Genomic DNA, 59,992 nt, shown 5'->3' with positions numbered 1-59,992 from the left:
GATATCATTTTTTTTTCTCCTATAGAGCGTTCGCCTTCGAATTGAGGCGAACCGGGTTTGAATCCCAGTCGATACGCATCCAGCTTGCACCGACCACAGTGCTGACCAGAAATAACCTCAGTGGTTGACGGATAATGGGTTAGAGTCCCCTTGCCGTTAGACTAACCATGGGAGGTTCTCGTGGTCTTCCTCTCCATGTAATGCAAATGCGGGTTAGCTCCATCAAAAAGTCCTCCACAAAGGCAAATTTCTCTCAATACTCGATCCTGGAGTTCCCTAGTCTTCTGGATTAGGTTCAAAATTACAAGGCTACAGAATTGAAAATTAGTAGTCGTAAACCCATAAAATTGGGTCGGCTGTTCAACGACGGTTATAAAAATAAAATAAAACCTAAGACTTTATGTTGTTATACAGGGTGTCCCAAAAGGTCGTTTACAAACTTAGCATGCTGGTCTGTCATATCATGATGAACAAGATTTACATAGGAACTTGTGTCCGAAAATTAAAACTGCGACCGCTAGAGGGCGATAATTGCACGAAAACGGGAGAGTGGGAAAAACAATCATTTCAGGAGTGAACGTTGAAGGAGAAGGATGAATGAGTTTAGTAACGCAGAAATGGCCGACATGCATTACGTATACGGCACCGCTGATGGAAATGGACAAGCCGCGGCATGGACGTACCTTGAGCGCTTTCCAAACAGACGTCAGCCAAGTCATGTTTTGTTTGAACGATTGCACCGCAGATTATGTGAATCAGGTGCTTTCGTAGCACGTAGCCACAACGGTCGAGAACGTGCTACACGCACACCTGTCGTAGAGGAAACCGTGCTACGGGAGTATGCCATCAACCCGCAAAGAAGTCTTCGAGAAGGCGAACGTGTCTTGGGTGTAGCTCGTTCCACCATAATGCGCATACTGCACGATGACATGCAACACCCTTACCACTTCCAAAAAGTACAGGCATAGAGCGTTGACGATTATCCCAAACGCATTGCATTCTCACGCTGGTATTTGCAACAGCGGGGCGCACAGCCAGATTTTCCATCATGGATTTTGTTTTATGATGAATCCTGCTTTACACGGGAAGGTGTCGTGAACCTGCACAACTTGCACGCATGAAAACCCAAGATGTACACGTGCCCATGAACATCAACAACGTTTCAGCGTAAAAGTTTGGGCTGGTATTATCGGTGACATGTTGATTGGCCCTTACCTTCTACCTGAACGCCTCGACGGAAATACCTATCGCATTTTTTTAGAAAGAGTTTTGCCGGATGGGTGACGTTCCTGCCGCTACGCGCTGAAACATCTGGTTTCAGCATGATGGAGCGCCTGCCCACTTTAGCTACGCTGTTCGAGAATGCCTCGATAGGATTTATCCTAATCGCTGGATCGGCAGAGGTGGACCAGTCCCATGGCCGCCGCGATCCCCCGACCTGACTCCCCTGGATTTCTACCTGCGGGGACACATGAAGTCCATAGTGAACGAGACACCTGTAACATCGGACATGGATCTTATCGCCAGGATCGCGGAAGCGGCAGCACGTGTCCGTGACACTCCTGGCCAATTTGAACGGGTTCGTGAATCCATGCGTCGACGCTGTGAAACGTGCATTGTGGCGAATGGAAGGAATTTTGAGCATTTGCTGTGATGTAATGATGTTTTATAATAAAAATCATATTAACACCGCTATCGATATCATTTTTTTTTCTCCTCATCCAAACCAACACTTATCGCCCTCTAGCGGTCTCAGTTTTAATTTTCGGACACAAGTTCCTATGTAAATCTTGTTCATCATGATATGACAGACCAGCATGTTAAGTTTGTAAACGACCTTTTGGGACACCCTGTATTAATTTTCTAATATTTGTTTTATGCTCAAAACCAGTTAGAATTTATAAATTACAGGAAACTCTTATGAAGGGTAAAATTACCCATAAATTTAAATTAAAAATCACAATAATGAAACGTCTTAGAATATTAAAACTGTTCACACATCGACCTGTAAGCATAACATAAGCGGACGATTATACTGGAAGTTTCCTAAATTTCTTCCAGTTTTATGAAGCATGTTACTGTTTACATACAATCAACCATTTACCATTACATTAATGAGTACCAATAAAAGAGATTTTAGTCCTCACAGATCCAGAGACAGACTGGTCATAGACTCAGAAGTATATCATATTCTACGCCAATAGGAATGTGGTCCACTTGAAATTTGGCCTGTCTGACCTCGAACAGTTTCCACTTTTATCTTTTTAAATGACAGCAAAATGGTTTCTTAAATGTGGGAAATTTCATATTATGAGAAAAAAAAACTAACCTCATTACAGAAATGTCTTTAATATTCAAAGATCAAATCTATGTACAAGTTGGTGTGACTTCAGATTCCATTGTGAGATGAAAGTTTTTGAGCAGATGTCACATTTAAAAGGTCTCTCGCCAGTGTGTAGTCGAATGTGTTGATCCATGTGGCTTTTATTATGTGTTTTATATGGACAATAAGAACAAACGTGGATTTTTCTATTCCAGGTTTTTTTCCAGCCTATGTAAGTAGTGTGATCTAGAAAACAAAAAAATAAATGCAATTGCTACCTTTAAAAATTTTCTTTTATTTGGAGAATTCTAAGTTTGTTACACTACGTGTAGGAATCTTTTTTAATTTAGTTGTTTTGCATTGCCACATTTTTTTAAAATCTAAAACCACATTTTTGTTTATAAAATACTTACTATATTTCATTGCGTTTTCATCTTACATCATACATATATTTTATAATCACTACTTTTACCACATATTTTTAGTTTTTTACAAAATAAAATTTGTTTAAATTCACACTTCAGAGGCCATAAATTATTATTATTATAGCAAGGAAAAATTCTCATCCAAATTAACAAATCAGTATTGCAGCAAGGGTATTAAAAACAATTAAAATAAATTTATATAAATAAATTAAAATAAAATTAAAATCAATCGATTAAAAACAATTAAATGGCAATTATGAAGAACACCTTTAAACATCAATTGACATAAACTAGTTTCGATCATTTTAATTCTTTTTTTACTATTATGTCAATGACACATAGTAAAAAAAAAAGTTTTTTTACTATGATATTGCTGTTTGAATGTTTTATCACTTTACATGATTTCTGCTGCTCTGCGTCCGCCATGTTCCTGGGCTGTTTGCCATGCGTGATATGTATTTTATGTTTGTACTGCTTTTTGGATTTTTTTTTTTTGATTTTAATAAACATTTAAACGTATGCCCTAAATAAGGGCGGGTCGGGCTAAATTTTCCCATGATGTCAATGATTTACTATGATATAATTTTCTCATTTTATAAATTTTTTAAAGGTTTTAAATTCATAATTTATAAGGATTCTAAAAATACACAGGTGAAAAATAATAAACGTGACAGCAGAACACAGTACATTTCTAAAAATTAACCCTTTTTAAAAATTTCTTTTTACAATCCATCAAATATAAGACTTTTTTCCAAATAAATTTTTGTAAAGACCAGAAAAGCTTACATTTCAGACACAAATTTTTTTTCTTCAATAAAACTTAGTAATTTTTCTTAACTTGAAAAAAAAAATTAAGTAATAGGGAATTCAATTTTGAATTCCTTAAAATTAATACAAAAATAAAGGATTAAATTAACACAAAATTAAGGAATTAATAAGAAAATAAATATTATTAGAATTCATGGAAAGAAAATAACAATAAAAACTGAAGTATTGTATCTTTCGGATACAGCATAACACTATAAATTCTTAAATTTACTATCAAGTTGTTATATATGTTTGTAAAAAAAATGACACTTGACACTAAAAGCACTTAATATACTGGATATTGGTGCATTCTTAATACACTGAATATTAAGTGTTATTAAATAAAAAAATACCTAAATTATTATTAAATTTTTTTTTCTTGGAATACTCTTTGGATAAACAAATTTTATAATCAAGTGCAAAACTTTTTGGATTCCCTTCAAAATAACAAAGTATATAAAAAGTAAAATGAACTGGTTCAAACTTTTGACCATTCTGTTGAAAAAAATTATTGGGATTATATTTTCTTGATTGCAGTTACTATCATATCTTGAGCTACAAAAATCCGATGATCCAGATATAAATCTTAATATTTATAGTAAATTTAAAAAAAAAAAACTTTATAAAGAATGGTAAGAACCATTTCATATTTGAATTGTTGAAACTTTTACAACGAGTAAAATTACTGCCATTTATTAAGTCTTACAGTCTGTATTCCTTAGGTTAATTTTTTTTCAAGTACAGATGATTATTATTTTTTTAAATCTAGGTAATTATCTATTCCATTATGATTAACACATCAAGAAAATGTTCTATAAAGATACAGTAATTGTGTATTTTGAAATAAAAATGTTCAATGTTTTTGCAGGAAACATTACGTTTAAGGCAGGGATGGGCAAACTTTTTTGGTAGAGGGCAAAAAATCGAAAAAAAAAATTTATTTGGTGGGCTAAGTAAAAACTTCTAAAAAATACGATATACAAGTTTTAAGTTAAATATTTAATGAAATGAATGAAATTACGATTTCATTTTTAAAAGTTCCTTACACTGCGGTTCCAAGTGAGATGTACTTATTTTAAGGAACGAGGCTAAATGTTTGTTAGTCTACTTCTGAAATTATTTTTTCTAAGATTCATAGTTCAAAACATTTGTTCAAATATATAAGATGAAACAAACAGACTGATTTTTTGGGCATAAAATATTAAATTTAGGAAACTAGCTTTTAGTAATGATTTGTAAAACTCAAACTTTGTCATATTTAGAAACAACTGCTTCAGATGGCGCCAATCTTTGACTATTCAATAAAGAACTTCTGTTTTCAACATTTTACCAATTGAACCAGCTGTCTGGGCTAGCTATTTCCATCAATTTAAGTTTTATAGGGAAAAGAAATAGAGAAAGTAAAAAAAGTCGTCAGTACTTTGTTAAAAAAAAGAAAGAACAAAAATAGCTTTAAACAAAGTAGACAAGAAAATGGATGTATATTGTTTATATTCGCCACGTATTGGCAAGTTAAAATTCTATCTGCGGGTCGGATAAAACCCTCCGGAGGGCCACAGTTGGCCCGCGGGCCGTAGTTTGCTCATCCCTGGTTTAAGGAGAAAAAAATTAATGAGAAGTAAATTATAGGTGATTGGAGAGTCTCCTAGTCTCTCTAAAAATTACAAGCCTGATATTTTTTAAAAAGATTACATTTTTCAAATAGTCCTTTTTAATGACTAATAATGTGCATTGGATGAAAGTTCTTTTTATTCCAATAATTGTAATTAAATAGCCCTAAGAGGTTGTTCAAACATTACATGAACATCTTTTTGGCATTTTCTAACCCCCTTGTAAGGAAACTGCAAACTCCCCTATGATTATGTAAAATTTTAATTTCTTTAAAATTCTGTTCAACTAAATTTCTGAATCATAATTTTAATAAAAAAATAGCTTTTATTCATTGTTTTAACATGAATTATAATTGCATTTATGTCGATTCAGATGGCGCGCAAGGTTGTTCTAACCATTTTTCAATGTCCATTATTATGATATTTTTAGCATCTGCACTTGGTTAAACTTCTTTTAGGTATCTTCCCCTCCTTCTACGTACTTTATAATGCACATTAACTCGCTTACTTGGCAATCAGCAATTTCAACAGTTCGAACAAGGTTGGCAGTTTTTATCACATAAATTTTTTTTATGATGATTGGTTTATTTCTGCGAGGCATGGTAAATTCCACAATTTTTGCATGTCGTTGCAGATAGTTGCAATTTAATAGAAAAACAAAAATAATCGTATGGAAGCCTTAAAAATCCTTTAGTTTAAACATTTATGTTCAGGTCTAAACAGAATCAAAGAACTTCTCATCCTTACTATCTAATAGATCACCTTCTATTTGTGCCATTTTGATGGACAGGGAAAAAATTTGTCATTAATATTTTGAATAAACCACTTCTTAAAAGAGAACATTAAAATTTGGAGCAAATATTGGCTTTCCCACACATGTTCTGCATACCAAACCAGCTCTTGGTCATCAAGTAAGTCAGGTTTCCCTGCTACAACATATGTAGCTTTGACAGGATAACCCAAACCAGCTCTTGGTCATCAAGTAAGTCAGGTTACCCTGCTACAACATATGTAGCTTTGACAGGATAACCCAAACCAGCTCTTGGTCATGAAGTAAGTCAGGTTTCCCTGCTACAACATATGTAGCTTTGACAGGATAACCCAAACCAGCTCTTGGTCATCAAGTAAGTCAGGTTTCCTTGCTACAACATATGTAGCTTTGACAGGATAACCATCAATGCTCATTGAACTCCAAACTCAGCTTTCCCAGCATATGTAAAATTGCTTAATTAATGTAGTATGTACTACTTATCTTATAACTATCTTGTGCAAATGGTAAGAATTTAAATAATAATAATAAAAGGCACTCATTACCATAAAAGTTTGATTGTAATAAAAATTAATAACAATTTTTATGAAGTGAAACATTTTAAACAATAAACCAAACGTACAATGACCAAAGCAATCTTTTGAAATAAAATTAACATTATTTATGCAAAAAAAGTTCTGGCAACGAAAGTCAGTAGAAAAAACTTAACAAACTTTTTAATATTTATAAATTTCCAGTGACTGTTATCCTCATTCGACAATTTTTCAAGGCAAATTTTTTAATACACAGATTCAAAATATCAGTGGCTTTGTACGCAGTGTGTAATTTATGTATATTTCTTTTTATTTCACTAAATAAAATTTTTGGACTCTCGGATACCTAAGAAGACTTGAGGTCTCAATTATCAGGGTAAATAGGAGGATTTATTGTTACTCCTTGCAATTATTAAACACTATAAAAAATTTATTTAATTCTTTGTTGTAGAAAACCCTCAAATTATATTTAGCTTAGACTGTGAATATAATAAATTACAAAAAAAAAAAATAATAATAAATAAATTGTACAAGCAACATTTTAAACAAAATTACAGCAAAGACATCAGATACAAAATTTATATACAGTGAAACCTCCTGCAAAACGGACGCCTCTCAATACGGACATATTTTTAATTCCCCGGGAATCTTCTATGAATAAACCATTACGTACATTCTCCGCAAAGCGGACGCGGACAGTCATTTTGATCCTGAAACGTTGTTTTTTATCTCTACAAACCGNAAACAAGAAGAAATAAAATTAACATTATTTATGTAAAAAAATTTCTGGCAAGATTACGATCAACAAAAGTCAGTAGCAAAATCTTAACAAACTTTTTAATACACAGATTCAAAATATCAGTGGCTTTGTACGTAATGTGTAATTTATGTATATTTCTTTTTATTTCACTAAATAAAATTTTTGGATTCTCGGATACCTAAGAAGACTTAAGGTCTCAATTATCAGGGTAAATAGGAGGATTTATTGTTACTCCTTGCAATTATTAAACACTATAAAAAATTTATTTAGTTCTTTGTTGTAGAAAACNTGAAAATATTCTAAAAACAATTTACGGTGTTAAATTTCGTTATTAGGGTACCCTTCCCGTAAACGGACAACTCTCATAAACGGACAAATTTTTAGGTCCCATGAATGTCCGCTTAACGGAGGTTTCACTGTATCAAGAAAATGCACACATTTACAATTCCTTTGTAAGGAACACTTAATTTTTTGTACATAATAAAAACACACTGAAACTAGTATGATTGAATAATAAGCCAGTACACCTAAAGGATCTTCTATGCAACTTTAGGTTTAAATTTTGTTCAAAACAGGTTTTTAAAGCAGAAGCCTCTTAAAACGTATCCAAACAAAATAATATATTAAACAGATGGCACACATTTCTTTTAAGTTACATTAAAATTTTCTTCTGACATGAAAAATAACTAAAATTGTGTGATAAACCTAGCTAAACGTTTTTTTAATACAATTTTAGGTTTAAATTTTGTTTAAAATAGGTTTTGATCTAAATTTTACATATCCAACCAAAAAATATAATATCAAGCATACTGCTCAGATTTTCTTTACAGTACATTTAATTTTCTTTTTGGCATAAAAAACACTAACTAAAAATGTGTAAACATATACAGCTAAAAATTAAACAGGTTTTTATTCTCACAATTTTAGATTTTAATTTTGTTTAAAATAGGTTAATCTTGACAGACCTCAAGTAAGCAGTATCCATTTCCTTTAAAATACGTTTGAATTTTCTTTTGACACAAAGAAGAAAAAAACACTGATACTAAAATTGAATAGGTTTATAAACCTATTTAGGTTTCAATTCTGTTTAAAATAGGTATTTCCAGACAGGCCTATTTTTAATATATCCAAACGAAAATATATAATATCAAGCAAACTGTGCATGTTTCCTTTAAAGTACTTTTAAATCTTTTTTCTTTTGACATAAAAAAATACAATAAAAAACTAAAGTTGTGTAACAAACCTGATTAGCTAATTATAATTACAATGATTAAAACCAGTAAATTGAAATCTATAGAAACCAACAGAGACTTCATGTTATATTAAGTGACACGCCGGTCAGATGGCCGAGTGGTTAGCGTGCCTGACTGCGATGTCAATGGCTGCGGGTTCAAATCCCGCTCTGGGCATGGTTGTTTCTCTCTCTGTGTTGTCATCTGATGTGTGAATGTTTGAATGTGGCCCACCCTATGAACGGGTATTTGTGGCAGTGTGGCGTGGGTAATGTTGATCACCTCCGTGACTTTGGTTCACAGGTGCCCACTGGGCAACGATAAATGAGCAACACTTCCGGCATCTTCTAAGGCAAAGAACAAAAGTTCAGTGCCTGCCGTTATTGAAAAAAAAAAACATATTAAGTGACACATGCATTGCAAAATTTTCACAAACATTTTCTTAGTTGCACATGAATTTTCATGTGCATGTTAAGGTTTCCTCTTTGAGTGAAATTTTTGCCACATATTTTACAAGCAAATGGACGTTCTCCAGTGTGACAACGCATGTGCACATTGAGAGTGGATTTGAACGGAAATTGTTGGTGACAAAAATTACACTTATGAAGGATGGAGTCAAAACTAGAATTTGAAACATCAGTGGAATAAATGGAACCTAGAAAAAAAAAGAAACACCATTAAAAGATTCCAAAAATATTTTTCACTTAATTGCAACTTATAAAACATATTAATAAAGCATGTATTATTCATTTATGCTATTTTCGAAGATAATGAATATAAAAATTTCACTTATTATAATTTTTTTAAAAATGCTGAGCGCCAGAAAAATAATAGTTTAGTAGAAAGTTTTTAAAACTTTGATACCTCATCCAGATTATTGTGAGTAAAATTCTCATGATCTTACAAGTACAACTTATAAGCAAATGAACTTTAAACAGCATTAAATTTTTTGGTCCATTTAATTTTATCAAAAAAAAATTCAACATTTAGAAATTCAACATTCTGAACAGAAAGACATTTTCACTCTCTTATACCAGGGCCATCTTAATAGCATGCAGGGCCCCTGAGCACAAAAATGTTTTACACCCCTATTACATGCCGTAATATTAAAAAACGAACTAAAAACTTCCCATACATAAAATAAAACAATTTTAAAATATGCAATAATTTTAAAAAAAATTAAACACATTTTGATTACCTCAAAAACTCAAAGCATTTTTAAACAAAGCATAATTTTTTTTTAAAAAATTGATGCTAACCAGTTATAAACCTCAAAAAATAAAATTATTTTCAAAACCATGGAAGTTAATTACAATAATTAAATTAAATAATTATAAAGGTATAACAAATAAAAAAAATTCAAAAGGTATGAATTATTTTGTCAAATTAAATAGTTATTAAAATAACTTTTAATACACAAGTACCTAAAACTTTTGTTGGAATGTAGAAAAATAGTCTAAGTTTTCTTGGTGATAAACAATTCAAATTATTGGTTTTTGCATGATAATCAATCGCTATTTGTAGAAAAAAATTCACACTTCATGCAGTAGAACATATTTATTTTAAATATTATATATAATAATCGAATTTATAAAAAATAAGATTCTCAAGGACCCCCTGAGTGCCTGGAGCCTCCAGGCACTGTTGTGCCCATGTGTAAAGACAGTACTGTCTTGTACCCAACTAGTTTGGTTGCAGAAAAGTAAGAAAACAACCATTTCAGAATTCAGCATTTTCGTAAATCAGTCTTTTTCTCAGTGCTGTAATCGAGAGACATGGCTTATAAAACAGAAAGGACTGCAAAGGAAATACTTATTTTAACCAGTTGGTGTGATGTATAAAAAAAAAAACTATATAAGAAGATAATCATTTCAATTTTCAGAAACTATAATACTTTTATTGCTATATTAAAAAAACCAAAAAGTTTTTCTGCAGAGGTAATTTTTAATATTTAAACCAGTTGACGCAGAAAAGTAAGAATATAGTACATTCAAAGTTCTCCATTTTTTGTTGTAAGTCAACCTTTTAACAATGTGACTTACAGAAATTCTGATTTGCAGAACAGGAAGAACTGTAGTAATCATTTTTTCATTGGCTTTCAACCAGTTCAAGTGATGTTTAACATATTAGTTAATAATTTTTTTTTGTTATCTATTTTAATAATGAAAATATTACAAAACTTAAAACACAGATTTTAAAAAAACACCCCAGTAAAGGTTTTTCTTAAAAAAATATTAAACGAAGTTCGCAGCACTAAAAACAATAGTATAGATCCAAAGTCTTGCGAGTCTAGGTGTAAATCAAACTCTGAAATTACGTAAAAAATTCAAGAGAATCTGCAATCATAATATTATATTGTGTTTAACATGTGCATGAGACCTCATGTTTTGCTTGCAGGTAAACACCATATCACACATTACACATTTGAATGGCTTAATTCCTTGGTGACTTTTCAGGTGTCTCATGAGGTTTCCTTTCTGAGCAAAGCTCTTTCCACATTTTCCGCACTTAAAAGGCTTTTCTCCTGTATGTATGAGATAATGTCGATTGAGGAATGACTTGGCAGAAAATTGTTTTTGACATATATCACACGCATAAAAAGTACCAGGAACATTGTACGAATCAGATGAAACATCAATAGTAAACTCTAAAAAAAAAAGAAAAAAACATAATTATTATGTAAAAATTATTTTTAAAAAAAATAAGAATTTAGAGGCATAACTAAAGAGCTTTATGAAAGTATAAGTAAAATTGCATCTTGAAAACTACTTTAAACATTTAAGAATATGCTATGGTCAGTTGTAAGTTCAGAGCTTTCTTGAATTTCACATTAAACTTTTGTGTTTATGTGTTTTGAGGTACTAGATTCAAACTACTGTTTGTCTAAGATAGGTACTCTGACCGCCACTAAGTCTGTGGCAGTCTGGTACTATGGAAACAAGAAGAGGCCATTTTAGGGGGGGTAGCTTCGATGAAAGAGGTCTCTTCTCTCGCCCAAACCAGTCCTAAAGAGGGATCCCGCACCCCTACTTGAAATTATCATACCTCGTTACCATAGTCACCGCCACAGCTCCAGACGAATGTCTGGTAGAGTACCTATCTTAGACAAACAGTAGTGATATTTGAGGCATTTTTCATGCATTTAGAGGCAAATCTCAATTGAATTGAGATAAGTTTATGGCAGTGTACTCCTGCCATTTATTTTTCATATGAAGTAGCCATGGAGAACTGTCCAACAGGGTGCAAAGCCAAATCTTTCATCAAAAAATAGGCAACTTTTTAAGCACTTAAAAAATTTTCAAGCACTATATACATTAACAAAATTTAAAACAATTTTCAAAGACTTTACATGATCATGATTTTTTTGAAAATACCAAATAAAAAAAAAGCACCTTTAAGGGCTTGTAAAAAACAAAAATAAGCACCTTAAAGCACTTTTCAAAAATGCTACGCACCATGTTCTAACATATGCATCAGAGATGTGGGTTTTTGTGGTGAAGAGGCCCTTGAAATAAAAATCCTCTCAATTATTCTAAGTGGAATTTGCAAAAAAAAAAAAAAAAAAAAAAAGAATTTCCGAGGATTAGGAATAACTCAGAAATGTGAAAGATATGTTAAGTACCTGACATTTCAAAGATATGCTGATCATGTAAGAAAGCAAAAGGAAAGTCCCAACAAAGATGGATTGAAGGGCTCTTGATATCTTAAAAGTAGAAATCAGGAAACAGTTGCAAAAAAGTAGGAATGTCTAGATAAAACTATTAGAAAAGGCCAGGACCCACCTCAGGCTGTTGAGCCATTGAGAAGGAAGGGAGAATCAAATGAATTGAGATGTACCATAAAGTATTGCTTTATAGTCCACTAATATTAAAAACAGTGAAATGTAAAGGCATTGTTTGTTAGGTAGGGAGAAAAAGCAATCGATAACTTTTAGAGTTTATGTATATTATTCTTATAAAAAATTAAAGCATTAAATTCTCTCCTACATAATTTGAAGAAATAGTACAGTATGTAATTTAATGAACTGTACAATGAACAGTTTTTGAATTATTTTAACTGCAACTTTTATTTTTGTTTAACTCTTTAAAAGCAGACTGCAAATTCAGTTAAAAGAGTTGTTCATTACAGAAAATTGATTTTTCACGTGTTATCAAAAGGAGATGCTGTGTCTGGCAAGAAAACTTTTGAACAATTCGGTTCAGCTGACAAAAACCTGATTGCGATGAGGATAAAAAAAATTTGTCCAGCTTGGAGAGCACTTTTTAAACTTATGCAGAACAATTAAATGGCTAAATACAACTTAATTTATCAATAAAAATTAAATGTACAGAAAACCTTTACAGAAAAAGCACATTTAAACTGATAACAAATATATGTAAAATGAAAAATTATAGTCAGAAAATCATGTTTAAAATATTAAATGAGCATTTAAAATAATAAATAAAAATCAAGCTTTAAACAGCAGATATTATTGTCACTTTTATATCTATTAATTATATTATTAAATGAGCAAGTATTTTAAGAGTTGTTTCACAGAATATATATATATATATATATATATATATATATAGAACTAAAATTTTTTTGGTAGTATAAAATACAGTGGAATGGCCCCCAAGCCATAAAAATACTTTAGTTTTTTTTATGTATTTTTATAGTTGAAATAAAATACATCTGAATCTATATAACATTATTTATTTTCTCATAAGGCAAAATCAGTTTTTCATTTTTGTTAAAAAATAAGAACACAATCATGAATTAAAAATAAAAAAAAAACATTATTTTTATCAATTCTTTACAAAAAGATATAAAAATATATTAATTGTCAAAAGATTTTCATTTCTTTGAATTTCCTTTTCTAAGGAAACGTATTTAACTCTTGATAACTGTTTATTATTTTATGTAATTTGGATAGTTTTCAATCTTTTCTTTACAATATTTTTTTTAAAATAAAAAACAATCCTTTTATTTTTCATGTTGAATTTCAAAAATATCATTTTGAAGAAATATATTGAAATTTGCAGAGCAAATGGCGCATTTCACAGACTGGGCCAAGCTTCAAAATTTTGTGGAGAAGTTAGCAACCCTGCGTTTACATGCACTAAATTATTTACGAACAGAAACATTTCTTCCCCTGTTTAAAGATGATAATGGGGTTTTGGCAAGTGTTCTCATACATAATGTAGCTGCAAAGGTTTGTATGGAACTTTCAATCACTGCTTAAACAAAATATTCTGAAAGGGATTTTACAATTATTCCTTGATTTTCACTTGTTGTGGTATGTTTAAGTTGTATTCTGCTGGTCAATTTCTTCAACAAATTTCTAAATTCCTAGAGTTCTGAAATCTTTAAAAGGCTAAACTTTTTTGTGTTTGAAATTTTAAAATAAATTTTTTTTTTTTGAATAAAAAACTAGTTCTTTTGAAGTTACTGTACTTTTAGTGTTTCTATATAGATTTTTCTTTCCTTCACAATTTCATTAACCACCTTAAATATTATTTTTCAAATTATTGTTTTTATCAAACAGAAATGGGTTACCATACTATTACCGAAAAATGATTGAATGAAACCTATAATTCATTTGGCAAGTGCATGAAAATACTTTTAGAGTTCAGTGTATTCAATGAAAAGCATAATCTGGTGCAGTTGTTTCCAAATTTTTATATCAATGGAACGCTAAATAATCAAGCATCTTTTGGCCAAATCTCAAGTTAAATAAAATTAGCAGCTGTGAATACAATATCAAAATAATAATAATAAATAAATAAATAAACTATGTACAAGTTATTGATTATTTTTAATGTGAAGAATGAAATTTATTCGATTTCTTTATTTATTATTTTACTTAAATAATTTCATAAAAATAACCAAATTATCAAATAAATGATGAGTTATTGTTGATGACAGGATACAAATATCATTACTGATTTAAAATATTTTGGAGCACCATTTCGGGAGCGTCAATTTAGTGCACCTTTTTATTATAAATACAAACTTAAGTCTTTGTTATAATTCAATATGTCATCCAAAATATTTTTCTTTTAATATTACTGAATATGTATCACTCACCAAGAAAATTAATATTTGTCAAAATACTGAAGACCTTTTTAACTCAAACTTTGAGAATGAGGGTTTGTGTAATATAGATATATTTTTTAATTTACCTACTAAACACGGAAATATTAGTCTGAAACAAATAACTCTTAAAATGCTTTAAAATAATTTTGAAATAAAATAAGTAACACAAAAATATGCACTTGAATGTTTAAAATTAATAAAGAAAGTTGAAATTTTGCAGAGCATGAGAAGTAAAACAAATTTATTAATTTTGAAATTGTAATCACTAAATAAACAAATGTAAAAAGTTAATAGTTCTTGTTTAATTACAGAAATTTTTTACCTACAATTTTCATTAATTACACCCGCAATGTTAATGTGGTTTATAGAGAATTGCAATCTATAGATCTTCAACTATATGTTCATTTCATTTATCAACCTAATTTCAATGCACTATGAATAAATTTTTTTATATATTGTAAAAAAGAATAACCACATTTATTGCTTTCTTTTTATTTTTTTTTTGCAAAAAAGATTAAACAAAATTTAGAACATAAGTTTTTCATATGAACAGAATTTTTTTTCCTTACAAAAAGGTTTATGTAGGTACTCTGCCGTACAGGTGAAAAATTAACATAAACGACTAAAAATTCAAAATTAAGATTTTTATATATTTGGCTTCTATTGTACGATAAGCTACATATTGCAGAAAAAGTTTTTCAAAAATAATATTGTAGCGTTCATAGCAATGGTAATAGAAAGAAAATAGTTGTCAAGCCACATTATTATTGAAATCTATCATGACGTTTTTCAATTGCACGACAGTGTTGTGTATGCCAACTCCAGTACCAGAATCAATTAGGTAGTATCATGAACAAAGACAATATTATGTTTTGAGTAATTGTGATATAACAAAGCAGTCTTAGTGGCATAGCTTTTTGGACAAGAGCTACATGCAAATGGTCGACATCCCTCGTGTCGCTTCATGTGAACTTGCAGGTTGTCCTTTCGGGTAAACGTTTTATCACACACAGTACAAGCAAAAGGCTTTTCACCAGTGTGTATGTTGTAATGCCTGTCTAGGTGCTTCTTGGCGGCAAAACTTTTGTTACATATATTGCATACATGAAGATCTATTGGATCAGGATTTTGTGAATTAACGGAACAGATCAATATACCTGAAAAATTAAGAAAACATCGTTAGAAGTAGATTGAAATATAGATATCTGCATACATTTTAAAATATATAATACAAACACCAGTCATATTGCAATTGCCAGACTAATTGGAAATGTCTCCAGTACTTTCTTATCAGTCTAACACTTAATGCGCTTCTTTAAGAAAGCTTTATTTTCTAGGCTTGTTTAACCCCTTAACGCATTTGCCAGTGTCTGACACGAGCAAAAGTTGCCACATGCAAGTTTGTACATGCCCGTGCCTCACATGGGCAATCTTGTATCTCACGTTATTTTATTTTCAATGCCCGTCTGAGATCAGTTCTAGTAAAAATGGATCAGATAGATTATAATTAAATTCATTTAGAATAAATGGCACCCATATATAGCATTTTCTTGTGTAAACCATATGGTGCATCTTGATGATCAACTATAAGTAAGCTTGTTAGGAATTCTTTGTTGTAAAGCAGTTGTTTGGTGAGTAAAAAGGTATTATATCCATTTTTTTTTGCGTTAAATATCATAAAAGTAATCAGCTAGTCATAAAAATTTTTTTGTTAAGTGCTTTTGTAACTTGTTTTGAAAAAGTTATCCAATAATGAGTGACTGGCGATTTTGAATAAGCCAATTTCTGAAAAAGTTTCAGCGATGAAAGTGACGATCTGATAGATTTAATTTGATTTTAATATTTTGAAATTTAAAATAAACCTGCAATCAAATTAATTCAACTTTGTTTGTACAGTAATTGTTTTTTTATAGCTTTTACACCAACCTCTACTCCCTACTTACCCCCCCTCCCCAACCAAAATTGCAAAAAATAACTTACACTATACCCATATATTTATTTTCTGTCAAAAAAAAATCCATTTAACCAGTTGTTCAGGGGAAAAAAAACTCGTGCTTTAAGAGGATAAGGAAGTTCTCATACTTTTAAGTAAGCTCTCTCATGCCTTTTTCATACCAACTAAATAAAAAATATATACATTTCATAGTCTAAAATTAACTTGATTTATTCCAGATAACTTTATATAAGCCCAGAATTGTGAAAGCTTATTTAAAATAACCTCAGTAATGTTTCCTGCAATAAGCCTAAGGAAATATGGTAAGCCCACCTCCTTGAAGGTGAGTTTGTTTCGGTAGGCAATAACAGCTATTGATATTTCAGGTCTATAGCTAATCTGACCCTTTCAAATGATATATAATATTCATCAACAATAGCTTTTGTTGAAAGCAGAATAGGAACAACATACACATACAAAAAAAATTTTCCTTCTTCTTTAATAATTGTAAAAAAAATTTTTAAATATATATTAGGAGAAGATATTTCTTTTTTAAAAATATATAACTAATAAATAGATACAATGATATAAAGTCACTGATAAATTTTTTTAAAGATTATACAATTATTTAAACGAAACAATACTGTACAGATTTCCTGAAAAAGAAGACAAAAGTAGGTATATTACACATAAAGGTACAATATTTTAAACATTTGTTACTTAAAAGAACAAGTCACATTTTTTTGGTACTTCTGTACTCAACAGAAATAAAAATTTTATAATATTTTTAATAAATTCTAGTTTTTAATGTGCTCCTTTTGAAAGTCATCAGACAAAAAAGTAGTCTAAATCTACTTCAACAGCGAAAACGATAAATATATGTAAATTACAACGTTAAAATCATAAAAAACAGACAAAATAAAAAAATTCAATAAATCGTATTAAATAAAAATTGCAAGCCACTGAAAATCTAAATCACAGAAGAAAAAAAAACATGTTTTATTTAAGTTGCATGACGTAACATGGAGTAAAAAATTTCTAGTTAATATTTTCAACAAAACTCAAATTACACGAACTACAAACGAAACGACAAAATATATTCTATAAAATTTTTCAGCAAACAAAAATTTTGCATTCAATAAAAGGTATACATTTTTGGCATCTAATTTATTAAAGGAAATGTCAATAAAGGAAATCACACAATAGATAAGGAGCCTTTAAACTTTTTTAGCCAATGGATTGCGCTCGCACTTCTAAACTAAACTCATTGACAGCCCATGAATGCCCAAGACCTTCTGCGTCCGTCCCAATTTTCTTGACCTTGGGCTCTGGGATACGGAAGCAGATGTTTAGATTAGGTGGTCCAAGGTTTCCAGGTATGCTTGGTACTAATTTTATAGACCCACTGAAGGGATAAAAGGTTGACTCAACCTGCCCCGGTTCGAGAATAGAATCTCCGACCTGTGACACTGGAGTGTAAAAGCGCTAACACTCAACCACTGAGCGCCACTCACTAATTTACTAAACCATACATAACTAGAGAAGGTTTAATTTAGCTTGCAAGAGAGCATACCTTCTAGATTTGGAAACTTGTACTTTTTTTTCTCTCTCTCAATATTTTGGGACCATTATAAGCATTTTCTAATACATTTCCATCCTTTTATCCAAGACCAGACACAGTTTTTAGAAGCTCTAGGATAAATTTCAGTGCTGGAACTTACATATTTTGCAAATTTCCTTGTTTTTATTTTTAACTTTAATAAAAAAAATTTACTTTACCAGGCTTTTAGCAGAAACAATAGTCTCAGCTTTTATCCCATGAATCTCTTATGTTTCTTTGGATAGGCCATTTTTACTCAGAACTATTTGTCTTACCTATCTAGCTTATGAGTTATAGTGTTTCTTCTGATTATCATTATATAAAATCTATTTTAACTGTAGTTGAACAACAGACTCAATTTTCGGTTTATGATTACTAATGTTCAACTTCATAGCCTTGTAACTTTGAACCCACTTCTGAAGACAAGGGATCTCCTGGATCAAGTATTAGTAGAAATTTCCCTTTGTGGAAGACTTTTTGATGGAACGATGGAACTAACCCACATTTACATTACATGGAGAGGAAAACCACAAAATCCTCCCATGGTTAGCCTGACGGCAATTGGATTCTAACCCATGATCTATCTACCACCGAGGTTATTTTAAATCAGTACTGTGGTCGGCGCAAGCTGGATACGGAATTCGTATTGACCAGCCATCTCTGGGATTCGAACCCGGTTCATCTCATTGGAAAGCGAACGCTCTATCCTCTGAGCCACCACTGCTCTTTGCAAACCATTAAATAAATTCTATCAATTGTTGCTTTTGAATTTCAATTGTGTTTGTTCCTGACCAAATATTCATGAATCTAATGCCTGATTAATTCTTCACTTTTAGTGCTGTATTCAATTTATGAACACAATGCTAAAACAGGAATTATATCTTTTAAGTTTGATTTATTTGCACTGTTCTATTTTTCTTTTAGCTATTGCTCAATCTATTTACATTGTAAATTTTAAAATAAAATGAAAATTATCTAAAGTGAGCCGAATCCCCGATATGCCACAGGTTGTTATTGCAAGCCAGATTTTAGACTACAAGGCCAGAGATCTTTGCATTATATCATTAATAAGAAAGACAATATCAAAGATTTTTTGCAAACCATACTTAACTGTAAAAACAATAGAATTATTTTTACACGGAATTGAAAATTGATATCTGAATGAAAAACAATACTCTAGTGGCATGATTACAACAGTTTTTTAGGATGAAAGTTACTTCTGAAACAACTTTTCTCTTGAATGGCATCCAAGATGTCTTATTAGGTTTCCTTTTTGGGTAAAACCTTTACCACACTCCTTACAAGAGTAAGGTCTCTCTCCGCTGTGGGTAAATGAATGCATTTTAAGGCTAGATTTACTGGGAAATACTTTGCCACACGCATCACACTCGTGGGAACTCAGTTCGAAAAAGGATGTGAAACTAGAATTAGAAATTGAATGAATGCTGCCTGAAAAAAAAGAAAATATTATGAGAATTTAAATTATTAAAAAGAAGTACTTGCAAGATTTTATAATGAAGATGTCACTAAAAATTTACACTGGGATATTCAATTTGATACAGAAAAAATTAACGCAATTTTACCAGAAACTGATTTGATATTTTGCTAACCAAACATTTTTTTTTTAGTTCTAAAAATTAAATATGTTTTCTAAAAATAAATGGTACAGTGCAGCTTTCAGGAGAACTCCTCCAGTCACCAGTCTCTCGTCTTGGCGGGTACCACGGTTACAAGGAAAAGTCACTTCGAATAGGGGTGTGGGGTGAGTAGTTTTGTCTTGATCTTGGCATAGGTCAGCGTGAGTAAACCAATCGACACCTTCATTCCTCCATTAGAAACATGCTCTTGCTTGTTACCATAGCAGCAGACAGCCCCAGATTTTTAGTCTGGAGGAATTCTCCGTAAAGCTGCACTATATGTCACATTTTATTCATTCTATGGTTAAAGCACTGAGTTATAATTGTGAAAGATTGGTGCACTATCCTTGGTGGGGGGTTGAAGCTACGCCACCTGCCCTCCATCATCTATTGATGGATATCACAGCCAGTCTGGAAAGCAAATGTGGTCAGTGCACTACATTGACCACATTGTCAATATAATGCTGTCGTTTTCTAAATAGTGGAATCTTAATCTCTGTGACTACTATGGCAAACAAATTGTAATTATTGACAGATATTTTTTGGTTACATTAAACAGATATATTAAACAGAAATAAATCTGAGTTTAAATTAATTTTTTGGATAAGAGTATAGTTTATTTCCACATGTGGAGAATTTGAAGCAAATCAAGAATATAACACCAAATTTCGATAACGATCCGGAACGATCGGGACCATAGCTATTTCGGATAACTGATTTTTCCGGTTTTCTGAATCACTACAAAAAGCCGTTTTTTTATGGTTAAACCCAACTAAAAAAATATATATATTTGGAAATAATCTTAAAAAGAAAAAACGATGAAGTAATACACTAATGATTATTTCCAAAATGATGGTAAGGTATCTTTCAAAAGAAAAATCCTAAAATCTTATGAGGAAAAAAACATTTTTTTTAAAAAATGGTGGGAAAATTTATCGAATTTCGTTCCGGTTTTTTGGTTTTCTGATTTCTGGATAACGGGTTCTGTACTGTATTTTAAAAAATATGTTTGTAATATTTTTATTAATTAATGACAGAGATGTCAGTTCTAATTAATTTTTTTTGCTTCTTCCTTTTTGTGAAGAAATCCTCTATTATTGGGGAAAAAAATCTATAGATATTGTCAAATTTGTTTTATAATTCATTCATCAAGTCTTTTATTTAGATTTTCTGAAATTACTCATAGTTTTAATAAATAAGAATTTAATTTGTTGTATCTTTCTCCCATAAACTCATCAACTTCATCAAATGACATTTTACTAAGGCTTTGTTGCAGAAGTGAATCTAGGTTTGAATTCATTTTCCAGATCAAAGTGTCACCTAAAATTAACAATTAATTTAGATAACCAATAATGTCACATAACATATTATAAAATAAAGCATAGTATTTGCCATCCCTTTGGGAAAATTTTGACTTCATCAAAAAATAACTTCAAAAACAATTATTGAGTATTAGCTTTCAGTGTTTTGCAAAAAGCTATTTCATACATATTTTGCTATTTAAAGAAAGGAACTGGTTTTAAGCTAATTTTTCATTGACTGTATAGTCCTTATCATGCATTTAAATTTGTTATTGACAACAGGTGTTAAAAGAACAAAATCTTATTAAAAAATAAAGAAAGATGACATTAAAAATTTAAACTTATTAGCAATTGCTATTTTATTACAAAATAACTAACTAATCTTAACAAGCTATTTTTGAAGAATCAGCAAATACAATGATCAGCAAACTCACAAGATTTATTTTTCAAATCACAACACAAGAATTAAAATTTTTAAATAGACATGGTTCCAGAAATTGAGAATTAGTAGAGTACAAAATCTTAATCTAGAATTTTTTTAAGAAGAAATTTTTTAACGTATTTTTAATGAAAAAAGATTACAAACAATTTAACATTAAGAAACAAATCTATATATATTAAGACTTCAAATCTATAAAAACATGACATATTTTTGGAGAAAAAAATGGATGAAATTTTCAATAAAAAATTCCATTAATTTCAATGTTCATTAAAATAGACACTTGATACCATATTTTCAACATACTTCAAATTAAATATGATTAGTAAAAAGCTGCATTCTAAATAAAAATTGCAATAAACTAATTATAAACAGCTACCATAAATAGCAAAATGTGTTCACATAAAATGAATTACATAAAACTAGAACCATATTACATATAAAAGAAAGTCATAAATATCTGCAAACATAAGTCAAATGTAAAAGATAAGGTAAATAAAAAATTTTTACCAATTTAATTTATAAATAAATATAAATACCTACATACATAAATAAATACAAGATAATAACCATGGATTCCATAAATTAATTTTTAATTGAAAAACATTAAATCATTAGACAGTATATTGATTACGTAGTTTGTAATTTTTCATAATATGAATGATAAATTACAATTAATTCATGTTTGAAATTGGAGGCTCTAAAAATATTACACACATAAGTTGAACTTTTCATAAGATTTTATAACAGAAACAGGACCCAAAACAGGATTTTTATAAAAACACTTTTAATGAAAAAATTTTTTTTAATAGTTTAAAAGAATTATTTTAAAATTGTTTATTGTTACTAATTTTGCTATTACAATTAACATTCAAAAAATCTTTGTTCAAAACTGGAGAAATCCAACAAAGATTTTTTTTTTTTATCTTGGTCATAAAATTTTGTACGGGATAAATATTTCATTGCTGATTTTTACTGATTACGCCATTGTAAACTATTTTACAGAATCACCCAAACTTTAAAAACAATATAAAAAAATTTGACTTTAAGACCAACATAAAACCCGAATAATTATACATACCAAAAAGAAAAAAAAATAATGCTTGGAAGTAAAGTATGATGAGATTAATGAAACAAAACCCAAAATCAGTTAAACCAAATTTAGACAATATTACTACAGAGTGCATAGCCAAATCTTTCAACAACAACTTTTAAATATTTTTTAAGCACTCAAAAAATATTTTTAAGCACTATATACATTAACAAAGTAATTTTCAAAGACTTTACATGATCACGATAAAATAACTAGTTTCGGACAAAGAACTCTTTTCTTAATTATACTAACCATTATAAAATGTTCGAGAAATTTTTCGGTTTAATATCAGAGGGTGGAAAATGAAGCCTGAAAGTGGGAATATCTTCCAAAATGAGTAGTACATGAGAGTGCAATAATCATACCGAACCCAGTTCAGTAGACGCACATGCGGACTTGCAAGTATTTCATCAAGCATGTAAAATGATTTCAGCTTTCATACGCTATGGATTGACGGTAGGTCGAAATAAATTGTGGTTGAATCCATATCACATTTTATCCATCTCATACAATTTTTCATCAAAAAACTTTGAATTTTTTTTTATTTGTAATGCCAAATCTTAGATTTTACAAGCAAATATAATAGAATGAGAATGGAAGCATGGAAAAGTTTCACTAAAAAGCAAAATTTTATAAAATACTCATAATAAATGTCAAAATTATTTAAGTCGAATGTCAATAACTGATTACTGTTACTGACAATTTTAAGACTGGTTATTTTCAAGGTATGATAAAGGAATTTTCCAATTTTTTTGTTGTAAAAAAATGCAACTTTCCCTGTTTTTAAGGAATTAAAATAAATTCCTTGACAATTCAAGTTTTTTCTGTTCTCCCTGATTCGTGCGAGCCCTGTTCCAATTATGATTTTTGCAATAATCTGTTGATAACATCAGAAAATAGAAAAAATACCAATGAATACGGCTATGTTTACATAAAGGTAAGGTGGGTAATAGTAAAGGTCTGTGTGGGGTCAAGAAGAGAGGTTGACAATAGAAATTTTGTTTCATGCATTATGTGCTCATTCAATTGAAAATATTTCATAGTGTTAATTAATATTTGATGAATTATAAACACAAAAGTTCAAGTGTATGTTCAATTCTCTACAGTTGATAAAAGTTTGAAAAATCCCAACCTACTTTCCCACCCTAAAAATGATCTTAAAAATCAAAATAATTTTAGGTAATAAAATAAATATATTTCTTTTTATAAATCAATTTCAATCCCAAAGATATTTTAACATAATATTGCTAGAAAAAGTGACCCTACAAAGAGTTAAATCAATATTTAACTTCTACTTAATTATCGAAAAAAAAAAAAAACTGTTTTATAATAGATCGGTATCATGTTGAGAAGACATGTGCTTCATCATAGATTGCTTTGAAGAGAAACCCTTTGCACATAAGTGACACGTGAATTGTCGCTCTCCCGTGTGACTTCTAACATGTGTTTTTAAACTATCTCTTCTTGCAAAACTTTTACCGCAATGGTGGCAACTGTAAGGTTTCTTTTCAGCATGTGATGGTAGGTGTCGCTTAAGCAAGGCTTTCTTAGAAAATGCCCTCTCACACACGTGACACACAAAACTTGAACCTTGTTGACCAAAAGAGGAAGAAGATGAATTAAGATCTAAGTTAGGATAGATGAAATCTGAAAGCAGGAACTCTGAAAGAAAAAATGAAACATTAATTTGTACAACGATTTTAATGCAACCAAAAGACATTCTAATTTGTTTCTTAAAAAATAAACAATACAAAATTTATAATGCTTTAACAAATTTTTTATTATAATTTATTTATTTCATAAACAATCCCTCTAAATTAAGATAAATGATACATGTACAGAGTTACAAGATCTTTCGATTTAACACATTTATAAGACATTTTTTACAACTAAATATATACAATAATCATGCTAAAGTTATGTATAAATATATGATTTTAGCATGCTGAACCACCTTTAACAGGTTTTGTACAACTCGAGATAAATATTACAGAAATCAACTGTTGATTTTTTTAAAGTAAACTTTTGGTAAATACCTAGTTAGAAACAACTGTTTAACAAATAAAAAGAATATGCCAGAGGACTTTATTAGCCTACAGAAAAACAAATTTAATGGCCATTGAAGTTTATGTAGATACTAAGTTAGTAATTTTTGTTTTAAAAAAGTAATCCATGATACATTAACCTATATATATATATATATATATATATAGGTTAATGTATCATGGATTACNCTAATATATATATATATATATATATAAAACTCCACATGTTAATGACTTTATAAAATACTACATTTAAGAACAAACTTACGCAATTTTAAAAGAGAGGACAAGTTATAAAATTAAAAATATCATCTTTGTAATGTGTAAATAAGGAAACATTGAACAATGCAAAATATGATAATAAAAATGGGATTTTTTGACTACAGTGTACAATCAATTGAGTGGTGCAGCAAAAGTTGACAATCCTCAAAATTGTCACAGGTTAATGTATCATTAAAATGAAATACTGTAGTTTTTGGAAAGTTTAACTTTGAAATTTTGATTTAATTCTATTTATGGATAGTGCTAAGTGTCATTCAACAGATAAAACATTCAATAATGTGAAAGTTATGTTTCTGTTCCCGAACACTACAGCCTACTGTCAACTACTGGATTAAGGTATAATCCAGGCATTTAAGTTGCAATATAGGAAGATGCAAATGAGGAAATCAGCTTCTCTGGTGTCAGAATCTGCACCTGTAGTTCAACTAATTAAATCATTAAGTGTCCTAGATGAACTGAACTGGATTAGTACGGCCATCAAAAAAGTAAATCTGTTCAAAAATGATTTTTTAAAGCAGGATTTATAATTTCATCTGAGATCCAGAGAAGATAAATGAAAGTGACAAATATTGAGAGGAACACAAATAAAGGTTTACGTCGGTTGGTATCAAAAATATGCACCCAAGAGATTTTGTAAATGTAGATAAAAATTTAACAGTTCTTTCTACTTCTGAAATAAATGCAGAACTGATAAAAGAGAAAACAGAGATAAGCGATGACGGTGTAGAAAAGTAAGTAGAAGTCACTGAAACAGATCAAAGTAACTGCAAAATAAAATCTTGTTCTGATGTACTAGAAAACTTTCACGACATCAGAACTTTAATAATGATGATGATGAAGAACTGTATTATAAGACTATTTACATTATCAGTAATCAGGAAAAAAGTTTGCTTTTTAAAAAGAATAAACAGCCATAAATAGATGATTATTTCATAATGTTAATTATAATGTAATAAATTATGGTTCAGTTCTGTTCATTTGTAATTATGTATTTTTTTAAAACTTTTTTTATTATTTGATACTGTTTGGAATCTTCTATATTTTTTGGAACAACAAATTTTTTTTTATAATAGCAACCACCTGTTAAACACCAGTCACTTAAGCACGATCCCGTAAAGAAGTGTTGTTCAGAGAATTTACTGCATTGCATAAGCTGAGTAATAAATCATACAGGTCGTAAAATTTTTTTTTTCACCTTTAGAGAAAGATATGCAAGATTAAATGAAAACCTATTTGATGTTTTGTTTTTGGCTTTCCGTTTTATCAAGACACTTTTGTTTTTCAGCCCCATTGTCTAGTTTTTCCACTCTCTAAGCATGATTTTTTCCAAAAAAATATTTGTCACTAAGCAATTACTCTAGCATTAGTGCTCTCGGACTAAAAACCCAAATTTGGTTAATCTAGGCAGTAATAAATGACAACTGAAACATTATAACAACATCCAAACCACCACAAAAATGATAGCAATACTTCAATACAAATCAGCATTTTTTTTACAACAAAAAGATAAACACATTTTATTTCATAATTAAAAAAATAGTATATACTTTAAGATGTATTCAAATTAAATACACCTATTTAAAATTTCAAAAGTCTTAAGACTGTTTCTTTAAAGTTCTGTCGTCAAACAAAATTACGTTTTTTACATAAAAGAATAAAATTAATAATAATAGGCTATTTTCATAACTTCTGAGAATTGGCAACAGTTCTTCATGACTGTGCGATCAAGTTTAGCCTATACTTAGCCTGCACCCTCACAGTAATTCTCATGTAAAACACCAATAATGTAAAAAAAGCCAATTTTGTGAAAATGAAACGAGTTTGTCATCTAATTTCTCAGGGTTGCCACTCAAATCTGAAAAAAAAATTCCCTGTACATATTATAAGCGATATATTAAGAGGAAACAACAATTACTGAGCTATAGTGGGCTAACTATATATATTAGTCTTAATTGCTAGAAAAACAGCTGAACATACTTAAATAATGCTATAGTAAATGAAATAGTTTAGTATAGCTGAAATATCATGTTTAAATATCCTATAGATTACGCTATGAGTAGTCACCATTTTTTAAAAGACAAAAGATAGAAACAAAATTCCCTGTATTTTCCCAGTTTGTAAAGAAAAAATCCAAATTCCCTGTATTTTCCCTGTTATTTTAGATGATTTTCAAATTCCCTGTATTTTCCAGGTTTTCCCTGTGGAGTGGCAACCCTGTTTTTCATCAAAAAGTTTTTTAAGGCTGTATTATCTGTGCTCATAAAATTTTGCAAAAATGGAGAATTACTAATTGCTATTGAAAATTTTGAAAAAAATAAAAATTACTAAATTGATAATGTTTTTTAAAATTAATAATTATAAAATATTTAGATCATTTATCTGTTCTGAATGGCAAGATGGTACATAACTGTGACTTTTTTATTTCCCAGGCAAAAGAGTTTTGAGAAACACTACTGAGAGAGATATGTAAAACTATATTCCCATACAAATCACAAAAATTTTAAAAATTCATAAAATAATCAACACAAATTGTAACACAATTAAATAAAATGATACACATTTGAAGGCACACTTAGATTGAGTGTACATGTTTCAAGCTGTAATAAAGTCTGCAAAAGTGAAGACTATATGTGACATGCTTTCACTAATACATGACTTCCCATGTGTCGCATAAGATTTCCTTTTTGAGTGAAACTTTTACCACATTCTTTACAGGTGTGAGGACGTTCCCCTGTATGCGTCATAAAATGAATTTTAAGAGCAGATCTCTTAGGAAATAATTTTCTACACACGTTACACACCCAAGGACTTGAATAACTGGAAATGTTACTGGAATTAAAATTGTCTGGAAAAAAGAAAGAGAAAACTATTGTAAGAAATTAGAATTGAAAATAATTTTCTTACATTATAAAAAAATGCTGCCAGCTCTAACAATGCTGTGTACATGTTTTATCTCAAGTATGCTTAAAATAATGCATTTTAAAGCAGAAAATACTTTATAGTTTGGCAAAAGTAAGACTTAATTTTTTAAGGATGTTCAATCTTAAATACATAAAAAAGGGCAATTCAATAATAAATTTCTTGAAAAATAGCTTGCCATATTTAACAAAATAAACATAAAAATCAAAATAACTATTAGTATTATTTTATTTTTTTAAATTCAATTGATATACACAAATTTTGGTATAATTTTTACAAATGCGAGCTAACAGATTTTTGAGAACTTAGTTTACATAACTTCGATCTAAAGTAACACTATAACAGGGTACGAAGCCTGATTTTTCAACAAAAAATAAGTACTTTTTAAGCACTCAAAATTTTAATTTAATCACTTTAAAAAAAAAATTATAATTAGGATCCGCGCAGTAATAAAAATTATTTTTCTCTATCATTTAAAGTTCTTAATTTATAAACATAAAATCAATAAAATTCAAAAAGATTTTTAAAAACATTACATAACTAGTTACTGATAAATAGAGCAGAGAAAATTGTGAAAATCATGAATTTTTTTGTAATTCAGGACGACAATCCACACGGCAAAGAAAAAATCTCTTTTTAAAAGATAGAAAATTAAGCACTTTTGACAACCCCCGAATTAAAAAAGCACCTTCTAGGGCTTTCAAAAAAAACGTAAATCAAAAATAAGTACCTGTAAGCACTTTTTAAAAATGCATGCATGGAACTTAAGATTTGTTTTAATACGTTTAAGTTTAATATTTTAAGGTGAAAAACAAATTCAATGTAAGAAAATTTTAAATTAAAATTCAATGTACCTTATGGCAAAAATATATATAAAATAAAAACAAGGAAAGAAAATGTAGCAAATTTTTATAACAATTTGACACAACACCCAAACATTAAATCTTAAACACACATAAGTTTTGAAACAACCATTTAAAAAGTTTTATAATTCAATATATCACATACAACATATGTACAATTTTTACAAAAGTGATCAAATTGATATTTGATAATGTAGTATGCATAAGTAGTATGCATTTCCACATAAGTTTTCAATAAAATGGGATGGCTACAAACTTTTACAGAGTGATTTTATTAAATTTCCGCAAAGTTTATATCTGATGGAATAAATTCGATAATTAATTTTTCAGTAATATCTTATCTCTTATACAGAAAATATTGCAAAGCATTTATACCAACGATTAGCACTAAAATTAAACATTTTTTTTAAAAAAAGAAATTATAACTGGACGGATTTTTTTAGAAAAAGTAACTTTAGTAACTTAAACTTTAAAGTAATTGAAACAAACCTAACTTTTAGGATATTTTAATTGAATTACCTGACTTTTCCTTATTTTGTGACCATCCAGTGTAACCTTAAATATTATAAAAACAGTTTAAATAAAAACTGAAATTTATATTTAAAAAAAAAACAACTGAAATTTAAAGAAAATATATATAATACAATAATTATTATATCCGACAAGAGCTTTTATTCTGCTCAAATAATGTTTGACAATAAGTTTTAAAATTTGATACATGTAGCAGTACTAAATGCACTTTAAGAAAATACAATTTGTTTACTGCTAAATTACAAAAATGCGTGTTATTACTTTTTACTCCGAGGTCTTCAAATTATAACAAATACAATAGAAGATCCTTGTAAGGTAAATCTTGAAACAGGATGCTTTGCATTATATGGAGTTTTGTGTTATATAGAACATTTAACATGTTATTAAATTTATCTCACAAAAAGGGCAGTATGTATGAAACAGATCAATATTAAAGTTTTTAAAATAATTTTTAAATGCAAATAACTGACACAGAAATATGCACGTGAGTATTTATTATTTATAGAAAAAAATTTGAAATTATCAGTTACATTACAAATAAAATCCAATAAATTTATCAATTCTGGTTTTCCTTAGAGGTTATAAGTTTAATGCAGTAAATGGAGAATTGTGGTTTATAGAACTGAATTATATAGACCTTCTACTGTATTTACAGTCATTTTTACACAGTATTCACACTGTAATACTGTATTTTAGCCATTTTTACACTTCCATAGATTTAACAAATAAAAAAATCACCATAACCTGGAAATATTGCACCTTCAAAATACAACCATCATACGAAAAATATAGTTTTTACTCTTTTCATTTTTAACAAACAAGACATCACTTGATAAAGTCAATGTTTAGAAGCTATGTGTTCTAACATGTGTTGCTTAGAAGAGAATCGTTTCGGACAGAAGTTGCACACGAAGGGTCTCTCTCCGGTGTGGCTTCTTAAATGAGTCTTTAGGTTATCTTTTTGAGCAAAGTTTTTACCGCATTCGGTACAACTGTATGGTCTTTCTCCAGTATGAATAACGTAATGCCGGTTAAGTGAAGACTTTCTGCCAAATTGTCGGTTACATATGTTGCACACGTGACAAGAACCATGCTTACGAAAGTTGTAAGAATTAGAATTTGGAGCACCACCGAGATACATTTCCACTGCAAATAAAAAAAAAAGAAATGTATTAGCATTTCAAAATATTTATCAGTGCACTTATTTGTGTAAATAAACAGGTAATGCTCTGGATAAAAAATTGACTGATGGATAGACTGTTGAGTATAATGGTAGTACTAAACTCAATGGCGCAACAGCCCATGGAAGGCCGAGGTCTAATATGCCCATCCTAGTTTTCTTGACCTTGGGCTTTCGGGTACAAGACCAGATGCTCTGCTTGGGCGGTCAGCAGAATGAGGAAACCCCAGTGTTTCGTCTCCAAGGTTGCTTAGTACCCATTCTATCAATCCTCTGAAGGAATGAAAGTCCGAGTCAACCATGTCCGGCTTGAGAATGTCATGAAATTATCTGGCTGCAACTACAGTGAGCCCTTCTCCTTTTTGATCATGTCAAAAGTGAACATTACGTGCTCAGACTAAAGCAGTTACATACTCAGACTAAAACAAATAGGTAAAGTATAGAAATGGACATACAACAGTTTCAGTTCTATAAAAAAGAAACTTCCTTAGTGTCTAAACACCAAATGACAGTAGAAAAGTAAAGTCTCTTTAATTTTCTACTGTCTGCATGTTTGGGGAATGTAACATACTCAGAGTAAAACAAATAAAGAATAAAAATGGACATACTACAGTTTCAGTTCTATAAACAAGAAATTTTCTTAAGAGTCTAAACACCAAATGACAGTTAGCCTCTTTAATTTTCTACTGTCTGTATGTTTGGGGAATGATGGGAGTTTTAAAATTTTAAATGTCATTCTAGGAAACTTCTTTGCCAATAATAGACTTGACCAATAAATACCTTTAGAATGAGGCTCTGAGTATATAGATCTAAAACCTATCAACAAATATTTCAGACTGTTAAGATTTAATTCTTTCTAAGTTCAATGGTTTGCGAATCAAATTAGCCTAAATTTAGTCAGGGTTGCCACTCAAATCTGGAAAAAATTCCCTGCCCCCCCCCGCGTACATATTATAAATAATATAAAGAGGAAGCACAAGTACTGAGCTCTTGGGTAAGCTATAATGGGCTAACTAGCTGCCAACATAGAGAGAAAAAAATCCAGTAGATTTCACGAAATAATATAAGTAATCACGATAATTGTTGCATAATGAACTAAATATTTTAGAATGTAGGAAGTTCTAGGGATTTTTATAGTCATCAAAGTAGAAAAAACTGCAATATTCTTCTGTTATGATTGGCATTAAATATACTTGAAATGTTATGTATTATGTTTACTCATAATTTTGAATATTAATAGGCATTTAATTCATCAAACATAGTTCAAAGATTTTTTTAAATTAATTTAAAAAGAATACTGTGAGGAAAAATAAACTGAACATTTTAGAACAAAAAATGTTTTTAATTGATTTCTATAAATGAAGTATGTATTCGTATTAGTAATAGTTTTTAATTATTCAAGCAAGCAAGCAATAATCTGCACAAAAAATTAATTTCAAAAAGGATTTTTAAAGGAAACTTACTCAATTTTAAGGAATTTTCTAAAATTTACAAAAAGCAGGTGAATTTTAAATAAACCAGTAGACCAGAAGAAACTGGCAAAATCCAATAGTCTACTGGAAAATCCAGTAGAGTTGGCAGCTATGGGCTAACTATACTACTTTTAATATCTGGAAAAACTTTAAAAAGAAAAAAAGGAACAACTGAGCATACTTAAATAATACTATAGTAAATGAAATAGTTCAGTATAGTTGGAATATCACCCTTAAATATCCCACAGATTACACATCGAGTGGTCACCATTTTTAAAAATACAAAAATAAGAAATAAAATTCCCTGTATTTTCCCACTTGGTAAAGAAATAAATCAAAATTCCTTGCATTATCCATTATTTTAGGAGATTTTAAAATTCCCTGTATTTTCCAGGTTTTCCTAGTGCACCCTGTTAATTCCAAAACTTATCCCAAAGAATATGAAAAAAAAAACATTGAAACAAGAACAAAAACAAGTTTTTAATAGTTTTATAAAATCTATATCAGTTGTAACATTGTATCAGATGTTATATCAAATATAACATGTTATCAGATGTTACATTTACATCATATTTTCCTTTTATCAGATGAGTAAGAACTGTCAACTTAAAATTTAGAATCGAACAAGTTGTATTCTAAACATATTTCTGTCATAACACATATAAAAGATAATAAATCAAAAATATTCTGTACAACATTTAGTTACAGTGTGAACAAAAGGAAGAGAGAATATAAAATGATTAAAATAAAGCTTGATTTAAAAACTTTTAAACACAATTATCAGTTATTAACACACCCTGGAAGAATTACAAAAATAATAATTATAAATAAATACTTACATATTAAACAAATTAAATCAGTGTTTATTAATTTTTGTCCCAGTATTTTGAAACCTATCTAGGAAAAATAGATAAGAAAGAAGCTTCAGAGTTTAGAAGGATTAAATTACTGGCGCTAAAAATTCCGGGAAAGAAATTTCTGAAATGACTGGGATTGGTTACGGAACCTTCCGTTGCATTATTAAATGTTAGAATTAAATGGTGAAGAGATAAAACTTTAAGTGAAAAATTAAAGTATTTGACTCTTAACAAAAGAACAATGAAATTTTATGAATTTAGTTTTATTTCGTTATTAAAAATAATATTAACAACATTATTTCACTTACATTTTACAGAGCACTTTTGCATTAAGATAAACACCTTGATATTAAAAGTAATATTTGAATAACATTAATAATTATAATGTATTACAATTACATGACAATGTCCATTTAAGAGAGGTGACAACTTTTCAAACTAGCTATCAGTAATCAGAAATACAATATATATAACGTTAACAAATTCAAATTAGTACAATTTCAAGCAGTTGTTACTGCTTAATTCTATGTAAATACATACCTTATATTCATGAATTTACAATGAAGTAAAAAAACTAGTACTCGAGTGTTAATTTTTTTTCGATACTGGCTACAAACCACAAATTTATAAGGTTTTGGTAGAATTTTTACTCTTTATACAGAGAATAAACTTTTGCAATCAGGATTAAATCAAATGTAGTGCAATTTAAATACCATATTATACTGAACTAAAGAAAAATACTTATCAAGAACATAATTTTGACTAAAAAATCATAATAATCATGGATAATCATAATATAGATTAGTGGGCACCTTTGCAACTAGAGCACTTTACACAGAGTATAAAACTCTTTATACAGAGTATAACACTCTTTATACAGAGTATAAAGCACTTTATACAGAGAATGAACTTTTGCAATCAGGATTACATCAAATATAGTGCAATTTAAATACCATATTGTATTGAACTAAAGAAAAATATTTTACAAAACCATTAAAGTTATTTCCTATAAAGTGAATGCCAATTATTCTTCGCATAATTGGTGCAGTGAAACTTTGTGAGTCAATAAGCGTTGTTTAGTTGAAAAGCTTTTTAAACAGATATTACAAGCATATGGTCGTTCTCCTGTATGGCTTCTTACGTGCGTTTTGAGATTTGATATTCTAGAAAAACTTTTACCACATTCTTTACAGATGTAAGTTCTTTCACCAGTACATGTTAGATAATCTCTGTGATCACTGAAAAACAAAAAAGAATAAAAGAATATATCACAAATATAACAGGTATTTAGGGATAATAAAAGAAGAGTATGCAAGCAGAGCAGACTGATAACTTAAATAAGGAATACAAAAAATTGCAGTCATCAACTGTTGCACCACAAATTATAGGTTTAGAAAAATTTTTATATAATGAGACCCTTTTAAGGGTCTTAAAAACATGCAGGAAATAAGAGCTTTTACAAAGCTTTTTAGACACTTACAAACGCTTAAAGCAGAACACTTGTTTAAGTTTCGATTATAACCTTTTCTTCTGTAAATTATATTTACAATTTTTAATGTATATTCTGCAAGTAAAAATCTATTCAATTTTGTGTAAAAAATCTAATAATAAATTCTTTAAATCGAACACCAGTGTTGTAATGCGAAAGGCTTTTTTTATTATATTTATTTCTTTTTTTTAAATTGGAACACAAATTACTGCTTGGAGGAAGGGGGAATTTTTGATCAACAATTATCGAATCATTTGAAGTTATCAAAAAATTTTTTAACTTTAAGGTTTTATCTTATTGTTTTATTATTGCATCAATAATTTTCCCTCCATTCACCTAAAAACCAATTCCAAATATTTTTATTTGCATATTTATTTTAATTATCTCAAAAATCAGTTTACAATACATAGGAGTTTACAGATGAATAAATTATTTATTAATAAAACTTGAACTTCATTAAAGAAATTTTTCCAAACTAACTAAGTAACTCTTTACCAACCACTATTTCTAGAATAGAAACAGCTACAAGGTAATAGAAAGTAGAGTTTGTCTAATTTCCAATTTAACTAAATGTCTAGACAATTGTTTTCAAATTTAGCAAAGTAATTCTTCAATTTGCTATTATCATGAGCAGATTAAAATAAAATCTCTCTATTTCTTTTCTCAAAAGAAAGTAAAGATTATCAAGTGGAAATTAATACATAATTTCCTTAAAGTTCAGAAACTACATTCCCCCTTTCAAAAAGGTGATGAAATGTCGCACCTGGTGTTTTTTGGCCTCATTACACCACTGCTGAAAACTCAAAAAAATAAACTGTGACACAATGTCACCTCCTCTTCCACAGAGCATCTCTTAAACACAACAATTAAAATTTTAGGAAAGGCTTTCATTTGATGTAGAAGTCACCACATGTAGCAACCATGTTTTCTATTTCATTGTCAAGGTGATGAGCATTACTGGTTGTTTCTTCCCTAATAATGTTGGAACGGGAGCACAAATATTGTATCCTTCTCAGAACAACAACTGATCACCAAGATAGAAAATGCAGGGATAACTATGTCATAAAGATAGCAAAGCCAGGTGTGGCTTTCTTTATGACATTCCTTAAATTTTTGCGATTAAAAAACGGTCTGTTAAAAAAGGAAACTGTACAAAATAAATCATCTTTATACAAGTTTCTCTAAAATAAATTTAATTTTCAAGTGAAACTTACTTAGAAGAGACCTTTGCTTTCTCATGACTTGCGAGATGCCTTATGAGGTTTCCTCTCTGGATAAAACTCCTGCCACAGTCACAACAGGGGAAAGGTCGTTCTCCAGTATGCAAATTAAAATGCATTTTAAAGCTGTCATTGCTGGGACATAATTTGCCACACACATAACACACAAAAGCATTCATCTCAGCATTGAAGCAACAATCTAAAGTATTACTGGAATATTTGCTCACTAAAAGAAGGGAAAACAAAACTTGATAGTTTAGACACAAATTTTAATAACTCGATGTATGTTGATAATTGATGAAGTGTCGCCATATGTCCAAAAAGTCAAACAATGAAAAAAAATTTTGTTACTTACCTTTTTCAACCCTTAACCTTCCAATTACAAGCAAATTTAAAGAAATGATTACTACTTATTGATCGATTATACTACTTACTGATCAAAAACTTATTGGGACAGCCTTGGCCTGTCATAGGCTGTAGTGCCCAAGAAGAAGATCACTATGACGGTTTTAATAGCATTAAAAACAATTACAGAATTAGCAATTTCATCCAACAGTTTCAACAGTAATGCTATATAGTGGATAAACCTAACCTAATGTAAAACAAATATATAATATTTTAAACTCAAATGAAAATTTAATAAAAACATATTACAATAAAACTTCATGCTTGTATGGCATACACACTGGCCAACAACGGAGATTTTACTAACCAATCCAATTTTGGGTTTACGACTACTGATGTTCAACTTTGTAGCCTTGTAATTTTGAACCCAATCCTCCAGAAGACAAGGGAACTCCTGGATTAATTATTGGGAGAAATTTACTTTGTGAAGGACTTTTTTATGGAACTAACATGCATTTGAGTTACGTGGAGAGGAAAACAACGAAAACCTCCCACGGTTAGCCTGGCGACAAGGAGACTCTAACCCATGATCCTTCTACCACTGAAGATATTTCACGTCTACATTGTGGTCGATGCAAGCCGGGGGCGGAATTCGTATTGACCCGTCATTGCTGAGATTTGAACCTGGGTTCATCTCATTGAAAGGCGAAATGCTCTATCCCCTGAGTCATCACGGCTCGGCTTAAACTGTTAACACTCAACATACAGCAGTACTGGCAATAGCACCATCTGTTGAGGAATAAGAGAAGTACTTTTGCCATCGGTGAATATTTTATCAGGATTTTTTATTTTATTTCTTCAACAAATATGGAGAAATTTGAGAATATATAGGTAAACAGGAGGTAGTTGTAAATACAGGAGTCTTCGTTAAAAAACAGGACACTTGGCTTGTATGGGCATAGCATGGGAAAAAATCTAGTAGATTTTATAAAATAATATAAATTTTATGATAACAGTTCCATAATATTTTAAATATTTTTCATATAGGGAAATTTAGAAATTTTTATTGTCATCAAAATACAAAAGCTTTATTACACTAATTACTATAAATGGTCCGCAATATTTTCCATTTGTGATTGACATTAAATAAATTTGAATTGTTTTTCTTTTTTATTATTATGTTTACTTTTAATTTTAAATAATAGTAGACAAGTACATAAATCATTATTGACAATCAAAAGATTTTATAACTTAAAAAGGGAGTTCGGAATAAAAATAAACTGAAATTTTCAGATTATAGAAAAAGAAAAGCTTTAAACTGATTACTATAAGTGAGACTCGCTTTACTACATACTAGTAATACTTATTTAAAACCAAGCAAGTAATAAATTGTGTTAATATTCTATTCCTATATGGATATTTTTTGAAAACTTACTCAGTTATAGGGAAAATGTTCTAAAATCTTCAAAATGTTCCAAAACCAGAAGAATATTTATTATATCAGTAGAAAATGACAAAATCCAGTAGTTTACTGGTAAATCCAGTAGATTTGGCAGCTATGCTATATGGTATTTGAAAGTTATTTTTACCACTCTCACTCTTTTTCAACTCTCGCAATAGTTTTGAAAATATCCTATTTCATGTATCTTATCTTTTTTTCAACATAAATTCCGGTTTTGGTTAATGGTTTTTAAAAGTCAATGTACAAATGCTTTTTAAAAATATTATGAAAATGAAATTAAGAAATAAAATCTACTTTTTTTTTACATTAGAAAATACCATTCCCTGTGGTGGATTAACAATATATTCAAAAACTTTAAAAATTATATGCATTTTTTAAATTAATTTTTCCACAAGTTAGTAAGCAGTGCCATTTTAACATATTTCTAGCTATTTAATATTAATTATTTCTTTTTGGTGCTTTTTTAAACTGCAATTTTACACGCAGCCAGATTGAAAATAGTTTACTAATATCAAAAACTAAATTTATAAGCAAAAATGCTCAACCTTGGGTACGATAAGCTATTTTTCTGTACTTGAAATATATGATCCAAAATAGCTTTAGCTAAACTATTGGAAAAAATTTCTTCATCAAAATTTTTACCACTCGTTAAACACCATTTTTTTCCTCTTAAACCAAGTTCATATGAAGAAGGGAAAAAAAACTGAAAATAGATATTTTTCACTCAAAGATACATTTGCAGTGATCTTTATTCCTTTGTAACAATGCTAAAAATTATGAGCAAAATCCAATTTTTAACAAAATAATAACAGGAAAACAATTGCATGGAATATAGAACTTAATTTACACAAGAATAAGGCTCAGGTAGTGCTTACTTAACTAGAAGTAAGGCAGATTGACAATAGTTATAAAGAAAACAGGGTTTTACCACAGTTTGATAGAAATTGCTATGTTAACCGCTTTGCTGTAAACAGAGCAAAATTAGTTAACAGCAGTGGTTTGCCATGTCAATTTCTTTTCATTTCTAAAAATGGCTAATGACATGGAGAAGTCTGTGTACCAAATATTCTACATTAATTCTGGTTTAATGACAGTGCCTAACAAAAATTAAGAAATATTTTATGCAAAAATAGGAAGAAAGAAACTTTTTGGGTTATGAAGCTTGTTTTTTGCAAGAGAAGAAATAAAAAGCTTGTATTATGATGCACTAAAAAGTATTTTTAGCATAAATAAAGCATTCTGAAACAACTAATTACTCATTGGCCAAAGAAAATTCACTAAACATAAAAAATACAGACTTACATAAAGCAATTCAAGAAAAATATCACACAGTAAGATAAAAAAAATTATAAATTTAGTTTCATTATAAATTTTTTGAAACAAGAATAACAGGACTTTTAAGAAAATATTTTAAATAAATGTTCCTTATAACAATGACATTAAAAAATTCTTTTCTTTAAAAAAAAAAGTTTCACTTATATAATATAACTCAAATTATATAGTAGAAAAGTCTTTAAAGTGAAAGTTACATGTGAGAATATAATATTTCTGCATAATGAGTTAATGCATATTTCATAAATGTCTTTGTTGCATACAAAAAGAAATGATCAAAAAAGGTTTCCATAATATGCACACAAAAAAGAGAAGAAAATTCTCTTAGTATGGTGTAAAGAAGTTCAGGTTATGAGATATAACTTAATTGGTACTGTAGAGAAGTTTTCCAAGCGAATGATGATGAGTAATTACATGTCTCATGAGGTTCCCTTTTTGAGAAAAACTTTTGTTACATAATTTACATTTGAAAGGACGTTCTCCAGTATGTGTAAGAGAATGCATTTTAAGGCCCGATCGGTGGGGAAATATTTTGCCACACACATTGCACTGATGAATAGCAGAAATATCAGTAAAGGAACTGAAACTGGACTCGGCAGCATTACTAGAATGAAGATGCACTAAAATAAAGAAAGAAAGAATTATAAAAATCAAGAAACTTTTCAAACATTACAGAAAAAATATATATATAAAGACAAAGTATTAAAGAATAAAAATAAATTTACAAATAATGAAAATTACTTGCTGCAATACCTAATTGAAAAAACTATTTGAAAAACATGTTAAGAAACATACAATTTTTAGTACTGAACAACAGGGTGGCAAGACATAACTTGGACACAAATGCACTAAAATTTTAATGAAACAAGGAAAAAATTACGATCCATAACACAATGACAAAACATTTCAAATTTTGCTTTGATGCAGAGCTGTCAATGTGTCAAGAAAGTTTCAGCTATCAAGTTTCAGTTTCAATCTAGATTGCAACTTACCTACTGATATTTTTCTTGCATCAAGTTTATTTAGGAATCCCCAATTCAAATAAGGTTAAGCACAAATCCTCGTGTCCAAAACGGACCAGAAGGAAAAATCATTGGATTTAAATCTGGGGATTAAGATAGCTATTCTTTTGCTGTTAAATCAGGAAAATGACTTGAGTAAATTCAGTTCTGTGTGCTGCATTTATACACATGTTTGAGAGCATGTATTAATCAACACTTAACATAGAAGTTTCCAAATTTTAGTTGCAGATAAAAATATTTGGTTTCAAACTTCGTCAAGGTTATATCTTGTCAGTTTGCATACTACATAAATGGTGAACCTACTGCATTGATTCCACAGTTGCCACAGCAGAGTTTTAATTTGGGATCGAAATACTCGAATACGCCACCTGGGGAGAAGACCGGTTCCATTTCCTGACCCTCCTTCTCTTCTTAGTTGTAAAGGAATGTTCTACGACATTTTCCCATTTCTTAATATATTTTGTATTTAACTGTCAAGATTTTTTTTAAAAATTTCAATGTCACTTTCTTGAAGAACTATATTCAATGTAGTTTACAGTTCCACATAGTTTCCTAACTTGAAACTTTTTTATCTCTTTGAAAATCAAGACAGAAACTAACATACTTCCTTCTCCAATGAGTCTCCACACACTAATGGTGAAAGCATGTAAAGTGTTGCCGTATGTAGAGAGTTCTGCTCTACGCCAACTGCAGCCCATTTTGATTACACACAATGATTTATTGGTTGAAAAATTTAAAAACACTGAAAGAAATAATGTCCTCCTCAGAAACGCTGTAAAAAATTATAAAAACCGAATTTCACACACTATTAAATGAAACAATGCCCACCAGTATATCAATGCAGTTAGAAAGCATGGATGAGGTCATGGTTTGAAATGCCTTGTTTCAGCACCATAAGGAATTAATATAGTTGTCCGGTCTTATTCTTTACTGCAAATTCATAGATTACCTTATGTACTGACTGCATAATAATTATTTGCAATCAAATGGTAGCAAGTTATTAATTTTGATTTTGTACAGAACTTAGCTGATTAAAAATGTTCATTAACAATAAATTCTCAATTTGTATTTTGGTTTGAGCATCATTAATTAAAATCTCTTCTATTCACGACTTCCATGAAGGAAAAAAATGCTATTTGTGCAAAAATTCAATAATCTGCATTTCAATCACCTTAATATATTTCTTAATAAAATTGAAAACCAGTAATATATTTTCTTTAAACAGTGGAACACAACATTTTTTTCTTCTGAAAATAGCACTTTTTGAAAAAGAATACTAGACTTGATAAATTACCACATTTTTGAAGTATTCATATTTTGCATGCAGCAATTTTTTTTCTTCTCAATTACAAAATAATTTGTTCCCTGTCTTTCAGAATAAAGAATGGAAAGGTAAATTAGAACAAACATCTCTTAGTTTTTTATAGGTTTTTATTCTAAAAAAGTAAATACATAAAATATTCTTATAACAAAAAACATAAAATAAAATAAACTATTAGTTAAGTTTTCTTATTTGAATCCCTTATAACAATCTTAGAAGTTTTTAAAAGAAGTGTTGGATAAATGCTTCTTTATTTTGTAATGAAGATTTTTACACATTTACAATTTAAAGACCCTAACAACTTAAGAAATAATCTATGCACTGAACTTAAATGTTAATACTAATACAGAGATATTACACAAATTTTTTATAAAATTTTTTGTATCCTCAAAAAACAACATCGTTTGAAATACGTTAAGAACAAAATTATTTCTAAAATGTCTTGTTTAAAAATAATTCGAAATGAAAGGCTTGGGGCAAAGTTATAATAATCCACATTTTCAAACTATTTAGGAGAGCATTTTAGGTCAAATACACCATGAAATCATCAAGATGTTTTGATGTATTCTGCGGTTATCTAGAGAAATTCCCTAAAATTTATACCTGAGGACAATATTAAGAAACAATTTGATTGAAATGTTACAGTTGAAAACATTGTGGCTAATTACTATGTCATATCAATTTTTTTGTATGAGGTAGTTTCTTATTTACACACTTATTACAGGGATACTGAGAGGAAATTATTATGAGGATTAAAAATTTGCATTCTCCTTTTATATTTAAGTAGTAAATACAAGTATCGAAATGAATAGTAGTATGAATAATAGTTATAAATAATTATTATGAATGAACAAGTATGGAGAAATTCTATAAACTACATTTCACCGTAAACCATACTAACTTTGCTGGTGTAAACTATGATAACTAAAGTGAAGGTGTTTCGATAATTAAGCATAGGCCTCACAGGAGTCTGATATTTGAGGAGAACGTGCGAGACGAAATTAATTCTTTTTTTTCCATATCAGTTAAACATTTGAAAAAAAATTAATCTATTTCTTATTCTTACCTGCAATGAATTAAAATCACGAATGCTGGATGAAAAATTTTCAGTTCGAAATACTGAAGGGGACTTAATAACCTAGGGAAGGGGGGAAGATAATTTTAATTATTGACAGGGATGCATATCCACCGTTACCACCACCAATGTCGCCCATGCAAGAACACAAGCTTTTTACATTATTTGTTAAGAGATTACAATTTCTAAGACGAAGCAAACACAAAATTGATATAATTGTTTGTTATTAGTTCTAAATGCAATTCTAAATTCAATTTTTTTCAGTAAATAATAAAAAATGTGTTCCTTAATAAGAGTAGTACACTTAGTTTTAACTTAAGACCATTGTAGCATAAGAACATACTTCAACAGGAACAGAGACATTTAAAAACAAGACACTATTACATCAATTCCCCTTTGTTTAACATAATAATCCAATAATAATAATTTTTAAAAATCTAATACCAAATTGAATATACATATAAAACATAATGCCATATGTAGTCACTATTTATAAAACAAGGAATAAATATATCTAGTTTACCATATCCGTGAATATTGCCTATAAATTCAAACACTACCACCAACAGTAACTTCCTGACTATGAAATTATCCTGGTTTTCTTTTAGCTTGTGGGGAAAAAAATGGTTTTAGAAAAAATTCTAAAAATTGAAATCAAAGACGTCACATGCAAAAATTGTATATACAATCATCAAAGTTTATTATGGTGAAATGTTATGTGATATGTCAAACTTCGTTTAGTAGAGAAACATTTATCGCATAAGTTGCAGGAAAAGGGACGTTCTCCTGTATGACTCCGCATATGTACTACAAGATTTTCTTTTCGACGGAAGGTTTTGGAACAATGGTTACAGTTATAAGGACGTTCTCCAGTATGTTTGAGATAATGCCTGATGAGTAAAGATTTTGCACCAAAATGCTTGTTGCAGATATTACACACATGAAGCATAGTATCCTCATAAGTGTAGTCAGAAGCAGACAGTTGAATGTCACTGGAACAAGCTATACCTAAACATTGAAAAGAATAAATAAATATAACATTAGATTTTCATGTAATACCAGAACATGAAGTTCAAAAATAATAGTTTCTCAGAACTACTACTCATTAGATCTACTACATAGTAGAACTATTACTCAGTAAAAACGTGACACCAACTTGCTTGTTATAGATATTACACACATGAAGCACATTACCCTCATAAATGTAGCCAAAAGTAGACAATTCAATGTCACTGAAACAAACAATACCTAAGCACTGAAAAAATTAACAAATATAGCATTACTTCTTCATATAATACCAGAACACGAAATTCAAAAATAACAGTTCTTCAGAACTACTACTTAGATCGATTGCAGAATGTTACATTGGTACTATTGAAAAGAAGTAGTATGAAATAGCGCATAGTTACAATTTCTGCATTGCATATTTCTCTAGTCTTCTAATGCAATATTCTGCAATAAAAAGTATTAGATAATAGATTAATGATCGTGAAGCTGTTAGTCGCAACTAACAGTTCACTATGACATTTTCGGTAAATCATATTAACGCTTTGGTAAACTGTTCATAATTCCTCTTCTGAGCTGATAAACTAATTAAAATTTTTTTTTAAGGGTGGGTAGCTCATAGCAGGGTTTAAAAATGGTATAGTAGCTCAGATGCTTCTTAAGTTGGGCGATCACTGAACTAAATAAATTTATCAAACATGAATACCTTAGGGTGGAAAATTGGTCAACAAGGATGAGGGGAATATAAGCAATGCTCAAGTTTAAAAAAAGACACCTTTATCTGAAAAAGAAACATAAAAATTGCAAAATTGATGAAGTCTTGTAAAAAAAAGGTTAGTTAGAAAAAAGCTAATATAAACAGGGATAGGAGTTAGCGGTTGGCTAAATTTTGCTGATGTGGAGAGGTTTTTAAAATCACCAAAAAATGTGCTATCATAATACCTGAATGATCCCTAACTGGTATTTAAATTAAACTAGATCTCTCTAATATTTGATTAACTGTGAACTGAAAAAAAGTTTTTCAGTCTTCAATATTTTTCCACAAAGAAAATTAGTCTCAAGTTTGCAATACTATATTCTCTTATGGATTTAATGAGTAAATAATTAACAAAGCACATTAAAAAAGGTGTTAAAACTATGTTTAAATTTAAAGAAAAATTATTGTTATAAAAAATGTTAAATCAATCAAAATTGAGTAGGCTAATACAAGGCTGCGAATTACTTTGGCTTTTGCAAAAAGAAGTCGTAGTCAATAAAAAAAGTAAATAGTTCAGAATGTTTGGTGATTTTGCCAACATTTTAAAAACCTCGCCACGAGAAAGCTGGAACAAAATTTCGCTTCATATGTACTTTTAAATAATTTTGGTGTAATGATGTAGAAAATAACTTTAAACTAAATTCATAAAACAAAGAATCATACATTAAAAAATAAACTTAGATATCACTCGAAGTAATTTTCCTAAAAACTGTAGAAAGTTGGCTGCTCTGCTAGTATTACAGCAGTGAAAAAAAAACTTGATATGATGAAACATTTATCTCATTCCTTTTAAAAGTGTTGTCATTAGGCTTCAAACATGGATAAATAAATTTTTTAATCTTCCTTTCAAATAATAAACTTTAAAAGACAATCCTATGAATGAAACTTATTGAAACAATATACCTGAGAAATAAAAAAAATCATGAGAAGTTTATTATTTTAATTTTTATTTCTCAGAAATTATGCAACAGATTTTACTTAAATGAAAACTTTTTCTTCTGTAAATAAAAAAAAAGTTTGACATATGTACAACTGCTATTAAGGCTTGCAAAAATACAATGAGAAAAGTGCAAATGGTATTCATACACATTTATATAGTAATGAAAAATAGCCTTACTCATGATATAAGACATTTTATCAGTAACACCAATTGAAACAAAGTATTCTATTACATAAAATGTGGGAAAATATATATTTTTCTATTCAGATACAAATTTCTTACAAAATGTCCAAATATAAATTTGAGCACAAACTGAAATGTTATATTCTGTTAAATAATAATAATCTAAAAGACAAAAACTAAAGTTTGAAATCATTAGAATTATTCCCATGAAATAAAAACTCAAAAAAGTTGTATTTTTAAATTTAAATTTTTTAGAAACCACACAATTAGGGAAATACTTTTTTCTCCTTCAAAGAAGTTTATTTCGCAGGTATTGCATAAGGATAACTTATATTAAAGCTTTTTAAATACAATTGGGAAATAGTAAGTTAAAGCTAAACCAAATTAATACAGTAATAAGAAATAGCTTTACTAATAATATGATAAATATTAAATGTAACAGCTGTAATCATAGCTGCCAACATGGATAGGAAAAATCCAGTAGATTTTGAGAAATAATATAAATTTTATAATTGTTGAATAATGTACAACTAAATATTTTACACATAGGGAATTTTTATAGTCATCAAAATAGAAAAACTGCAATATTTTCCAGTTATGATTGACATTTAAAATGTTACGTACTATGTTTACTCATAATTTTGAATATTAATAGGCATTTAATTCATCAAAGATAGTTAAATTATTTTTTAAAAAAAGAATTTAAAAAGAGCTCTAAATAAAAATAAACTGAAAATTTTAGAATTGTTTTTTTTTTTTTAACTGATTTAAAATGAGGTTCACTTCATCATGTATCAGTAAAACTTATTTAAATATTCAAGCATACATATTTTTTAATAACTTACTCAATTTTAGGGAATTTTTCTAAAATGTACAAAAAATCAGGAGACTTAATTAAACTAATGGACCAAAAGAGACTGGCAATATCCTATAGTCTACTAGAAAATCCAGTAGAGTAGGCAGCTATGTATAATTAACAACTTTACAAAATTGAGAAAAAATTATTCCTTATTTATGTATACAAATAAATGTTTTCAAAATATAAAGGTATATTGTGCACAAACTGAAATCTTGATAAAGAGTAGAAACTCACCCAGGCAACAAAACATATTTTGACCAAACTGACAGTAAAATTTGATATAACAAATACAAACAAAGTGTCGAATGTAAGGATACCTCTCATACTAGATATTATGCTTAGAAGCCACATGATACAACATGCTTTGCTTAGTACTGAAACGCTTAGTACAAAAATTACACCGAAATAGTTTCATTCCAGAATGGCTCCTCATGTGTCGTTGCAGATTCTCTTTTTGAGAAAAACTTCTGTCACATTCTAGGCAACTGTAAGGACGCTCACCAGTATGTATCACTTGATGCCTGCTCAGGTAATACCTAGTAGCAAACTGTTTGTTACATATGTTACAAACATGTAAAGTGCCAAGGTTAATAGAATTAGAATGTGAATATCCTGAAATACAAAGAATTTTATTGGAAAAATATAGAAACATATTTAATTAGGAACAATATTCAGAAATATTACTTTATTCTATAGATTCATTTTTAAGAAATTAGGAATATTAGTTTGTTTTAAAATTACCATAAAGATTTAGAAAAATTAATTTATTGAATATATAGATTCAGAATTCAGAAAACAGTTTATTATTATTATTATTTAGGCTTTTGCCAAAATCTATTGTGTTGCTTCCTGGAACAAAAATAATTTTTTCAAAATTATAGTGAAACTTGGTATTCTAACAACACATGTTTTCATATGATAAACCAAACAATTGATGTACCAATTTACACAATAGCTTAGAGCTTTATAAGACACACATAAGAACTAGACTTCCCTGTCTTATGGCCACACTGGTAAGTTATTACATTAACAAATAATAACTAAAATAATTACTCAAATGAATATTTGTGAAAATAATAAAAAATTATATCAAACACAAAGAAAAAAATTATTATTTTAACAGTAGTAATATCAAAATAAATTTTATAAAAGACACAATGATTGATAGGATTATACATACATTAATTTGATTCCAGCAGTTTATCTATTGCTTCTGTTTACAATATTTTATTTTTTAATAGAATATTAATACTCAACATTTCTAGTACAACTTTTATTAAAAGTTGTATACTTTCTTTCCGTTGTAAATTTACAATTTAATATAGGGGCTTAAAATGTTTAGAAATTAACTAAGTTCTACTGTCATCAAAAGTCAGCCATTTTCGTTTACAAATTGCTGAAATAAATATGGTTTCAAAGTAAATTCTTCTGGCAAATAAATATTTAAATTATGACCAAAACAAACTTAATTCAACTCCTTTAAAAGGTAAAGGATTCACAAAAATAATTACTTTTAATAACTACAGCTACTTACATATTTAAAAATACTAATATTATTAGTAAGTTTGGTACTAAAATTCAACACCCCAGGCATCTCTTTTTCTTCCTTATCCCCAAAATTAGCAGGGCTAAACAATGTCCATGAAATTCATGACCCGGAGGAAGTCGGCCACCAAAAGTGGGCTATTTAGTATGTCCCATTTGTCCAGACCAAGACAGTCCAAGATATGTTGGGGAAAAGCCTGCATGTTGTGGCACTTGGGGCAATTTGGGAAGATTTTAACAATGCCCTCGAAAAAAAGGGACTTAAGGTGGCCGCTGATAATTTTCGATGCCAGTTTCATGAAGGTGAGTGAAATTGGACTCATCAAAGTTTCATCTGTCCCCTACTTACCCAGAGTGTCAGCGATATCATTGCCCAGAACCCCAACGTGAGAAGGGATTCATTGGAGGTGGACTTCATGCAATTGTGAGAGGATTTTAAGTTTGTGCAGGATTGAATCTCCTGTTTTGTCTCTCACTTTCCTCCAATGCGATAAGTACTGTATGGAACTGAGACTGTCAGAGAGATTCAGATGTTATTGTGATCCTGCAGTGTTAGAAGAGAATCCAGGGCAGTATCAATAGCAATGAGTTCACTTCTAAAAACTGAGCAGTAATCAGGATTCCTTTTGAGGATGTTAAGGGAGTAATTAGTTGATTTAATGTAGACACCGCTGACACCCCAGGCATAAATTTCATTGAAAAATATTTTAAATAAATATTGTAACTAAAATAAAATCCTCCTTGTTAAACACTTTAATAGTAAATATTCAGTGAAAAAATAATAAGAATTCAAGCAAATATTCAGTGAAAGGAAAAAGAAAATTTCTATTTTTGTGTGTAATTATTACACATAATCTCTATGTTCCTACATTGACCACAAGAGTTTCTGACTTCAAAAAGACAAAACCCTATAATAAGCATTTCAAAGAAAACTCAACCCAATGTGCTTTTTCTCCAAATGATTATAGTCTTCTAGGGTCTGAAAACAACATTGGTTTGACCTACTAAAATCTGACTTGAGCCACCACACAATTAATTAGAAGTAGAAATTTAAATTTATTTCACACTTATTACAATAGTAAAGTAAGTAATTTAAAAACAATAAGTTGCATTAAAAGAAATATCAAACAGTTACACATAATAAAAATTAAGAAGTAGATTAATTTATGAGATAGATGTTAAAGTAAAAAGAAAATCTATTTAGAAAATTTTATATCATATACTCACCAATAGAGAGCATTATATGTGCTTAATTTTTGAAGAAAAATAAACATTTCTGTAGCACTGCTTTCGACAACAAACCCAGGTCACTGCAAGATTGCAACCTGAATGTGCTATATAAATTTGCCTAACAATAACAGGACCTTTTAATGCCTTTTTTTTTAACTCGCCTTCCAGTTTCAATATCGAGGGACTATCATGGATTCAGGCATACGGGCACCAATCAGCTGCTCATTTTTAACGACTTGGTGTTCAGCTGTGATGTCTCAGAGGATAGAACATTCGCCTTCTACTGAGGTGAACCAGGTTCGAAACCTGGTGATGGCTGGTTGATTCGAATTCCGCACCAAGCTTGCACTGACCACAGTGCTGACAAAAAATATCCTCAGTGGTAGACAGATTATGAGTTACAGTCCCCTTATTTAAAATATTTTTTCTGTCTTACATGATACATTATATTTATGTACACTTTCTTTATTCTTTTTATTTCTCTTTTTCAATTTTTAAGTATATAACAAAATTCATTTTTTTTTATTGTTCATGTTCTTTTTACTTCATTTATTGTTTCAGTCATTAGTTTTCTATTAAACAAATGTGTTGCACTTCATTGTCCTTGCAAGACTTTCAATGTTGTTTACTAAATTTTATCGTAAATTTTTTTTATATGTGTTATGTAATATGCAATTTTTCATAATAAAATCCCACTGATCAGGCTAGCTCACTGGGTTGTGGCGAGCTGGACTGGTAGCCAGACGTGGACTACACGGGTAACGGTTTTGCAAACCTAGGTACGTGTCCACGTCTGGAATGGAAGAAAAAAAAAGTCCTCTTGCCGTCAGACTAGCTGTGGGAGATTTTCATGGCTTTCCTTTCCTCTCCTCTCCATGCAAATGCGCATGAGTTCCATCAAAAAGTCCTCCATGAAGGCAAATTTTTCCCAATACTTGATCCAGGAGTTCCCTTGTCTTCTGCTTTGGGCTCAAAATGACAAGGCTACAGAGTTGAACATTGATAGTTGTAACCCCAAAAATTGGGTCAGCTGTTCAACAACGGTTATAAAAATATAATAAAATGACTTGGTGTCCAGTCAAATTCCCTTTTTCTAAGTCGTGACACACTTAACTAGGCACACCTGTCAATTTTGAAACAAGACTATAAGGTATAATCTTTCTACTTGCAATAGTTTAAAAGCCAAACAGAGGAAATATCTCATTGCTGGACTCTTAACAAAATTTTAACTTATTTATTTATTCATTTTTAAAAAAAAAGTCTTTTAAAAAAGAAAGAAATAATATCATTTTAAAGTTAACAACTCTAATTTATTTAATTGTGAGTTCTTTACAATACTTTAGAAACTTCGAAAAATATTTTTTTCAAATATTCCAAATGCTTCATTTATTAAAACTACATCATAACATGATCATCATAGAAATACATAAAAAAAAACTACTTAATTTCTAAATTATTTTTTTAAACATAAAATTAAATTAAATTTATAAATGTACTTCTAATTTATAAATTTTTAAGTACATTTAATTAAATATAAAAATAATTTTATTAATGTCTGAGTACATTTAAACAGATACATTTTTTAAGAATCTAAGGAAAAATAACATCTAAATAAATAGCAAAAGATGAAATAGAAATTTGCATCAGAAAATTAGAAACAGAAATAAAAAAACAAAACAATTTTTTTGTTCAAAAAAAAAACTTTAATTACACTTTGCCCTGTTTTTGTTGCATTGTAAAGTAAAGATGAATAATTTTTTCGCAATTCTAAAAGTAATAAAAAATTAAGTTTTTAAGAAGAAAAAAGAACATTATTAGAAAACTGAACAAATATATAAACAAACAATATGAATCATCATGTTTATCATAAAATCAAATATATTTACTCAGTTTTCAAACAATTTTTTTTTATTTCTAATATTTTCCTGAATAATGAAGTAACATATTAATTGCATATATATATTTTTTTGGTTTCTTTGAATACAATAAGGAAATCAGTTCAGATCAAACTATGAATCATTAACTATATTTAACAAAATGTGTGGTTTTCTTTGACCTCATATAAAAATTACACGTAGATCAATGAAGAGTGATACCCTTTTCAGAAATTAAGTAAGACATTGAAATTGATAAATTCAGCAAAAATAAAAAAGAAAACCAAACTTGGTAATTTAGAATTTTAAATAACAAGTTGGAGAATAACATATGAGTTACAAATTTAAAATCGAATTGTGTAAAGAGAGTGCATGGCGCAATAAACACTGTTTTGAAACAAAGCTTTTAGAGCAAAAGGCACACTTAAATGGTTTCAATCCTTCATGGCTTCTTATGTGTCGCTGAAGATTTTCTTTTTGAGAGAAATGTTTGCCACATTCTGCACAAGAGAATGGGCGTTCCCCAGTGTGTGTACGGTAATGTCTATTAAAATGGCTGCTTGCAAATTGTTTGTGACATATGTCACACAGATAAAAGGAGTTGGATTTGTTGGACTTGCAACTAGAATTTGGGACATCAATGTAATCATTATCTGTAAAGAAAGAAGAATTAGTATTTATGCATACAATGAAAGAACAAAGTACAGATTTTTATGAGAGACTAAGACCTTCAGACCTAAAGGAATACTTGGTTAATCTTAGAAAGACATAGTACCTGTCTCCTGATTAAAGAATTTGGGCAGTATTTTTACCTGATTAAAGAATTGCAATTGTATTTTCAGCAAATCTATAAACTTAACAGTTAGAACTAAATTCAGAAGCTTTATTTAAACTGTGGCAGTTCTTTTTATTTTGAGGTACAAAAACTTACACTTGTCTAATGGCTTTTTCTATCTAGCCTGCTTTAGAGCTCTCTTAGCATCAACAATAAGCTGGAGATGTACTAATTAACAACTACCTCCACTCATCAAATACACTTATCTAGTCTGTTTTTTTTATTCCTTCTTAAGATCAGAAATAAGATGGACTAGTTTAAATCTACCTCTTACATACTCCTCTTTAGTCCAATTTTTGGTGTCCTTTTGTCATCAGAAATAAATTGAAGAAGTACTAGCTTTAAAATTCATCAAAAATGACATGCAAATACATCCAAGTGAGTCTAACTACATTTTTTTTTATTATCATTTCAGATTTTTTGATAAATTTTTTTCTTTTTATTATTTTTGAAAGGAATTTTACCAATAGTATCAACAGATTCGAACATAGTTGGTAAATGCAGTAAAAAATTAGTAAATGTTACAGCTAAATAATACTTTTCTTAACTTTTTGAGAAACACAAAATTCTTTTCAAAATAGGCTATTTTTAATGAAATTCTTGGAAATAAATACTTTTCTCCTTTAAAACACTGGATTTTTTAAAAATTTTATTGCTAATAACAAAAAAAATTATTTATCTAGATTTAGAGATATCTTTTAGTATCTTTGAATCGAACTCTAAGAACAAAGGACCTCTAAGAATATTTCTTCCACTGCGACAAATATATTCCAACATATTTCAATTTAAGTAAATTATTTAAATAACTTCCATTTGAAGAGCATGAAAATCACTATAATCGTCTAATGTTTTCAGAATGAAGCTTTTTTTTTGCTTTTAAACTAGTTTAAAAGAATTATAATCAATTCAATATCTTGCTGCTGTTGTTGTTCTCATCCCCATGAGCAGCAAGGCGAAATCAGGTCCATCAGCTCGTTCATTCTGAGAAAGTCTAGCACCAACAGGGGAGGTTGAACCTGGTCCTGCCTGGTAAGTCTCAGACAAGATAATATGTGGTCAGGGGAGGCCTGGGCAGCAGAACACTTAGCGCAGATTTCAAAATGTTTATTACCATCGATATAAGTCATTGATGACAGATGTCCACTGAGGAAACGTAATTGCAGATTCAATATCTAAAACATAAAACAATGTGAAAGCGGATAGGTTAAAGAACTGGCATAAATCTTTTTCCAGAGTAATTAAAAATACTTTTAATGTGTTTGCACAAAGGCTTTTTAAAATGAATATTAATTAAATGAATAAAACATTTGCATAAGGAGAAAAAGCACAAACAGGGCAAAAATTATGAAATATAAAAAAAATCTTAGTATTTTAATGAACAAAATCATTACAAGTCCATTGAGGAGTTTTCAATACAAATAAATAAATAAAGGCTTCAGTTAGTTCCAATAAGGCTGCAAATTTCAGTTAATGTAATTGTTGGGAAACATAGAAAAACTCTAAATTGAAAATAAACACCAATAATCTCTAAACTACACCAATAATTTATAAATACATCGAAGAAAAAGATAAATACAAATACAGGGTGTTTCATAATCACCATCAAATTTTAGATTCCTTGTCTAAAGAAAATAAAAAAAATAAGAACATCGAACTATTTCGAGTGCTGTATGAAACTTGAATGTAATATTTGACTTGACTCTCCTATCAATTTATCTGAGCAGAAATTATGTTCAGTTAAATCAGTTTTTTATCTCATTAATCTCCTAATCCTCATTAATAATTCATCAGGTTTTCATAATATTTCCTTGCTTCACACGTAAATTTTATTTTTGGACTCCAAATGTCTATTTTTTATTTTCACCTTTGACAAGGATAAAAAAAAAAAATTAAGACTAATGTAAGTGATTATAAAACACCCTGTTTATTTTCTCATCATCATTCATAACAGAAGTTATCAAACAAGAAATCTGTAAAAGAAATATTTTCTTGTCTAGTAATTATTTAAGACACTTAATTATTTAAGCATTAAATAATTTTAATTAATCATATACGCTTAATAATTACTTAAAAATTAACTGATTACAGTAAGGCAATGATTATCTAAATGTTTTGGGACAAGACCTATTTTGATAACTCAAATATTCGGATTACAAGAATAACACAATTATACAATTATTTAATTGATAATTGAACTGAAATTTTTTTTTTTCATTTGAAAAAAGTGTAGGAGCAAAAAGAAACTTTTGAATCATAGTTTAGAGCTATTTATTCCGTAAACGGAAGTATTTAGATAAATAATGTTTGGATATTGGAGATTCTACAGAACTTGATATGCATATATTAAGTACGAAAAAATTAGAAGTCCAAGTTCAAAGCAATTTAGTTTCTGTATTACTCAGTGGAGCTTCAGAAAAAAAAGAATAATTTTGTACAAAAACAAACAACAGAAAAACATAACAAAACGCATCTGATTGCACAATATATAATTGTTTAGAAAATTTATGACATGGTAGCCGCCATTTTTTAATTCTATAAAGCTTTGAAGAGAAAAAAAAGCACAAGATCAAAGCAACTAAATTATTTTANTATACGCTTAATAATTATTTAAAAATTAACTGATTACAGTAAGACAATGTTTATTTAAATGTTTTGGGACAAGACCTATTTTGATAACTCAAATATTCGGATTACAAGAATAACACAGTTATTTAATTGATCATTGAACTGAAAAATATTTTCATTAAAAAAAAAGTGTAGGAGCAAAAAAAAACCCTTTTGAATCACAGTTCAGAGCTATTTATTCCGTAAACGGATGTATTTAGATAAAGAATGTTTGGATATTGGAGATTCTACAGAACTTGATATGCATATATTAAGTACGAAAAAATTAGATGTCCAAGTTCAAAGCAATTTAGTTTTTGTATTACTCAGTGGAGCTGCTAAAAAAAAAAAACAAATTTGTACAAGAACAAACAGAAAAACATAAACAAAAAGCATCTGATTGCACAATATATAAGTGTTTAGAAAATTTATCACATGGTAGCCACCATTTTTTAATTCTATAAAGCTTTGAAGAAAAAAAAAGCACAAGATCAAAGCAACTAAATTATTTTAGTACTACCAGCATAACTTTAGGCAATACAAAACAATATCTGATTGAGTTTAAATCAGGGTTGCCACTGAAATCTGTGCATATTATGTACAATACATTAAGAGGAAAAACACAATCACTGTGTTCTTGTAAGAGCTGTATTGGGCTCACTATACTAGTAATAATTGCTGTAAAAACTTAAGGAAAAAAGGAACAGCTTAACATACTTGAAACAAACAACGCTATAGTAAATGAAATAGCTTAGTATAGCTAAATTATCATCCCTACATATCCCATAGATTGACCTTTGAGTGGTCACCACTTTTAACAGACGAAAATAAGAAACAAAATTCCTTGTATTTACCCAAAAAAAAAAAAAAAAAAAAATCAAAATTCTCTGTATTTTCTAGATTTTCCTACTTCTTCCTTTGGAGTGGCAACCCTGTTAAAGTAAAGCTTTTTCAAATAAAAATGTGTTTCACAGTTGCTTATGATAAGTAATCTTGTGTCTTTTAAGGCTTGATTTCTGAGAGAAGCAACGGCCACATTCTTCACACGTGAATGGACGTTCTTGAGTATGAACACGCAGATGATCCCTGAGGGTGGACAGAGAACGCTGCAATTTACCACAAATTTCACACATTCTGGGATCACTTGAACTGGAATATAAATCGTAATTGGAATAAGGAATTCCTGCAAAATAACGATTAAAAATATTAGCACACAAGAGTCTAAACATATTTCGTTTAGGTAGCTAGGTTTTTGCAATATGTGCCACGAGACACACACAAAAAGAATTTCGTGAAAAAGTTAAGGCAAATTTTTTTTTCAGCATACCATTGTTATTATTTTAAAAAATATCGGATTATGCTTCTTCGATAATTAAATCTTAAAAAACTTTAGTTTTTGATGGCTATTTATAGATTGTCTACAGTAAGAACTCCCCTCATCGCAAAGTCTGAGGTTGTCTGCTGCTAGGGAAACAAGAATAGCGCATTCACAAAGTCTGAGGTTGTCTGCTGCTAGGGAAACAAGAATAGTGCATTTTAGGGAGGGGAACTTCTCTTCACTGGGCTAGGGTTAACACACTTGACCAAAGAGATTCCTTTTCTCCAGTCGACCAGAGCCAAAACCAGTCCTAAACAATGATCCTACACCTCTACTTGAAATAGTTATTTCTCGTTACCATAGTCATCGCCATGGGACCAAACAATTGGCTAGGGGAGTTCTTACTTTAGACAAACTATACATTTGCCATGTAGTTGGCAAAAGAGAGTGGGGAGGAGAAAACATCACTATTATTTTCAAGAAAGTAAAGCTTCTTCTACAACAGTATGTTACATTTTTATTAAATCTGAGACCTAATCAATGCAATCTAAAAATTTAATATAATATGGACAAAACTGGTAGAAATGTAATAAAAACATAGCATTATATAAATAAAACATATTAATTTATGTGTTTCATAAATAAAACAAATTGAGTTACTTACTTTATATAGAAAACATATTTAGCTACATATTTTTATTTTAAACAAACATATTGAGCAAGACATAATTAATTTAGATTAGCATTGCAATTAAGTAGCTACAGCCAAATAGGCACCCACAATGACTAAGTTTATAAAGAATTAATTTGCAAAAAACGTTTGAAAATTAGTAATAACTGTTTAATTTGCACTTTACTACAGCCAGCATCAACTACAGTATCAATGTTATACATCGACAATGGTAAACGATTATGAATAACTGTAAGATTATTATTTTAGTTGTTATTATATTATTAGCTTAACATGATACTTGCCTCAAGAGTAATGTTGTTAGAGTTGTCTTAAATGAATGTCATGTCAAAATTGAATACTACATTGAATGAAATATCACACAGGTGAATGCTACTACTGTAAATCTACTTACGTGAATCCAAAACAGTCTGAAATTCTCAAGTTATGTTAGCTGAAATATCAAAAATTTACAGAGATGATAATAATTGAAAAGAATTTGATTATTGAGTACCTTTATTTTTTAATCATGAAATAAATTATAGAACAATTTTTTTTTTTGTTAAGATCTAAACATTTATAAACATTTCTATTAATGAATAATTATTTATTCAGTACATTATATGATACAATTTTTTGAAGCGGGCCCATTGAAGAGTGTACAAAAATAACTATAAGAAACTTCCTGATCAGATTTTCACCTACTTAATATGCAATTTCGATAATTCCAGATGTAAATCCTAAATATAGGATTGGTCAAACAATATATCTTGATACAACAAAACACAAATTCCCAAAATACACACGTGTTCCTCTTTTTATTATTTTGATTCAAATCTTGCATTCAAAATAAGGGAGTAGCAGCAATTTGGATGATATTGTCTGAAGACTTTCTTTGGGAGATAAATTTCTATAACCATTTCTTCAAAAAAATTGGAAATTTCATCTATCCAAAAATAATTTTGCGCAAAATATAAATTTTTATCAGAAATCAACATTAGGTTCATTGAAAATGCTAGAGAAGTCAAATGTACTTCAGGCTAATCAATTAGGTTTTTGAAACGTAATAATCAGCTATCCAACTTTCAGTAAGGAATAAAACTCATAATTAAATATATTGTCTGTGATTTACTATGACAGCTAATAAAACTAGCACAAACTTTTATATCAATTCAAAAATAATTAAAAATAACAAAGTTTTTAAAAAAACTTTTTTTTATAAATTCCAGTTTAGCTGTGTTAAATAAACTATAAAGACACAGAAAAGTCTTAAAGAGTATATTATTCAGTTTACAAGTTATTTGCAAGTTTGTAAAGGTTTGTGACATTCCCCGACTCCAAAGAGGATATTAATCATAAAAACAATTAAGTCAAAAAATAATAAGTGCAAATAATATTCTTACAATTTAAATAATAAGAATGCTATATTTAAACTAAAACAATCAAAGCAAAAACATATAAGTAGCTGAATCTGTAAACTTTAATTTGTTTCACTATTCTATTAAAAAAGAAAAATTACTTATTCACATATGAAAAAAAAAATAAGCAGGGAAATATCAAAGACTCAAAGTAGTTGACAATCTTTATCAAAACAGCATTTATTTTTTAAAAATATATTTATTATATAAAACTGAAGTATGCAGAATATTTACAACAAAAATGATAATAAAAATATCTAAGATTAAAACGTCAAACAAAATGAATGCAATTTAAAATAACAATTTCTGAAAATTACACAATTAAAAATTAAGCATCAAGTATTTTTAAAGTTAAGTAGTTTTTATGAAACATATGTCAAAACACTTAAAATAAAAATAAAAAATTAATATTGAACATACAAGAAAAACAGGGAGGAGGGAGTTAGTCAGTTTTCATAATTTCAAGTAGGTTTTTCTCATAATTAAGAAGAAAAAAAAGATATTTATATTATTAAGATTAAAATATATTATTATAATAAACCAAGAGCATTTTCCTTTATAACAATAAGAAATAAAGAAAATTATCTGCATACATAATTATAGATATGGCACATGCTCATTACATTGTATATTTATTATACACATTGTATATTTATTATACTTGTTAAAATTTCTAAAGAGAATCATTGTACCAAAAGTTTATTAAGTGCTCTTGAACATCAAATTTAGTGTACAAACTTACAGTTCCCTACACTTTGACTGGTAATTCAGAATGCACTTTAAAAAATAATTTTTCTACTTTAAAATTGTTGCAAATAATTTTAATACACAATAAGATTTTTAACAGCACTTAGATTTATATGCATATATTTTAGTTTTAAAAATTACATGTAACTGGACAAAGTTATTTACAGAAAATTTTGTTTGAGGTCATGTTGTGTTCTAAATTGAATAAAAAATTTTTTTCTGCATAACTCTCAGTAAAATGATTAAAATAAATTTTAATTTCACTAGAGAAGAGTTTAAAAATCTGTATCTTTTAATCACTATAAAAAAAGTGAATACAAATGAAATCTATCATTGTTACCTGTAATTAGAAAATGATATGCATTATTGAAAAATAATTAAAAAGTTGAAGAGAAGAAATAAAAATAAATTAAAATTAAGTTACACCCATTTCTCAGAGATATACCTTATAAGATACCATAATTACATAATTTATTTATTGCTCCTTAATTTAACAATGAACACTCACACTGGCTACATGTATAAAAGTAACTTATTTTACAATACCTATGTACAGAGAAAAAAAAATTTTTTTTACATCACATAGTATGAGTAAAGAGATTAAATATAAATATTATATTATGATCATTAAAATTAACTACAAAATGCATTAAAATACTAAGCAGCAAGAAAAGTTCCATGTAAAGTCTTTAAAGTGGAATTTTCTTGCACTACTTCTAACAACTTGTGTATTAACTAACATTCATTGTTGCTTCATCCACCATGAAAGTTCTAACACTAGACAGTTTCAGTTTATACAATGATTAGCTGAAATAAATTATTCATTCATTGTTACTTAACCCAGTATGAATTAAAATAAATAATAATAGTCTGATTCCATTTATATAGTAATTAACTGACATACATTATTCATTATTGCTTCACCCAGAAAACAAAAAGTAAAAATTAATAATTATTAGTTTCAATTTATGCTCTGATAAACTGAAATAAATGATTTATAATTGCTTTATTCAGCTGATTGAAAAAAGTAAGTAATAATAAATAACTTCAGTTCATATGCTTATTACTGAAATAAATTGTTCATTGTTACTTCACCCAGAATAAATAAAAATAGGTAATAACAATAGTTAGATTCAATTTATACAAAATTTAAATAAATTATTGATTATTGCTTTATCCGGAATGTAAAAAATAAGTAATTACTACACTTAGCTTCAGTTTAGATGGTGATTAACTGGCATTTAATAGTTAATGCTTCACTTAAAATAAAAATAATAAATACTTATTATAGATAACTTATTTTTACATATTTATTGAAGTCTTCATTATAAGAAGATTGCTCACTAGCAAAAAGAAATACTTCATTTGGCTGGCAACTCAATACACATAATTACAAAATAGGCTTAATGTACCTTGATTAACTGACATAAATTTTTCAAAAATATTCGATATATCAGTTTTAAATAACGTATGATTGACTTTTAAGTTCAACTATTGAAATTTCTCTGCAATTTCAACTTGTAGGTTACATAGGCACACTTTACTGCTGTGAAAAAGGTTACAGTTAATTATTTCACAATGAAGATCCCTTTACTTTAGTAATTCTTATGCCTTGAAAATAAAGAAGATATTTTAAATCCCTTAACCATCAATGATTTCGGCAAATTAGAGCAAAAAATTCTCTGCCGAGTATTGTCCCCCCCCCCCATTGAATAACATTAAGAAACCAGTTTACAAACAAATATATAATATCTCATACTAAAGTTTATGCCCACAAAAAATAATAAATAAATAAAAATTTAATGCACAGATATTTTATTTAACGACATGTTTATTATAAGGAAATACTTTTGAACTAGTTCCAATCACAAGCAGGTAAATTTCATAATTTTATAAAAAAATTTTTTTAAAGGAATTTTTGAAAGCAATGCAATGAAAAAAGCTATGCAATGAAAAAAATGATTTTGTCTTGCTAATCAGCACTTAAATATAAAAATAATTTGAAATTTGTTTTTCATGCAAAAGTCTGCCAGATTGTTATTTTACAATAGA

At 29.0% G+C, this 59,992-nt stretch overlaps 3 protein-coding genes across 3 annotated transcripts; all 3 read right to left on the bottom strand.

Moving 5' to 3' along the window:
- Nucleotides 1–8,919: 8,919 nt before the first annotated feature.
- Nucleotides 8,920–20,891, bottom strand: LOC107452479 (endothelial zinc finger protein induced by tumor necrosis factor alpha). Its single transcript, XM_071181880.1, has 6 exons — nt 20,888–20,891; nt 19,361–19,519; nt 15,470–15,694; nt 12,082–12,162; nt 10,880–11,106; nt 8,920–9,114 (listed from the first exon to the last, which is right to left on the bottom strand). The coding sequence occupies exons 1-6, from the start codon at nt 20,889–20,891 to the stop codon at nt 8,920–8,922; spliced, it is 891 nt and encodes a 296-aa protein (XP_071037981.1).
- A 444-nt stretch (nt 20,892–21,335) lies between these two features.
- Nucleotides 21,336–43,383, bottom strand: LOC139424838 (zinc finger protein 568-like). Its single transcript, XM_071181879.1, has 6 exons — nt 39,530–43,383; nt 35,393–39,157; nt 33,716–33,927; nt 30,159–30,326; nt 27,519–27,712; nt 21,336–24,278 (listed from the first exon to the last, which is right to left on the bottom strand). The coding sequence occupies exons 2-6, from the start codon at nt 35,575–35,577 to the stop codon at nt 23,865–23,867; spliced, it is 1,173 nt and encodes a 390-aa protein (XP_071037980.1). The 5' UTR covers nt 35,578–39,157; nt 39,530–43,383; the 3' UTR covers nt 21,336–23,864.
- On the bottom strand, nt 35,844–55,999 carry LOC107452481 (zinc finger protein OZF). The gene is made up of 7 exons (XM_071181878.1): nt 55,963–55,999; nt 54,818–54,970; nt 46,099–46,311; nt 42,808–42,963; nt 40,164–40,331; nt 38,952–39,157; nt 35,844–35,990 (listed from the first exon to the last, which is right to left on the bottom strand). The coding sequence occupies exons 1-7, from the start codon at nt 55,997–55,999 to the stop codon at nt 35,844–35,846; spliced, it is 1,080 nt and encodes a 359-aa protein (XP_071037979.1).
- Nucleotides 56,000–59,992: the final 3,993 nt, after the last annotated feature.

This window comes from Parasteatoda tepidariorum, chromosome 6 (assembly GCF_043381705.1).
Source record: "Parasteatoda tepidariorum isolate YZ-2023 chromosome 6, CAS_Ptep_4.0, whole genome shotgun sequence".
In the NCBI taxonomy this organism is placed as follows: domain Eukaryota; kingdom Metazoa; phylum Arthropoda; class Arachnida; order Araneae; family Theridiidae; genus Parasteatoda; species Parasteatoda tepidariorum.
Note: the sequence above shows the minus strand (reverse complement) of the source record. Positions and strands in the feature narration are given on the sequence as shown.

What these genes read in the sequence shown, in the direction of transcription:
- LOC107452479 (XM_071181880.1), bottom strand. An exon ending in GGGATGTCGACCATTTGCAT is followed by an intron (nt 12,163 to 15,469) that starts GTAGCTCTTGTC and finishes TCTACTTTTAAG; the next exon opens with ATATCAAGAGCCCTTCAATC. An exon ending in GCATATCTTTGAAATGTCAG is followed by an intron (nt 11,107 to 12,081) that starts GTACTTAACATA and finishes TTTTTTTTTTAG; the next exon opens with AGTTTACTATTGATGTTTCA.
- LOC139424838 (XM_071181879.1), bottom strand. Translation starts at nt 35,577, where the DNA reads ATGAATGCTTTTGTGTGTTATGTGTGTGGCAAATTATGTCCCAGCAAT. An exon ending in AAAGCAAAGGTCTCTTCTAA is followed by an intron (nt 33,928 to 35,392) that starts GTAAGTTTCACT and finishes TTTGTTTTTCAG; the next exon opens with TGATCACAGAGATTATCTAA. An exon ending in GCACCAATTATGCGAAGAAT is followed by an intron (nt 30,327 to 33,715) that starts AATTGGCATTCA and finishes TTTTATTTGCAG; the next exon opens with TGGAAATGTATCTCGGTGGT.
- LOC107452481 (XM_071181878.1), bottom strand. Translation starts at nt 55,999, where the DNA reads ATGTATAACATTGATACTGTAGTTGATGCTGGCTGTA. An exon ending in CACGTGTGAAGAATGTGGCC is followed by an intron (nt 46,312 to 54,817) that starts GTTGCTTCTCTC and finishes TTTGTATTTCAG; the next exon opens with GATATTCACATTCTAATTCT. An exon ending in GAGACTCATTGGAGAAGGAA is followed by an intron (nt 39,158 to 40,163) that starts GTATGTTAGTTT and finishes TCTTTATTTTAG; the next exon opens with TGCATCTTCATTCTAGTAAT.